Source organism: Pinus tabuliformis, chromosome 7 (assembly GCF_031772625.1).
Source record: "Pinus tabuliformis cultivar Carrire ecotype Pingquan chromosome 7, CPIR1, whole genome shotgun sequence".
Taxonomy (NCBI): domain Eukaryota; kingdom Viridiplantae; phylum Streptophyta; class Pinopsida; order Pinales; family Pinaceae; genus Pinus; species Pinus tabuliformis.
This window is the reverse complement of record NC_142293.1, coordinates 1,687,807,285-1,687,879,373: the sequence shown is the minus strand read 5'-3', so window position 1 is coordinate 1,687,879,373 and position 72,089 is coordinate 1,687,807,285.

Genomic DNA, 72,089 nt, shown 5'->3' with positions numbered 1-72,089 from the left:
TGGTATGATATTTCTCCCTAAGTGGAGCCAGTGTGATCCACCCATGGAATTTACTCATGGTATTGTAAATGCCATCCACCCATGGTATTCATCTACCCATGATATTTATCCATCCATGGTATTGTAAGTGGCATCTACGCATGGTATTCATTCACTCATGGTGATGAGCCTCATAAATGGGTAATTATATGGGCCAATTTTACCTCCTAACCTAGTCAAATCAACCATTCTCTTAGCTTATTGTATGATTTTTTTATTATATTTATGCTTATAGAGTGAGTTGAGTTAGTTATGATGCCATGTGGTCTAACATGTATTTAATGCAGATTATTGATGGATTTCGAGGTCAAAGCCAAGGATCCAGTGGTCAAGTGGTAGCAGTAACTCGAAGTAGACAGAAGAGAGGATTTACAGGAGGGAATCCCCCTCATTTATTACTCCTCATGGCGAATTCCCCTTCATTCAGCTCGGAGTACAAGCAACCGAATCATGCACTAGAAGGCAGCCGAGCAAGTGGAGGATGACTGATAGTTATCTCGAGTTTTGGGAGCCAGGCCTCCTTGATTTTAAGGAAGTTGTTGGTAGCTTCAGATGTATAAGTAGAGAGGCCTAGGGCCTCACTAGGATCAGATTTTTGCTTATGTAAACCCTACTCAAATTTCGAGCTTATTATTTTGTGACAGTTTCATGTAAACTTGCTATTTTTTTGATAATGAAGATGGAATCCTTTTTGAGCTAGCACTGAGTTACCTTAGAGAGCTGAAGCTCTTGGGTTAGGGCCCAATCCAAGCAGTGAATCTTCTCTTTACTTGTATTTGTATGCTTTACTTCAGTTTTTGGAATAATTTGTTGTTAGAAGTATTTTTCTTTTATGGTTCGGAATAGGTTGCTTTTGGTGATTTAGTAGTTTTCTTTCATTTGTGCTTTCTATAGTAGGTTAAGCAGCGATCAGAAAAGATTCAAAAGGCTAGCAATATTGCATTGGCCTCTCTTCCTCCCTCTCGGACCATGATTTGAGGCAAAGACTCTCTTTCTACCCCAAAAACACAGATTTTTCTCATTCATAGGACTTCTAGTGTTTGCAGCTATTTAGTAGGTTAATAGTCTAGTTTTACTTTGCTTTAGATCCTCTTTACCATGCTCACTTCCTAATTTACAACAGTCCTTTTTCATGCTTTCCTTGCTTGCAGCATTTCTTAGTATTTCCTTTCATAGATCATATTTTAGACTATTCTAATGCAAAACTCTATTTTTCTAGATGAACTCATTTCATTGCTTGCTTGATCTTCTTGGTTGACTATCAGTTTCTATACAGCAGATCTCTTCCAGTAGTAGGCCAGCTTATCAACAATAACATCCCCCTTCTAATCCATGCCCTACAGGGATCCCAAACCTCACCTCAATTCTACCTTAGTTTCCTTCATTTTTCATAGGACTTCTTACTCTCCTTGAGCAAACCCAATCATCTTTCTCTCTCCTGGTGGTTCATTGTAGACCTTAGGCACCCTAACACCTCACCCCAACCTTCATCCACCTTTTCCACCCACTTTCACACCCTCAAGATAGCGGAAATTTCTCTCGGCCTCCTCCTGTAGGCCTCCTGTAGTTTCCATGTTTTCCTCATGCAGTTTCTCTATGTCCTCCTATAGTTTTTCTTGTAGGATTTCTTTTGAAGGCCGAATGTAGGAAAAGCCTCCAGAATGCCACCTAAGACCTCCTAGGACCCATCCACACCATCTCACATCCTCCCAAGCTCCAAAACCGCCCTTTAATGCCACCTGTTCACTGCCACACTCACACACAAATTAGATGCATGATTAAATTCACATAAAAATCCAAAAATATGTCTTTTGCTTATTTACATTCCAGTCTTTTTTCTTTCTGCAATTAGGATAGCTGTTGTAGAGTAATCTTTCTTTCTTTCATCACACATAGAGCTTTTTCTGAGATCTATAGAAGTTGGCTTGAGCTCCCAGTGATCTTGCGCCAGCTGACCAAGTGACAACCTGCAGTAAGAACTAGTACTTGTGCATACAGCACCGACGCTTCCAAGTTTGTTACGAACGACCGGGTTGATAAAAGTAAAGTTGGTAGCCCAGGAGTTGCAAAATTCTTGCTGCAATACTGGAACTCACCACTTTTTGGCACCGTTGCTGGGGAAGCGTCAGAGTATTCTGTGATTACTGCTTTCTTCTATTTTCTATTACGACATTCTGCTAATAGTTTATTTCAGCAAAAGTAGACTAGTCATTTATTTTCTTTCAAAGTTATGCATTTCCTTGATTTCCTTTTCAATTATGCAAATTTCATTTCAGCAAAAGTAGATTGGTCATTTCCTTTCTTTCAGTTCTTCATTTCCATGTTTTTCTTTCCAAATCTGCAAATTTCCATCTACCAAGTTCATTTTAGCTAGTTGCAAGTTGTTTTGTTCAAACAAAATTTCAGGTTCTGCAAGTACTTTCAGTGTGGGGAAAAAGGAAACAAAAACCAACCAAAAAGATTTCCTTTCATGCCTTGTAGGAATAGAGATAACTTAGGAAATTTTTGCCCAACACCCCCACTGCTTCACACAGCCAACCTTCTCTCCTTTTCAGTCGCTACGATCAAGAAGAACCCTTAGGTGAATAGCCAGACATATTTGAAGAACCTATAGGGGAAGAAGAATAAGAAAACATTCCTCTGGAGCCAATGGCTGAAAACAGAAATGCTAGGGGAAATGGAGAAATAATGGAGGGTACCTTTCAAGAGACTAATGGGGACACCAAAATTAAAATATAAGTCCTTCATACCTACCTCACTTCCATGGCTTGACTACAGAAGATCCTGAAACCTTCTTGTTTGAGTTCGTTGTCATTTGTCGAACTTATGACTATGCAGAAGACGAGCAAAAGTTGACATTGTTCCCTTCTACTCTCAAGGACACAACATTGCGCTGGTTCATGGGATTGCCTCGCAATAGCATCACAACTTGGGCTCAGATGCAACAAGCCTTTAACAACAGGTATCGAGACTATTGTAGGTCAAAAGATACTAAAGAAGAAATCTTCCGAATGACCATGGGAAATGATGAGTCCTTGGAAGACTACGAAGAGAGGTTCCAGCTTAATTACAAAAGGGTTGCGTGTACACTTGACCCTGAGTCTCCGAAGTTTGTCCTGCTTAAGGGAATCTGGGAAGACCTTTTAGACACCCTCCATTTATTGGCTGGGGGGGACATCTACCAACTATCCTATGAGGACATAAAGAGTATTTTTAGAAACCATTCTAGAGTAGCCAGAAAGAAAGGTAGGGGGGTCAACCCATAGCCAATACCTCTTCTTCCAATTCATCCATTAAAGGGGAAATTGGAAGCATGCTAGAAGACTTCAAGAGTGAGATGTTGCAGACTCTTGCCATGCAAATGGATACCTTACATATCAAAAGAAAACAAGAGGAAGCAGAGAGGGCTTTGGCCATTTTTTGTCCTAGATTCACCAAGAGGCATCCTAGGAATGAATGCCCATTGAAATCTATAGAGGTCTATTTAGTCTGTGAAGAAAATCATTCTATAGATAAGTGCCCTTCCTTGCCCGGTCTTAAAGTGGTATACCAAGAGGCTGAAGGAGGAACTGAACAGGTCTATTACATAAACCAAAGGAGGTCGCCCGGACCTAGACCATACCAGTAGGGGATGCAAGGGACATCTCAAGCATACTACAACCCCAACCAAGTCACCTCCATACCTTCTTTAGGTCCCCCTGCTCATCCTTCCAAGTCCACACCCCCTCCTTGGTCCTTCACATCTTAATATCAGGCCCAACCAGCTGCTCATTCATTTCAACCCTATGCTCAGCAACAACCTCAGTGGAATGAACCTCATCAGGGGTGGAGGCCCCAATACAACTATCTTCCCGCTCTTCTGCCTCCACCACCTGCCCATCCATAACCATTACCTTCTGTGCCACCAAGGCAACCCCAAATTCCTGCATAGCCAAATTCGAACCCGAACTACAGACAGGCTCAGCAAGTGTATAGCGGGGAACCATCATGCCCAACTTATGTTGTGGAGATTCAAGAAATCAACTTGCGATCTAGGAAAGTTCTCCCAAATAGCTAGCCTCCACCCAGGGAGGTTGAGGAAGATAAAGAGGAAAGCGAACCTAAAGCAAATCCACCCTTTCCTAAGAGACTATTCATGACAATCTAGCCTACCCCAGAAGAGACTGAACTCCTTGGAGAATTGAAACATTTATGTGTGAAGATACCACTTCTTCAAGCCATAAAAGATGTGCCTCTCTACAATAGGTTGATCAAAGAGAAGTGCTTTAGGCATCCAGGAAGGCGCAAGAGAGATACCCCAACCATCAATGTCATAGGACAACTATTCGACCTAATGTTGGGGCAGATAATCTGTCCAAAATATCTCGACCCTCGAAGCCCAGTAGTTAATGTCCACATCAATGGCACAATGGTCCGACATACCTTGATTGATTTGGGAGTTGCCATTAATGTGATGAAAGAGGACACAATGCTCAAACTTAACCTCCAGGGCTCCTTGAGGAAGACCACGACAGTGCTGCAGTTAGCAGACCGCTCCACCGTGACCCTAGAGGGGATTGTGGAAGATGTGATGGTCTCCATTGATTATTGGGAGTACCCTACTGATTTCTTAGTCCTCCAGCCAAAGGTAAAGGTCACTGGGTATCCCCTCATCCTGGGAAGACCCTAGTTGGCTATAGTCGATGCCTATATCAACTACCGAGCTGGAAACATGACCATAAAGAATGGGCACATGTCCAAGCAATTAAACCCATATCCTCCTGCCTAACCCTTGCTAGAACATGATCTACCTCTTTGGTTGGAGGAGGATGAGTATGAAGTTTATTCTGCACCGCTTTTTCCATTAGAAATTGCCATGGGAGGAAACCCGCAAGATGAGGATGATATGATTGAAAATTTAATTCAGAATCCACCTCCCAGAGTATCACCATTAGAATACATAGTAAGAGACACCCAAAACAACCCCTCAACTGATCTCTATGTGGCCAACCCTACTTCTCTCCGTGTCAAAAATATAGAGTTCGGCCCAGAAAGAATATTGAAAATCAATCCATCCCTATCTCCTTCCCAGGAGAAGGAGCTATGCAGCCTACTGAGAAAACATCTAGATGCCTTCGCTTGGAGTTATAAGGAGATGAAGGGAGTGCACCCTTCAGTATGTACTCATCATATATACATCAATGAAGATTGCAAACTAGTCAGGCAGCCTCAAAGGAGGATGATCCCAGCAGTTAAAGATATTTTTAAGGAAGAACTGCAGAAATTTCTTGATGCAAGATTCATCTATCCCATTTTTGACAGCGAATGGGTCTCTCTTTTGGTGCTAGTGCCAAAGAAAAATGGTAAATGGAGAATCTGTGTTGACTATCAGGAATTGAACAAAGCCACTAAAAAGGACCACTTTCCTTTACCTTTCATAGATCAAGTGTTAGACGATCTGGCAGGGAAAAAGTTTTTCTCCTTCCTAGATGGGTTTATCGGGTACAATTGGATTCAAATCAGCCCGGAAGACCAAGATAAGACCGCTTTCACTTGTCCTTGGGGTACCTTTGCATACCGGGTCCTTCCTTTTGGTTTGTGCAATGCTCCAACCACTTTCCAAAGAGCGGTATTGAGTATATTTTTCTGAACTGGTTCATGATGCAGTAGAAATATACATGGATGATTTGACTCCTTATGGCTCTGACTTTCAGGAAGCCTTATCTAACCTAGGAAAAGTTATAGATAAGTGTATTGAGATGAACCTGTCCCTCAGTCTGGAAAAATGTAAATTTTTTATGACTGAAGGAATCGTGCTAGGTCATGCAATATCTCAACAAGGACTGCAAGGGGAACCCCAACAAAATTTCCATCATCCAAAGGGTCCCACCTCCTCAAAAGGTGAGAGATGTTAGAAGTTTCCTAGGATTAGCTAGATATTATAAGAGATTCATTAAATACTTTGGCAAGATAGCCTCTCCTTTGTTTGGCCTCTTAGGCAAAGATGTTGAGTTCATATGGTCAGAAAACTATCAAGAAGCCCTAGATACCTTGAAGAGCAAGCTAGTGACTGCCCCAATTCTCAGAGGCCCAAATTGGGCCCTACCCTTTCACATTCACACAGATGCCTCGAACAAACCAATAGGAGCAGCCTTAGGACAAATTGATGAAAAGTTACCTTATGCCATATACTTTATAAGAAAAAACTTGTCAAAGGCAGAGTTAAACTATATAGTGACCAAGAAGGAACTCCTAGCTGTCGTGCATTCCTTAAACAAATTTAGACATTATATCACAGGCTATCAAACCTTTGTGCACACTAATCATGCTGCAATTAGATATTTAATGAACAAAACAAATGTAAATGCTTGTATTATTAGATGGTTGCTTTTACTGCAGCAGTTTGATTTGACCATTATTAATAAGCTCGGTAAAGAGAATATTGTTGTTGACTTTTTTGCTAGAGTAAATTTTCCTACAGGTGAAGAAGGAATGGTGGATGACCAAATTCCAGATGAACACCTATTTTCTATATCAGTACTCTCTCCATGGTTTTACTAATATAGCAAACTACTTGGTTTCAGCACAGTTCCCACCACACCTATCCTCAAAACAGAAGAGCATGATAGTAAGAAAAAGTGCCCCTTTCACCTGGATTAGAGGCAATCTCCTCAAACTGGGCCCAAATCAGATCTTGAGAAGATTTGTTAGGGAGGAAGTCTTTGACATCCTCCTGACCTGTCATGATGGGCCTTGTGGAGGTCATTTTGCAGCAAAAAGAACCGCCTTCAAGATATTGCAAGCAGGCTACTACTGGCCAACTCTTCATCAGGATCTGAGGAGATACACGAGCCAGTGTGATCAGTGTCAGAGGATGGGGAAACCCACTCCAAAGGATGAAATGCCCATGCAACCTCAAGTGACATTTGAACCATTTGAGAAGTGGGGCATGGAATTTGTGGGGCCTATTAACCCCCCTTCAAAGCAAAAGCAGTACATCATTGTGTTCACCAACTACCTAACAAAGTGGGCAGAGACAAAAGCAATCAAAGTAGCGACAAAATAAAAAGTAGCTGAGTTTTTGAGAGAAAACATATTCTACAAATTCGGGTATCTGAGAGAGTTGGTCACAGACCAAGGCAGTCAGTTCACTTCTAGCTTGCTTGAAGACCTGCTCACACATAAGTGTGATGTAGGAAAGTGTTCCCTCTGCGGACAGAGGCAACCCCTATAGCCCTAGAGTGGGTCTAGTCACAGCAAAGATAAAACAACAATTGATTCCCTTAAATAGTCATCGTTGGAGGCCTACCTCAAACTGATGGTTGATGAAGTTCCGTTGCACTGCTCCAGCTTCCGTTTCCTTCTCCTTAATGAGCAATTAACCTGAAACATCACAAGAAAACAATAGAGCACGTAACCAAGAAACAACAATGATCTATTTACTCATAAAGTCAAGAAATCATGAGCTATCAAGTAAATTACATACAAAACATAGGAAATCATCATTGATTATATTAATAATGAATCAAGAGCAAAGCTTACAACCAAGTCTTGACGTCGCAAGCCTTCTCGGAGGGTCCAGCCAGTATGTTTCTTCAAGCATTCACTCTCAAGGATGGTTCTCCCAAATAAACAATATCTCTCTCTCTCACTCACAAGCTTTAATACAAAGTTAAGGGCACTCCACACCCTTTTACAAACTTATTAACAATCCCACACTTGCCACACTCTCACCAAAGCTATCTACCAAACTCAAAAGCACTAGCAGCACTGTCCAATCAAAGGAACCAGTAACTAACCAAATAGCAGATCATAGCAATGGTGAGTGATTTTATAGGAGAAGGAGTCTCCATGAAATGAGGGAGAAGGAGCTTATCCTCAAGGATGGTTGCACAAAAGATAGAACCACCATCCCAGAGGCAGAAAGGATACCCAAACTGACCCAAAAACCAGCTCTAGAAACATCTAGAAGTCCGACTATTTAAACTAATTTTCCCAATCTAGATCATTGCGGGTCATGAACTGGGGACTAGCGACAACGTCGCAACGATACAGTGCATGACAGAGAATCGTTGCAGATTTTAAGGGTTTACTAACGACAATGAAAAAACTTAGTCAAAAAGGATCAATATTCAGCATTAGAGAGCATTTGCTTAATCTTCTTACATTGGTGGGAAGATATGAACATGCTTATTTGACACATGACACAGTAGAGGGACTGAGATGAGGACAGTGACAAATTACTGTGTAATAGATGCCCCCTAAAGCATGAAGCCTGAGAGAGTGGGAGGGGTGAAATTCTTTACGAAACTGTCTGAACTGGAAAACCACCTCGAAGATCCTACAGGCGCAAGTACAACTGATATCTGTGATAGTGAAATACATATAGTCTAGGCATGGGCGCAGCCATCCAAAAGACATATGAGACTAGGTCTGTGGTATGGATGCAGCCATCCAGTTGACAAGACCATGATAATGATAAAGGTATGGTCGTAGCCATCCATGAAGACTCAGGCATGGTCGTAACCATCCATCAAAGAGTCATGTAATCACGAACCAATCCACGCAGCCCGAACATATGTAATCTTAGTTCGAGGTCTTGAAACTCAACCGATCATAGTACAAATTCTAGCATGCGAACAGATGTGCTGAGGTCGAGCATGATAGAAAGTCGCTTGATTACTGGCCAATGATGAAAATTGTTAACAAGCGTGAGAGAAACCACCAATAATGCCAATGGCTCTCAAGGTACTGCCCAGTACAATCCACTAAGTGTGAAAAATGAGCTGAAGTCAAACACCCATGGAATCACCCAATCGAAGACCAATGATGAAAGCCTATCGTCAGGTGCGAATAACTTGCCATTGAGGCATGCAAGCTCCAAGGTACCAAAGGGGGTCTCTAGATCAATCTCCTGGATAATGAGTTGGCATCGACAGGAGATGACCCATCGCAGGAGGGCCATAATGTTTCCCCCATCAACGACACGAGACAAGGAACAAGTGGTAGATGGTGAAACAGAGTATCAGAGGAGGAGGTAAGGGTGTGAACTGTAGAAGGATTATACTCTTGAACATATCGGTGACACAACTCTAGAATGTGGCAGCATTTTGGTACCAAGGGATTAGAGGCTTGATGGCGATAACATGGATCAGATGGAATGAGGCAAAATGGCTACCCAGAACCCCGGAAGGCCAACTGACGATGTGTGGATATCCCAACCTGACAAGAAGCAAAAGTGTTGATGTTCAAGAGTGACTAGCTGCCGCAGGTAACCAATGATGACTTCCAAACTTTCCCCCACCATTGCTGGTGAGTACCCCAATTATTTTTGAAAACAAGCTTGAAGGGGATAGCATATGCTTGTAATATAAGTTCGACCTTTGGACGAATCCAACCTAGTGATAGTTTAACGAGCCCTAGGGAGGAGAAGCTCGAGTCTCGTCATGGCGACGAGTCCAATGTCGTTAGGGTTTAACGAGTCCGACATAGGTAAAACTCAGAGTCTTTTTCATGTTTAGAGAGTTTGAAAAAGACATGGAAAAGAAAACTCTAGGGGGGTCCTTTTTCGTAAATTTGTGTCCCTTGAGCCTAGAAAAGTAGAAAATAATACTCGAAAGAACCGCTTGACCATTACGATCAAGGAGTACTTTTCGTAATTAGTGGCCCTAATCCGAAAAATTAAAAAAATGATCGAAGACACGTCGTTTCATAACCAGTGTCGAACTCGAAACGACAAAAGTCCAGTGATCTTTTCATGTTTATACAGTCAGAAAAGAGCTAAAAGTGGACCGCCTTTTTTATTCTGTTTAACGAGTTAAAAAGGAAAAAACTCGGCAATCTTTTCGTCTTTTACGAGTTAGAAAAGAGCTTAAAGGTGACTCGTCCTAGAGGAACAAGTGGTATAAAGGATAGCAACTGTTTCCAACAATGGTGGAACTACTCAAAACATGTGATGGTCAAGAGGCTGGCTAATAAAACCACTCATCGCTGCGGTTCCTCAGGAAAGGAAAAACAACCAAGTGAAAGCATATGATCGGCCAAAGAGATGGTGGTGATGGAATGAAACAATCAAGGCTCATGTGGCAGAATTTAGCGGATAAAAACGGTAATCACAAGATGTAAATTGGGTATGGGTTCATTTTTACACAAGCTTGAACCATGGAGAACTTTGCATGGATTCGGTTTCATGTTTACACAAGCTTGAAATGAAAAACTAAGCTTGTTATAAGTTTGCATGCCCCCAGCATAATAACGCAAATCGAGGTACATGCCCCCCAAGCTTCATTGCATTCAAAGAGGTGGATGGAATGAAGGTTCACTTTTGAGATCTTAGAAAGACTCGACTTGGATTTTACGAGATCTTAAGAAAAGACTCAATTTTGGAAAAGGGAGTTGTTTCATTGTTTTATTGAGGTTGACACAGTAAAAGAACTATCCTCATAACCCTGTTTCATTTTTTAATGAGGTTGACACAAGATCAAGAACTTTCCTAAACACTCCTTATTTCATTTTTTAACGAGCTTGACACAAGGCAAGGAACTATGCTCCACACCCCATGTTTCATTTTTTAACGATGTTGACATGGGGACAAACTATCCTCGGGACTCCTTGTTTCATTTTTTAACGAGCTTGACACAAGACAAGGAACTATGCTCCATGATCCTTGTTTCAGTTTTTAACGAGGTTGACACAAGATCAAACTATCCTTAAGACTCCTTATTTTATTTTTTAATGAGCTTGACACAAGATCGGGAACTATGCTCGTACTCCTGTTCATGGGCCATATGAGAACATGGCTCCCAAGAGGTATTCGTGGGATGGAAGAAACACACTCTGGGAGGAACACATGTCATTAGACAACAATGATAGATCGAGTTCCAATGCCCCCAGTACATGATGCACAAGACCATATGCATGATCATCAGCAGAGGCGGAGACGGAACGGGTAGCCACATAATTGACTTGCAGCTGGGAAGGCACTGCTTGCGAGCAAGAACTGATAGGGGACGATGGCTGCACAGGAGGGACCGAGGGACTAAATAATGATAATTGGTCTATGGTCACCATTCTTCCATCGTGTGGAAAACAAACCACACGGAAAAGTGAAGAGACAAGGGCCCCCATGGCATAAACATAGTCACGGCCAAGGAGAAGACTGAACTCTAAAGCACCTTGGACAACCATTACGTCTATATAGACGGTTTTCCCTCCCAAAGTAACAGGAAACTTCGGAAGGATCCCTAAAGGTTGAGTGGTTCCTTCGTCAAACACCAACAGATTCTGAGTGACTGGCACAAGCTGTGGGGAGCCCAAAGCTTGCCAAGTAGTGAAAGGCATGAGGCTAAATGATGCACCCTCATCCAAGACAGTGCCAGGTACTACCTTATCATAGGCATGTACTGTAATCTGGAAAGGCACGTAGGATGGAAGGCAGAATGCAGTCAAATGACTCCAATCGAAGGAAACGATTGAACTACTTGGTGGGGGTTTCATATGATTGCCCCCATGCTCAACAGGAACCGAAGAAGGACTCTCCGAATCAGCTGGGATAGGAGGGTTGTTCTCAGACTCAGGAGAATCTAACGAGATAAGAAGAACATGAGCAGTATAATCATGATGCTCCTCTGGAACAGAGTGATCAACAAGTGGTGAACCCAAGTCGACACTCTCTCCGACCAGTGTTTGGTCTGGAACAGGCTTAGCACAGCCAGGCTCGAAAAGAGGAGGACGGACAAGAGAAGAATCTAAGTCAATCTCTTTGTCAACAGGGAGAGGGTCTGAAGAGAGCCTCTGATAACCAATAGGGAGTTAAGGTGAAGTAGCTGTAAGACTTTCCAAAACGGCGAAAGCTTTATCCATGAGCGGACAAAGGTGAAGGGGATGGTTACATTCACATAGTCTACAGGGGAATTGAATCTTCCATTTCTTCTTACCACTGCCAATTGGTAGGGTAGCATCATCATGAGCTGCAGAGGATGATGCGGGATGAGCCAAATCGTGAGACCATACTTCTAAGATCCTAGGGATGCCAAGACAATCACGAAGAAGGTTGTCACCCTTACACAATTTACAAGGAAACTTAATCTTCTGTAGAGGAGCAGAAGATGTCAAAACTGGTGACATACTTGGGACATGAGCTAGATGGGTGGCCAGATGCTTATCCAACTTCTTCTTCTTCTTCTTTGTCTTCCTCTTCTTCTTCTTATCCTCCTGGTTACTGGATGTAGAACTTTCGCCAGGCAAAGGAGGAGAGGAGGAGGAAGAAACAGGGGAAGAAGGCGTAGGCTCAACCCTTGGAATCATCTTGTTGTGATTCAAACAAAGGGGACGATGGAATAGGACTCATGGCGCTCGGAACCACCGAGGTTGAAAACAACCAAACGGGCAGACCGATGGTTAACCCAAGCAAAGACAACGTTGCCATGTACGGAGCACCGGCATTTCCAAAAGAAGGAAACGGACCCGGATTCCCATCTAGGGGAAAACCTTGGCTGGTAGACTCAGGGAAGGTTGCCATTGGGAACAAGCCTGAAAAACACCTGCACCGTAATGAAGAACTCAAATTGTTACTAGGAATATTTCGTGGGCAGTAAATTTTATGACACAGGAACACAACTTGACCTTTTCATGTTTCAAGAGTCGAGAAAAGGATGAAAAGGTGAGTCTATCTCTTTCGAGGTTTAATGAGCTTGAAAGGACAAGTGCTCAGATGATCCTTTTCTTCTAAGGAGTCGAAAAGGAATGAAAGTGACTACTCTGGAGAGCTAGGCAAAAGGTTTACTAGACAACCCGTAAAACTGCATATACACCTTGGTGATCAAATGAAAACCAAGGACTTTCCGTACAGCAGTCAATCTTCCCGAATGTTGTGTTCGGTGCATTATGGTTTGCAAGGAGACAGACATGGCTTCCTATGGATGTAGGATGATAACCTAGTGGGGTCTCCTGATATATACTCGATGGTACTGGGAGCTCAAGTCCGTCCTAGCAGCTATTGAGTCGCAGAAGGAGGAATCACCCAACCTTAAGCGAAAGCAATAGTGACTAGGTTTAACGACGTCGTAGCACGTCTCTAGCGTAGACCTCTAAATAATGTGCGTTATGTTCCAATGCGTTGTTAAGTTCATTCAATTCATTTTAGAGTTGATCTTGAATTAGGTTTCAGTTTCTAGGCCCTATCATAAATGTATCAAAAACCCAAGGATGCAACTAGAATGAGTAAAGCATCTTTCATTTCGATGAACACCTACTTATAGAAAGGTAGATAGTTCATTCCAAAACCAAGACAAAACCAAGACAAGCTAATGCAAGCACTAAAAAACACAATGCATTAACACATCAATCCTACAGTGCATCGATACTACTAATGAAAGATTTAGAGTTCGCTTTTCAATTTCTCAAACATGAAAATTTGAAATGCAAATGTACTTTCACTTTTGTATACTAAATGAATGTGATCCCTTAATTTTTTTTTGTTTTGAATTTAAAAAGACAAACAAGCAAGTGTGAACTAATCGATCCAAACAATTGTGATCTATGATTGGTAGTGAAGAAATCAAATCAATATCAAAAATTGGTTCAATAACCGACACTAAAAATCAACCAGCAAGGAAAAAGCCTCAAGCAAATCAATAAGATGGTTGCAGATGAACCTTGGATAGACAAGCAACCAAAGCAAACGGTTTGAAATGCTTAAGAGAGCTAGGTCACGAGGTCTAAAAACACAAGATTCACTCAAACGAATTCAACAAGACAATACCTTAACCAAAAGCAACCAAAACAAGCTAATGAGAGATAAGAAACAACAAGGGATAAACAAGATTGATGAATTCATAAGGTAAAGTTGTAAAAACAACTTTATAGGAATCGTTGCGGGTGTTACAATGACAACTAGAGATTAGTCGCTGGTGTTACACTAACAACTAGAGACTAGTCATTGGTGTTACACTAACAACTAGAGACTAATCGCTAAAGTACACCTGTTTTCAGCGACAGTCCGATTTCAGGAGTCGTCGCGGGAATTAAACTAGAAACCTGAGATGAAAGCCAAATAGTCGTGGGTACAAAGCTGCAACATTAGTAACATCGTCGCAACTGTTAGGCTATCTTCAGCAATAATCTTACTTAAACAAAAGACAAATTAAAATCACCTAAATGACACTAGATTATTCTTCCAGACAGTAAGGGGACTTCCCAGATTGACCCAGGTAACCCAAAAACTGATGGTTTAACCCCAAAATTCAAGAGACACCAAATCAAAACCAAACAAAAGCAAACAAGAGAAAAAACATACAAAGGACTCCCCAGTGGAGTCGCCAACTTGTGATGCAGGAAAGTGTTCCCTCTGCGGACAGAGGCAACCCCTCTAGCCCTAGAGTGGGTCTAGTCACAGCAAAGACAAAACAACAATTGATTCCCTTAAATAGTCATCGTTGGAGGCCTACCTCAAACCGGTGGTTGATGAAGTTCTGTTGCGCTGCTCCAACTTCTATTTCCTTCTCCTTAATGAGCAATCAACCTGAAACACCACAAGAAAATAACAAAGCACGTAACTGAGAAACAACAATGATCTATTTACTCATAAAGTCAAGAAATCATGAGCTATCAAGTAAATTACATACAAGAAATAGGAAATCAACATTGATTGTATTAATAATGAATCAAGAGAAAAGCTTACAACCAAGTCTTGACGTCGCAAGCCTTCTCGGAGGGTCCAGCCAGTATGTTTCTTCAAGCATTCACTCTCAAGGATGGGTCTCCCAAATAAAAAATATCTCTCTCTCTCACTCACAAGCTTTAATACAAAGTTAAGGGCACTCCACAACCTCTTACAAACTTATTAACAATCCCACATTTTCCACACTCACACCAAAGCTATCTACCAAACTCAAAAGCACTAGCAGCACTGTCCAACCAAAGGAACCACTAACTAACCAACTAGTAGATCATAGCAATGGTGAGTGATTTTATAGGAGAATGAGTCTCCATGAAATGAGGGAGAAGGAGCTTATCCTCAAGGATTGTTGCACAAAAGATGGAACCACCATCCCAGAGGCAGAAAGGCGACCCAAACTGACCCAACAACCACCTCTAGAAACATCCAGAAGGCCGACTATTTAAACTAATTCGCCCAATCTGGATCGTCATGGGTCATGAACTAGGGACTAGCGACGATGTCACAATGATACAGTGCATGATAGAGAATTGTCGCAGATTTTAAGGGTTTACTAGCGACGATGCAGAAACTTAGTCAAAAAGGGTCAATCTTCAGCATTAGAGAGCATTTTCTTAATCTTCTTACATTGGTGGGAAGATATGAACATGTTTATTTGACACATGACACAGTAGAGGGACTGAGATGAGGACAGTGACAAATTACTGTGTAACAATAAGATCAAGCACAGGACTTCCACCCATTACCATCCACAAGCCAATGGGCAAATGGAAGTCACTAATAGAGCATTGGAAGGGATCCTAACCAAGGTAGTGAGTAGCAGTAGAAAAGACTGGGCGGACAGATTAGTTGAGGCTACTTGGGCCTACAACACAACATGGAGGACGACCACCAGGTTCACACCCTATGAACTGGTCTATGGGAAGAAGGATTTGCTGTCAATAGAGTTTGAATTCAATACCCTAAGGATGGCAGCTCAGCTGGACCTAGACCTCACCCATGCACAGAATGAGAGATTACTTCAGCTTAATGGATTAGATGAATACAGATTGCAACCCTTCTCCATACAGAGGTAGTTCAACTTCAGAGAAAGATATGGCATGACAAAAATATCAAGGAGAAGAAATTCCAAGAGGGAGATTGGTCACTACTCTATGATTCAACATACAAAGATTTCAAAGGCAAGATGAGGACAAGATGGTTGGGACCCTACACTGTGGAGAAATGCAATGACAATGGTTCATTTCTAATCAGAACCATTGATGATGAAGCCATCTCCATGCTTGTCAATGGACATCGGTTGAAAGTGTACAAGAAAACCCTCTCCAAGCAAGAGTTTATTGAAGATTTGAATAAAACAGTGATGGTAGTGGAGCATGTCTTAGCTTCCACTTCACCCACTCACTGAAGAAAAGAAAAAAAATATAAAAAAAATAAGGACTCAAGTGAAAACCTCCATGAGGCGCTTGAGTCCCATCATTGGGTTGAAAACCTCTTCTGAGGCGGCCCAGTGATGTCAAAAAAAAAGAAGGAAAAATAATAAGATCCCTGGGTGAAAACCTCCCTTGGAGTCACCTAGGGCAGGCAATTAAGGTGAAAACCTCTCTGAGGCACCCTTGTTGTTCTCAAAAAAAAGAAAAAGAATTTTTGTTGCATTGTAGGGTTGCAGGAGGACTACAAGAAGCAGAAGAAGGTGCCAAGGGAACCCTGACATTCACACCAGCATCCATTTCACCTTCTCCACACCTTCCTCCATCATATTTGGCATCTCTTTCACCCCATTGTACCTTTTTTTTCCAAAACTGTGTTTTCTACAAGAGGCTCTGTGTTTTCTACAGGAGGCTCTTGTAGGAATTACAGAGAGCCAAAAGTGTCTACAGCAGGCAATTTGAGGGACCAAGAGAGCTTCATGAGGAACTTATCATCCCTCTTACCACCTTCAAGCCTCCTTGCCATCATTTCCAAGCCTACATCACACCCCAAGCATCATTATTTTTTTTCCTGTCCAAAAAAAACACAGAAAAATAGCTTTTTAGTTTTGAAAAAAAAAACAAAAAAATAGAAGGAGAAAGGCACCATTAACTTCACCTGAAGCCTACCTAATATCCCTCCATATTTATCTATACCTCTGGCATCATGCTCGAGCTCCAAACATAGGAAAAAGCTAAAGTTTCAAGGCTGAGAAGTAGCTACAGGAGCTCCCATAGGAATTCCTGTAGCACCTGATCCCATAGAAGCCCAACACCAAAAGCAAAAGAGTGCACATCTACAAGTTGAAAAGGCACATGCAACTCAGCTCTAGCAAAAGAAGAACCTGCAAAAGTACACAACCACACATTAGTTAGTAGAGACAACATGCATGAAGAAGAATGAAGGCATGCAACACAGAAAGCCACAACACCTCACAGCCAATACACTCGGATCACAGGTAAGTAACTAAGTCACTCCTCTATTTGCATTTGTGTAATTAGGAGTCATACAAAGGCAATGAGATGGTTGAGATTGAATGAGGGAAAGGTGGCCAGTTAACTTGGCCACCTTCATCTAGTTGACTCCACTTATCCAAGATGTCACCCACATGTGCACATAGTCAACTCAAGCAAAAGATGCCAAGGACAGGTAGTGGAGAAAGAGTGAACTCCGATGCAATAATGAGGGATGATTACGAGGAGGGGCCATGATGACCAAGCAGGTGGGGACCAACGGTCTGAATATGGCCAATGTACACCTTGCCAGCTCAGCACTCATAACTGAAAATATCCATAAAGAGTAATGAGCACTCCTCCCCGCGTATTCTCACCACCTTTTCTTCATTTTCTCCTCGTAACTCAGCCACAACAGTCTTCTTGTGCCCCCACAGCCTCGTAACCACCATCCTCCATCAATTTCCTCCCTATATTTTCTCTCGACATTTTCTACAGGAGCACCTATAGGAAATCTACAGGAGGGATAGCGGGCTTCTACAGGAGGGGCAGTGAGCCATTTTGAAGGGAGAAAACATGATTTTTGGCATGAATTTTAGTCTGAAGAGGTAGGGTTCATGCATGCCCCCTGTTGAATATCAATATATGAAAGAAGTGGTCTCAATTTGAGGATGAAATAAGTCTTTAGGAGGGCAAAAAATACATAAAAATTTTATGTTTATTTAAAAACAAAAAACACAGTCTCCTCTGTTTTTTTATTTTTCTCAAAAATCTCTATCTTCACCTCCATAATTGGTTTTTTAAAAAAGCATGGGCAGTATGACAGGAGGGTTCATGAGAAAGGAGCCCACTAACTCCACTAGGCTCCATGCACATCCTCAAGTAGTGGACATATTCACAAGGGCAAACTGGATGAATTTCTTTGAGACATTCCAAGGGTTCGAGGAGGAGATTGCCCAAGAATTTTCTCTCTCTTTGGTCCCTCACACAAGAACTCATGCTACTGTAACCATTAGAGGCCTCTCCATTGAAATAACCTCTGAATTCATCAGTAGGGTCACTACCCTTCCTCTTGGGCTGCCTTGGAGTAAAGATGAGAAACCAATTGGCCAGGCTGCCAAGAAGAAATTTTTCCAAAATAATGAAACCCCTATTGAAGATAAAAATGGAATTAGAAGGGCTATTATACCATATCCCTAGGATGAGGTTAGCTACCAAGTCATCAAATACATTTCCTGTGAGGGGAGGCACAACATTTTCTATGGATACCATTTCAGAATCCTCCATGACTTAAGGTATGGCATGGATACCCCAACACCTCAAAAGCTCTGTATCCCTTACTTTCTCCTTCAGTCTCTCATTGACTCTAGCACCAAGGTACAAGCAGGAAATTCAGGGCAGTTAGCTCACCATGGCTTAATAAAAATCCTAGTAGAGGAAGCCCTCCATACCTTTACACTCCCTATAGCATGGGAAGTTTTCCGAAATATGACAGCTGAGGATGACATAAAAGCATTAACCTATGATGTTAGTCCTACTGGCAGTGAGGAGGAAGAATAGCAAGGAGGAGAAGATGAAGCCAGTGGTGACAGAACAGAGCAAGAAAGGAAGGAGGAAGGAAAAGAAATAGAGGAGGGAAAATTTGAGGAGACAAAAAAAGAGATAGAAGGAGGAGAAAAGAAGGCAGAGAAGGCAGAGCAAAGAGAAGAGTCCCCTGAGACTTTGGAAAGAGAGGCAGCTGCTGCCCTCACTGCCCTCGGTACACCAGTCAAGCCAAAGCAAAATAGGAAAAGACAGACCTCCATGTATTTTAGGGCAAGGAAGAGCACAAGAATTAAAACAGGCAAACCTCAGCTCTCTTCAGAAGTTACCATTACCATTGAAGATTCACCATCTACCAAGGTGAAAGAATATCCTTCCAAGACACCTATAACATATGAAAGGGGGACTCCAAGATCTTCTACATAGAAGGGAAAGGCAGTACTACAGGACCCAAAACCAGACCTACAGGAGGCTAAAACAGTCCTACAGGAGACACTGTCCAAACTATAGGAGACCCAAAAGCTTGAGGAAAGGATAGGAGGACAGCTAGAGGTGAAAGAGGAAGCACAGGGGCTATAAGAACCTGACCCCCAGCCTAGTCTAGCCTCCTATTACAATCTACTTGAGGGAGGCAGGATAATCCCACAGAAATTTGAAATTCCACTATTTTTCGAATTTGAGAAAGAAAGAGTGAGAACACATAGGTGGATGAAGATAGCCAAATCGAAAGGAATTGAGGATGTTGGCCATATGGAAAACAAACTCAGGGAAATGGGCAGAGAACTAAGTGCTCTCAGAGATAGAGAAGCCATCACAAGAAGCCACCTTGAAAATGAGAATGAAATCCTAAGGAGGCAACTACAAGAGAAAGAGACTCAGCTGGCATACATGGCCAGCTTATCCATGGAAGAATTACAATGCAGAACACCAGCCAAATCTTATGGCCTCTATCTGAAGGACCATTGGCTTCAATTCCAAATAAAGACTTTGGCACAAAGAGGCACAATGTCTTTCCAAGACTACACACAATTCATGGACCTGTGTGACCAAAGAACCTTGGAGGATAAAGCAAAGATGGCAAAGTTATACCTACACAACATGGCCCTCACAGACATGAATGTGTGGGACCCCAATGCCAAGCTAGGGGACCTACAATTAATGGCCATGGCCTCATGGATGAACCATGAAGAATTGAGGGCAGTAGAAATGAAAAGATTGATGATAAAAGAGCAGAATGAGCCATTAATGATAAGATCTGAGCCATCAGATCCTATGGCACTCATCAGCACACACAACCTGCTTGCCAATGACCCTCAGATTGCCCCTAAATATCTAACCAATCAAGCACAAGCCATTGCACACTTTGAAGATATGCAAAGGCTACTTGGGGATGACTGTGTGCATGCATGCATGAGAAGATGGAACACCTTACCTCACAGTTTGTAGATCAGGGAATACCATTCCCCCGTGAGGATGAAGGATTCATTGAAAAGATTGTCAATGTAAAAGCGCTCCATGTGAAGGCTGAAGGTCAATTGGATTGTCCTCAAACGGAGTCCTCCACTACTATTAGGGACGTTGGAAGGCATAAGAGAAGAAGAAGAGGAGGAGCAGTGGAAGGACATAGATAGAAAGGCAGGGTTTTATGGCCAACATAAGCAGACCACATCAGAAGCCTGAGATGCTAGGGAGGCCACGAGGGCCATAAAAGATGAGGAGATTGACTAATTTTTGTAGAGGATGAGCAACACCTTCAGTAGGGGGTGATGATGAGCCTCATAAATGGGTAATTATATGGGCTCATTTTACCTCCCAACCTAGTCAAATCAACCATTCTCTTAGCTTATTGTATGATTTTCTTATTATATTTATGCCTATAGAGTGAGTTGAGTTAGTTATGATGCCATGTGGTCTAACATGTATTTAATGCAGATTATTGATGGATTTCAAGGTCAAAGTCAAGGATCCAGTGGTCAAGTGGCAACAATAACTCGAAGTAGACAGAGGAGAGGACTTATAGGAGGGAATCCCCCTCATTTATTACTCCTCACTTCGAGTTCCCCTTCATTCAGCTCGGAGTACAAGAAGCCGAATCATGTGTTGGGCAATTTAATTGCTTAAATTTCTTTCATTAAATTATCAACGAGAGATACTCGTAAGCTTGTGATGATGCTAACAAAATATATGCAAGAGTAGGCAACTAACTCTCTGTCTAACTAAATTATGTTTGATTTAATATAATATGCAAGGGAAGAGGCTCCTAATTGAGGAGGTCCTGATTGTGCTTCCCTATAGTATTATAGATTGAAATGAAATCAACGATTACATAAAACCATAAACTTGAAATAAAGACAAGAGAATGAATTTTAATTGTTGTTTAGATTCAAATAGAGAGAGATACTAACTTAGTCCCTTGATTGTCCCCTCGTATACTGATCCAAACTAAACTAAGATTCATTCATAAGCATAAGAAATGAAATAACTTGAAACTTAAAAGCAAAATAATGAATTTCAATTATCATGCAAATTAAATAGAGAGAGAGCCTAACTTAGACCCTTGGTTGTCCCCTCATATGCTGATAAGATTTTAATTTAAAACCCATTCATCAATCACAAACAAATCCTCAAACATCTAGGAAATTAAATGAAATAAGATCTATTATGAAATAAAATGTTTCTTTGATCTTTTCAGAGTGAGCTCAATTCTCTTAAGAACAAAGTGACAAGCTATTCCATAAATTCATATACTACATTAACACAATTTATATCTAGAACTATAGAAAGAAAAATTCTGTAAAATGAAGCTTTATTCTATTCCATCATAAGTTGGATACATGCTCCAAGAGTCCTCCTTTTCGAATGGAGGAGGTGCTCCTATTTATACAAAAATTTAAGCAACTAACTCATTAATGGGGATCCACTAATCCCTTATATGGTTACAACCAATATGAGACACATATTCCTTTATCCATGATTTTTCTCCATGAGATATGCTTGACCCCTATCCCAAATCTCCTTCAAATCTTCAAGAGAATTCGAATTTGAGTTTTGGAGGCCACATAAGAGTATCTTGGAACCTTCCAAATCGCCTAAACATGTCACCAAACTAATTCCACCTTTAGGTATAAGCAAATACATGTTATTTTTCTAACTTTAAATCATAAATTCACTTTAAATGCATAAAATAAATAATTTTGGAAAATGAAACTATGAACCCATATGGTAATGAAAATTTAATGATAATGTGATGAAATGAGGTGACAAAATGATGAGAAAGGTGAAAATGGAGTGAAAATGTATGCTAATTTGGCGGCCCAACATACCCCCAACTTAAGTTATTGCATGTCCTCATGCAATCTATTGCATTGATTTACTTTAATCATGATTTGATCTTTTGAATTGTCTTCCTTTTATATGAAATTTGGCTGATGTTAATTCTTATTTCATCTTCGCATAATCATTTGACAACTTTGTTCCTTTTGCAAAGTGTCATTTTGAAAAATATTTGATTGCAACATATTAATTTGTTTGGTTCTTGTGTGGCAACCAACTTTTATTAGTATTGGTTCTTGTGTAACAATACTTTTGTTATTTTTGTGTTGCATCAAAATAATTTGAAAACATTTAATCAACCATTCATTCTATGATCATCATTTGCAAAACATGTAACGTTTTGAATCATAATGCAATAGTAGTTGTTTGGAAAAGTATATTGGTTAGGATGGCATGTGTAAAGAGGACATATATGACATATGAAAGGTGATATATCGCGAAATGTGAATATGAGGTATAAACATGAATTCCCCCTCCAATTCGAGATATGACAATGTGAAAAAGGACTTGAGGAACTTTCCAAAGTTACAATTTTAAGCATTTTAAGGAATTCATGAAAAAAATTAGAAAACCACATACCTTCACTTACCCTCAATGTACATGAGTTGTGGACACTGAAGAGTGTGGTTGTTGATGCTGTTGGATCATGGAGTATGTAAACAAAGGAATTTGGATCTTCTTCTGTGTTCTTTTTGCTAATGACAAGGGTTGAATCTTTATTGCTGTTATGACAAATTGATCTGCTGCAAACTTCTAAAATGATGTAGTCTTCAATCATTACAACACCCAATGGTACAATTCTAATCATGCAAATAAATGTGTCGATGTCGAGCATGAAGAGAAGTCATTGGATTACTGACCATTGATGCATGTCGTTAACCAATGCAAGGCAACTCACCATTAATGTCAATGAGTGCCAAGGTACCTAAGTACATCTTGCGAAGGGCGAATAGATGAGTTGATGTCAAGCCACTTGCAAGATCCAACGATCAAGGGACATTGGTGTATTCCCATGATTGCTGGCGAGAGAACCTATCATTAAGGCATACAAGCCTCAAGGTACTACTAAGGACTCTAGCCTTGAACCTAGATAATGTGCTGATGTCGATAGGCCAAGACTTGTTAGAAGGGAGGCCTTAAGGAATCCTCCATCATCTAACTCGAGCATGAAACAATAATTTTGAAGGATTATGGATGAGAAATTTTGCAGTGGATCAAGGTTTATTTGGAAAAATGAAAAGGAAATGGAATGAATCAACTTTGTAAAGGAGCTGAATGTTTTTATTGATGGGTTACAGGTTAGTGAAAGTGAGGCAGTAAAATGACTGTGAAGGAAAATTTATTGACTGAAAAGGTGAGAATGCAATGAAGGTTTTATTTACTAAAAAGGGAGGAATACAATGATGAATGTAAAGGGAAATGAAGCAAATGTTTTATTGACTGAAGAAGCATGGATGCAATGGAGACACTGGCATTTGAAAGGCTTGCAAGTGATGGATCTTATCTGACATCATGTGCTCATGCATTGATGTTTCATCTTTGTTGCTGCTTTGATAATTTTCTTGTGAAAGAAATGTGGTCTTTGAGAGGATTTTCAATGATTTGATAGATATGATAACATTCTCCCCCTTTGCTTAACCAAAAGCATGTCCTCATGCTTGAAATGGGGTCTTTAAAAGACAACGTTTGCTTGTGGTCATTTGTTTATCTTCCTGGAACTTGCAAAAACTTAGTACTTTTTCTGCAATGAAATGTAAGTTTATCATAAGAGAGAGGAAATAAATCTCTCTATTTATGACATTTACAAAAAAAAACTGAGAATTGGTACTAATAAAACAAATTCATGAAAGAAAAATCGAAAGAATTTATACCTGTGTCGAAACTAGTGCCTCATTTTACATGTTATATCTTGTCAGCAATTTCTTCTTTCTTTAACTATTTCAAATTCTAATGATATCTTTCTCATTCTGTAGACCTCGTCGAGATCTTTCCAATGATGCTTGAATCGTGGAAATCCAATGTCTTATGAGAAAGTTGTGCTTATCTGAAATTTGGGTGATTGTCATAAGGTTTCTCAGTTGCAGGATTGCGCCCTTCTTGCATCTAAAAATATTATCTATCTTCTTTGGCTGAGCCATGACATAAATTTTCTAGTTTATGATGTCATTGGCTTCTGTACTTGCAAGACTCAAAGAAACATGATCATATAAAAATACTTTATGAAACGAAAATGCATGTATACATGATTCAATCTTCCATCTACAGGATTCTCTTCAAGGCAATTTGTAAACCAATAATCCTATAGATGAAGCACCCTTATCGTTCTTCTTCTTGATCCATTTTCAGTGTTGAAAAATGAGCTGGCAGATGGAGGGTGACTGTGTAATAGTGATGTGGCAGTGGGTGACATGGCAAATGGATGATGTGACATGTTGACTGATGATGTGGCAGTGAATGTGCAATATTGGTCAATGTTGTGTTGCCATGTGGTGGCAAAATTGTTGTTTAATTAATGTTGTGTCAAAATTGAAGAATAATTAACAAATTCCAATCCCTACAAGATTTGAACTCATGACCTCCATTATGTAATTTGAATGACTTACCAATAAATCACAACTCACATTTATGAATTTAATGGAATTTTGAAAATTTTAATTATTATAAAATGAAAATTGAAACAACTTGACAAGTGGTCAATCTAAATCCAAGATTTTTAGGAAATATGATTCAAAAATATTTGTCAAATCATTTTTTATATCTTGTGAATTCATCCCTTCCAAGATTCTTAGGAAAATGAAATTCCAAAATATTTTTTATATCTTTTGAATTCATCATTTCCAAGATTTTTAGGAAAATAGAATTCCAAAATATTTGCCAAATTATTTTTCATATATTTTGAAGTCATCCTTTTTGCCTAGAAAGTGGATTCTTTAACCAATTTTTATTCTATAAAAGCTTGGGAAATGTTTATGATTATATATATATATATATATATATATATATATCTATATATATATATATATATATATATATATATCTATATATATATATATTTGTTGCAGGTTGTAAGCATGGAGAAAATCTCATCTTTGTAGTAAGAATTTTTTTTAATAATTAATATTTTTTGTTATTTAATTATTAAATTTTTTTATCAATTTTTTTTTAAATTTATTGATTGATTTTTTCTCTGCAGCTTGGCAACACTACTGGGTGGCTGGCCATGGCTTTGTGGCTGAGCCAATGGATGGTCATGGCCTTGGTTGCTGGCTGCATTTAATTGAAAAACCGTTTTTTTCACGCAACCTCACAAATAACACTCCAGAGAACCCTAAAAATCTCTCAAATGGTTATGAATTTTGTAAAAATATTTCATGGCGAACATAATTCACCCCGTTGTAAGAAAACCCATGTTTTAGATTTTTCAGATTCATCTTCATTTGGACACAAAATGCATTTTAAAAATGGTGTTTTTAACCTATGTGAATTTGGCCTCTGCTCAGTTAACTACCGGTGAAATTCATTTTTTTCTTTTTTAAATCAGGACAATGCACAACTATCTTTCATTTTTTCAAAATCACACATAACATTTGCAGCAATTTGTTTCCTTGGATTCCATGAATTTTTATTTGTTTACTTTATTCTCATTTTCGTTTTTGTGTTTTTATTTATTTTTATTATTTTTAAAAGAAACAAATAATGAAAGATTTTTTTTTTTAACAAAATATATACTAACATGAAATCTTTTTTCTAATCCTCCAGGTCACACAAAGCGCAGGAGGAGAGCATACTTATGAATTCTTTATGTAATTGAAATCTGAAATTTGAAAAGAAATATAAGAAGAATTTGATTTCAAACCTCAAATTTTAACTTTCTAAACTCCACTTGTTTTCCTTCTTCACAAATATCCCTTTGATTGTAGATCTTCCTGCCAATGGTTAGTGAATGAGGTGGCTCTTACTGCACCACCAAAATTTCGAAGAAAATGAAACTAAAAACTTAAAAAAAACTCTCCAAGCTTGGTTTTATTTTCCTATTCTATACTATTCTATTTTGAGAACTAGATTTTTTTTGTTTTTAAGTGTAGGAGTATTTCCAATAAAGCCATTTACGGATCAAAATACCTAGTATGCTCACATCAAAATGTGAAAAACATACCTGAATGTTTACAAGGATATGAGAGATCAATTGCACATTTGGATTAAATACTAGGATTCGTTGAAGAATGGAAGAATGTTGTGGCCTAGTCACCTTTTGAAACCAATCTTCAATGTAGTCATCATTCTCTTGTCTCTCTTCCAAATGCTTGAATATCACTCTAGATCTCCTGTCCATAAATGGATTAGTTCGAAACTCTTATAGTGAAAAGATTGATTGAAATTTATGCATCCTATTTATCATGATTTATATATGCAGCTAAAAATGAGATTCAAAGCTAACTCCTATGTACACTTCCCCATGTTACTAAGATCTTGCTCTCACCAAGTCATCCTTTCAACATGAGTTAGTTTTTCCAAAGAAAAATATTGGTACTGAATTAAATTCCTAATGCCTAATCCCTTAGCACCATCCCCGACAACGGCGCCAAAATGTTGGGCAATTTAATTGCTTAAATTGCTTTCATTAAATTATCAACCAGGGATACTCGTAAGCTTGTGATGATGCTAGCAAAATATATGCAGGAGTAGGCAACTAACTCTATGTCTAACTAAATGATTTTTTATTCAATATAATATGAAAGGGAAGAGGCTCCTAATTGAGGAGGTCTTGGTTGTCCTTCTCTATAGTATTATAGATTGAAATGAAATCATTGATTACATAAAACCAGAAACTTGAAATAAAGACAAGAGAATGAATTTTAACTGTTGTTTAGATTCAAATAGAGAGAGATACTAACTTAGTACCTTGATTGTCCCCTCGTATACTGATCCAAACTAAACTAAGATTCATTCATAAGCATAAGAAATGAAATAACTTGAAACTTAAAAGCAAAAGAATGAATTTCAATTATCATGCAAATCAAATAGAGAGAGAGCCTAACTTAGACCCTTGGTTGTCCCCTCATATGCTGATAAGATTTTAATTTAAAACCCATTCATCAATCACAAACAAATCCTCAAACATCTAGGAAATTAAATGAAATAAGATCTATTATGAAATAAAATGTTTCTTTGATCTTTTCAGAGTGAGCTCAATTCTCTTAAGAACAAAGTGACAAGCTATTCCATAAATTCATATACTACATTAACACAATTTATATCTAAAACTATAGAAAGAAAAATTATGTAAAATGAAGCTTTATTCTATTCCATCATAAGTTGGATACATGCTCCAAGATTCCTCCTTTTGGAATGGAGGAGGTGCTCCTATTTATACAAAAATTTAAGCAACTAACTCATTAATGGGGATCCACTAATCCCTCATATGGTTACAACCAATATGAGACACATATTCCTTTATCCATGATTTTTCTCCATGATTTTTCTCTATGAGATATGCTTGACCCCTATCCCAAATCTCCTTCAAATTTTCAAGAGAATTCGAATTTGAGTCTTGGAGGCCACATAGGAGTATCTTGGAACCTTCCAAATCACCTACACATGTCACCAAACTCATTCCACCTTTAGGTATAAGCAAATACATGTTATTTTTCTAACTTTTAATCATAAATTCACTTTAAATGCATAAAATAAATAACTTTGGAAAATGAAACTATGAACCCATATGGTAATGAAAATATAATGATAATGTGATGAAATGAGGTGACAAAATGATGAGAAAGGTGAAAATGGAGTGAAAATGTATGCTAATTTGGCGGCCCAACATCATGCACTAGAAGGCAGTCGAGCAAGTGGAGGATGACTGATATTATCTTGAGTTTTGGGAGCCAAGCCTCCCTGATTTTAAGGAAGCTATTGGTAGCTTCAAATGTATAAGTAAAGAGGCCTAGGGCCTCACTAGGGTCAGATTTTTTCTTATGTAAACCCTGCTCAAATTTCGATCTTATTATTTTGTGACAGTTTCATGTAAACTTGCTATTTTTTTTATAATGAAGATGGAATCCTTTTTGAGCTAGCACTGAGTTACATCAGAGGGTTGAAGCTCTTGGATTAGGGTCCAATCCAAGTAGCCAAGCTTCTATTTACTTGTATTTGTATGCTTTACTTCAGTTTGTAGATTGATTTGCTGTTAGAAGTATTTTTCTTTTATGGTTAAGAATAGGTTGCTTTTGGTGATTTAGTAGTTTGATTTCATTTGTGCTTTCTATAGTAGGTTAAGCAGCAATCAGAAAATATTTAAAAGGCTAGAAATAATGCCTTGGCCTCTCTTCCTCCCTCTGGGACCATGATTTGAGGTAAAGACTCTCTTGCTGCCCCAAAAACACAGGTTTTCCTCATTCATAGGACTTCTAGTGTTTGCAGCTTTTTAGTAGGTTAATAGTCCAGTTTTTCTTTGCTTTAGATCTTCTTTATCATGCTCACTTTTTGATTTACAATAGTTCTTTTTCATGCTTTCATTGCTTGCATCATTTCTCAGTATTTCCTTTCATAGATCATAGTTTAGACTATTCTAATGCAAAACTCTATTTTTCTAGATGCACTCATTTCATTGCTTGTTTGATCTTCTTGGTTGACTATCAGTTTCTATGTAGCAGATATCTTCTAGCAGTAGGCTAGCTTATCAGCAATCACATCCCCCATCTGATCCATGCCCTGCAGGTCTCCCAAACCTCACTTCAATTCTGCCTTCGTTTCCTTCATTTTTCATAGGACTTCTTCCTCTCTCTTTGAGCAAACCCAATCATCTTTCTCTCTCCTGGTGGTTCATGGTAGACCGTAGACACCCTAACACCTCACCCCAACCTTCATACACCTCTTCCAACCACTCTCACCCCCTCAAAATTGCAGAAATTGCTCTCGACCTCCTCCTGTAGGCCTCCTGTAGTTTCCCTGTGTCCTCCTGTAGTTTTTCCTGTAGGATTTCTTTTGAAGGCCAAGTGTGGAAAAGCCTCCAGAAGGCCACCTAAGACCTCCTAGGACCCATCCACACCATCTCACATCCTCCCAAGCTCCAAAATCGCCCTTTAATGCAACCTGTTCACTGCCAGACTCACACATAATAAATTAGATGCATGATTAAATTCACATAAAAACACATAAAAATCCAAAAATATGTCTTTTGCTTATTTACTTCCAGAAATAGCATGGGTAGATGTTGTTTACTTTCTTGAGTAGGTAATGGCATTGCTTTCATGGTTTTCATAGTGTTTTTGGAAAAATTAGAATTAGCTTGTTAATTAGGGTTTACTAGGTCTTACTTCACATTCCAATCTTTTTTCTTTTTGCAATTAGGATAGCTGTTGTAGAGTAATCCTTCTTTCTTTCATCACACATAGAGCTTCTTTTGAGATCTATAGAAGTTGGCTTGATCTCTTAGTGATATTGCACCAAATAACCAAGTGACAACCTGCAGTAAGAACTAGTACTTGTGCATACAGCACCGATGCTTCCAAGTTTGTTACGAACTACTGTGTTGATAAAAGTAAAGTTGGCAGCCCAAGAGTTGCATCATTCTTGCTGCAATACTAGCGCTCACCACATGGTATTCACCCACCCATGGAATTTACCTATGGTATTGTAACTAAAAAAATACTATAAGTAGCAAGTCGCATTTTGTAAAAGGAAAAATTGTCCATCACAATGTAGCTTTTCTAGTGATTCTCTATTTTAATAAAACATTTATTTGTGGTTTTGTTTACTATGTGTTCTCCTCTCTTTTTCTGGCACTTGAATTTTTCATATCTTAGGGGGCTCCCCCCAAGATTCAAATCAATGGTATTAGAGCATGTTATAGATCCATGGGAATGAGGGTTTGAAGAATATTTCAGTTTCAAAGTTTTGTAGAAAACTTCATGCAAGTGCTACGACATCCCCAGGGCATTTCAAAAGGTTCCAAATATCTCATTTCAAATTATTTTTTGTTAGCTCAAATGGGTTTTCTATGGAATTTAATTTCATTTCCCAGTTTGAGAGATATGAGAAATTGAATTTACACATGACTAGAATGTTTCACGACTGCGTGTACCATGAGTTTCTAGAATCATTTTATCACTCCATAGGTCATCAAACTTCAAGTGTCTTATATCAATGGGAATATCTCTTCAATACCTCTAATGGGTCTTTGACAGAATTTGATTTCATCATGTGTAGTGGAAATTATCAACAAAGTTGCAACAATAGGTCTATAATGTGAAACAAGCATTTACAACATCTCATTGGATAGGAGAATCTACCAGATAAGCCACCATACTTTTTCCAAGCAGAATGACAAGAATCATGGTTGTGGGTCACTCACAAACCCGAGGTTATGGGTCATCTACACAAAACCCTTGTCATCAAAGTCCATTTGCAAGGGCACACACTGTTAGTATCACAGTTGGTCACAAGCATTATGGGGTATCACTATCCATGGATCTTCATTTGTCATGGTTATGAGTCATCCAGAAACACATGCTTCATCAAATTCCATTTTCTAGGCCACACGTTGTTAGCATCATAGTTGGCCAGAAGTATTATAGGGTATCTCTATCCTCGGATCTTCATTCATCACAGTTATGGGTTAACCACACAAAACCCTTCCCTTCAGTGGCTCTTCATATTCAAAAAAGGCTTTCAGGGGGAAACTTCATGCAATGGGCACCATTGCTTCTTAATGGGGGAGGAATGATCTGAATGGAAAGTGGAATCCACCCATCGTATTCATCCACCCATGGTATTGTAAGTGGCATCTACCAATGGTGTTCATTCACACATGGTATTTATCCACCCATGGTATTCACCCTATTGAAGAAAGTGTAACTAGGTTTAGTCTCCATAATGACATGATCATTGTATTTGATGTAATGAAAGGAAATAAATTATTTTTGTAATATTGCTACATGGGTTTCATGAGAAATAAGTGTCACTAGGTGAAAGACTTCTTCTTGATGTATTTAGGATTTATTTTATATGTCAAAGAGTCATGTCATGTGTATAGAAACTCTTCATGAGTTTGTGTAAATTTATACAAGTATTCAACAAGTGTAACAGACCTCCAAGACCAAGATCTATGCCTCAAAACAAGCCTTCCAAAGTATGCAAAAAAAGCAATAAAGAAATACTTCATGTCGGCTCAAAATATGAATTAAATACAAAAATAAATGTTATGATGGCTTGATAAAAAGACCCGTCGGTTCATGGATGTAGGTTGGCTCAAATATAGTGCACAACCATTATAAATACCCTGTTGGGGTATCTGCAAATGCGCAAGATAGAACTCGAAAATGCCTCTGAGATCTTCGCATGTTAGGGCAAGCGGCAGTAAGGTTTGACTGCATCCGGTTTGGGTTTTAGGTGCAGTCGCAACCTCGATACATGGACCAGCGAATGAAACCCCGTATGATGTCATTGCAATAAGTTAAAAGCCTCACCATATCTATTTTCTGAAGGTGGTAACCTTGTATGAAGAAAGCAGAAAAGGGGCGTATGTGATCTGGGCATGTCACTCTCTTTCTCATAATATCTATGTCGGATAGATGAATCAAGACAGTCTTTAGATGAGGACGTAGAGATCACGTTGGTCTCAAGAATGATATCCCTATAGCAGACAATAGTACCTATGACTACCCAAAGCTTCGGTGATGATCACAGTAATAGAGAAAGTAATACTCTCCTCCTCGATGATATTCATCTCCGTGAATGGGATCAATGACAGTGTATTCCTGTGGAAAAGAGGATCTATAAAATCCTACAGCAGTACTAACTCGGCATAGGAGTATATTACAATGAGAAGAGTCGGATTTGTCATTCTCCGCATACTTGTAACTTGATGATCTCATAACAGTATACCACAGTGTCCTTCATTCTAGACTCAGTCGCATATTTTGTGATCACTGTCTCAGTTCGGATACACTCATGGTAAAAAGGGATCACTATAATCCCTTCTCTAAATACATTCTAGATACAAAATTGATCTCAAAGTCTATTATTAATCTGAGTGCAACAAAGTACATGAAATATGCAGTAGTAGATGGTCTTGGTTGTAAAGGCCTCAATATTGCAGCAACGATGGTCTCAATAACAAGTAAGATCTTGTTGAAGGTTGCATTAATAACGAAGCAGTCATAGTGCAACAGTGATCTAGGAGCAATCATGATACAACAACAATGAGGATGATCTCAGCAGCGACAGAAAGGATGATTGATATCTTTGTCTTGGAGAGGCAAAGTATGTCAAGGGTCATGGTCTTGGTATTCGTCGTCAATGGAATCTCTATAAGAATAATTTTCGCGTGGGTTTTCCTCTCCAAGAGGGAGAGGTTTTGGCCCTGGCAGAAAGCCAAAACATTTGTGTCCTTATCTCTTTTGTTTTGTTAGTAGTTTGATGAAGTTAAAAAACACATACTAATAATGAAGTAAACATCAAGCTAAGATAAATTGTTTAAAGACTTCACAAATTGTTATCATGTTACAAGAAGCATCACCTTAATATGCATGCCCTAGATTCTTTAACACATCCACCCATGGAATTTACCCATGCTATTGTAAATGGCATCCACCTATGGTATTGTAAGTGGCATCTAACCATGATATTCATTCAGCCATGGTATTTACCCACCCACGGAATTTACCCATGCTATTGTAATTAAAAAAAGTACTATAAGTAACAATTTGAATTTTTTAAAAGGACAAATTGTCCACCACAATGTAGTTTTTACAGTGATTCTCTATTTCAATTAAAAAATTCTTCGTGGTTTTGTTTACTGTGTGTTCTCCTATCCTTTTTGGCATTTCAATTTTTCAAATATTGGGGGGCTCCCCCAAAAGATGCGGATCATAGTTTCTTTTCAATATCCAATGGAAGAGCCCTAAGAGAAGAAATACTTCTTCCATTAGCATCCTTTAGTTCCCAAATTGTGTTTTCTCACCTCCCCTTTGATGCATAGTTGTGAAAAAACTACATATTGTTTTCATCGTCTGTGATCGAAATGGCCTGACTTTTAAGTCACCACTCCTCCTAATGAATTTTTAGGATCTCCCTTTTACGACCTTCGAAATCCATAACCATTGGCCTCTGAGAGTCACAAAAAAAATCAATATGGGAATAGTCAACCAATAGAAAAAGCTTATTGTCAATTTCAGATGATTCTTTTAAATTTTTCCTTTTTTGAACCCTCTTCCAATAACAAACCACCTTCTCGACAACCCTGAATTTTTTAATGATCAATTCCACATGCAAAGTATCCTAGTAGCTAATACTAACCTCCAAATTGGATTGCACCAAAGCCTCAAATTCCCTATTTTTAGTGTTATGAAACCAACTCAAGAAAAGATAGAAAAGATAGATCAACGCCTTAGAATTCAGCCTCTTCGAGGGGGCAACCTCCTTTACATTACATAAATGAACAATTCTTCGATGATTCAAATGAAAAAACCTCCTTTCTATATATAGGAGTCTAAGGAGTCACAATATAATCTAGCCGACCTAACAATAATAATATAAGGCCACAAAAATAACAATAGAGGGATTCTATGGGCACATTAATAACAATATGGGGGCAATGGGGCACAACAATATAAATAAGGGGTATAACTACAATAGTAATGGGGTAATCACTAGTATTATAGGGACCCAACATGCCCCTCTCCTTCAAAAAAGTGTTGTCCTCAATGCTTGAGTAGTTCTGGATACTTCTGCATAAAATTCTCATCCTCCCATGTGGAATCTTCAGCAGATAAGTTCTTCCACTTGATAAGGTACTCTGAAATTGATCGATTTCGTAGCTGTCGAGTTCTTGTTTCTATAACTGCTTCCGGTTCCAATATAATTTTTCCTTCCTCGTCAAGTTCTGGCAATATTGTTTGAACTGGGAGCTTGTCGCCTATAACCTTCTTTAAACATGAAACATGGAAAACTGGGTGCAATCGAGAAGCTGCAGGAAGCTCCAATTTGTATGCCATAGTACCAATCTTTTGCAACACCTTGTACGGACCATAATACTTTGGTGATAATTTATTATCCTTCTTAGCTTGCTTGAGGGACATTTGCTTATATGGTTGTAGCCGTAGGAATACCCAATCACCTACATCAAAACTTCTTTCACTGCGATGTTGATCTGCCTGTTGTTTCATTCTATTCTGTGCCAACACGAGGTTATCCTTTAAGAGTTGGAGGACTTGTTGTTGATGTTCGATGTGATGTTCCACTGCCTGAACCTTAGAATTTTCTCTTAAATATGATGTGATGGATGGTGGTTGATACCCATAAAGTGCCATAAATGGGGTCATTTTTGTTGCTGTATGAAAGGAAGTGTTATACCACCATTCAGCCAGAGGCAACCATTTGACCCATTGTGTCTGTTTATCAGATACAAAGCAACGAAGATATCCTTCCAAACATTTGTTTACTATCTCAGTTTGCCCATCAGATTGAGGATGATAAGATGAGCTATGAGCTAACTGAGTACCAAGACAAGAAAATAATTCTGTCCAAAAATTTCCAGTGAAAATGGGATCTCTGTCACTTACAATAATCTTTGGGTTTCCATGTAGCTTTTGAATTGTTTCCATAAATGCAGTAGAAACTGTACTGGCTTTAAATGGATGTGATAATGCACAAAAGTGTGCATACTTGGTAAGTCTGTCAACTACCACCATGATGACACTCTTTCCCTCAGACTTGGGTAAACCTGTGATAAAATCCATTGAAACCTCCTCCCAACGTTGGCTTGGAATGGATAAAGGTTGTAATAGACCCGGTGTCTTAATTGTTTCAACTTTATTTTGTTGGCAAACCAAACATTCTGCCACAAAATTTTGAATATCTGATTTAAGGCCATCCCAAAAAAATTCCTTCTTAACCCTGTGGTAAGTTTTTAAAAATCCTGAGTGCCCTCCTAAGGGAGAAGTGTGCAATTCCATAAGAATCTTTTGTTTTAGCTGGGAATTCTTACAGAGGTATAAGCGATCTTTGTACCATAACGAATCATTTTGCCAGCTAAATGTATCAGACGTACTGGAATCTTGTTGTAGCTTTCGAATAAGTGCCCACACTTCTTCGTCATTCTTCCATTCCTCCCTTGCTTCATTTATCCAATCTGGTTGGATAATAGAAATGGCGCACAACAATGCTTCCACATCCTCATCCTTTCTTGAGAGTGCATCTGCCACCACATTTTGCTTCCCTTTTTTGTAGATGATTTCAAAGTCATAACCCAACATCTTTGTGACCCACTTTTGTTGCTCTTCAGAGGATAATCTTTGTTCTAAAAAGTATTTAAGGCTATCATGATCCGTTTTTACCTTGAAGTGTCTTCCCATTAGGTAGGGTCGCCATTTCTTAAGTGCATGGAGTATTGCCAACATTTCCTTCTCATAAATAGCTTTGCTTAAAAACTTTCCCTTGATTGGACGACTTTCAAAAGCAATGGGTCTTTCATCTTGCATTAGAACAGCACCAATTCCATTTCCTGAAGCATCACATTCCACAATAAAGGTTTTTGTGAAGTCCGGTGTAGCTAAGACCGGTGCTTGGCACATTGCCTCTTTAAGATGTTCAAAGGCCTTTGTTGCTTCCGGAGTCCATGAAAATGCATCTTTCTTCAATAATGTTGTTAGAGGTGCTGCTATTCTCCCATAATTCTTAACAAACTTGCGATAATACCCTGTCAACCCAAGAAATCCTCGCAGATGCTTTATGGATGTGGGGATTTTCCATTCCTTAATGGCTTTAATTTTGCTAGGGTCTACCTTAACTCCTTCATGAGATACAATATGACCCAAATATTCCACCTCCTGGACTCCAAAGAAACATTTGGATCTTTTTGCATATAATTGTTTCTCCTCCAATAGTTGTAGCACCCTGTCAACATGTTCAACATGATCCTTCCAAGACTTGCTGTAGATTAGTATATCATCAAAAAATACTAACACAAATTTTCTAAGGAATGGTTTGAAAATTGAATTCATCAAACCTTGAAATGTTGAAGGTGCATTGGTAAGGCCAAAAGGCATGACCAAAAATTCATAATGACCCTCATGAGTTCTAAATGCCATTTTCGGAATGTCTTCAATCTTCATTCTGATTTGATGATATCCTGAACGAAGATCCAACTTGGTGAAGTAAATTGATCCATGCAATTCATCCAGTAATTCATCAATGACAGGAATGGGGAACTTATCTTTAATAGTGAGCTTGTTGAGCTCCCTATAATCCGGACACATGCGCCATGATCCATCCTTCTTGTGCACCAATACTACTGGAGCAGAGAAAGAACTTTGACTCGGTTGAATTATACCAGCCTCTAGCATTTCTGCAACCATACGTTCAATTTCACTTTTTTGGACATATGGATATCTGTACGGCCTGATGTTTGGAGGAACACTTCCTGGAATCAGATGAATAGCATGATCATGATCACGCATAGGTGGGAGACCTTTGGGAGTCTCAAATACCTTGGAATGATTGTCCAAGACTTTTTGGAGATCTGGAGAAATAGATGATTCCAATGTGGAAACATCTAGCGAACATAATTGTGCAATTACACCTCTTTGCTCCTTTTTTAGAAGCTTTGTCATACCATTAGAGCTGATTATCTTTCCTGGTTTCCCTGCAATACCCCTTAATTCAACTTCCTTTCCTTCCGTAGAAAATTTGATGAAAAGTTCTTGAAAATTAAAAGCTATTGTACCCAAGGATTGTAGCCATTGGACTCCTAGTACAACATCAGCACCTCCCATTGGAATGGAAAGCATTGGGCTAGTCAATACATATTCTCCCATGGATAGCTTGATATTATGGCACTTTCCAGAGCAATTTATTGTTCCTCCATTTGCAATCATCACTTGACACTCTGGTGCTGGATATAGGAAGCAATTCAATTCTTTTGCTACCCTACAATGAATAAAATTGTGGGTGCTTCCTGAATCAATCAACACTATTACCTTTTTCTTCTTGATTTGTCCTTCTATCTTGATGGTTTGAGGAGTGGTAATTCCCGCCAATGCATTACAAGATATGGTCGGATTTATTTGTTCTTCATCTAGGCTTTGTTCCTGGAGTATATCCTCTTCTTTTGACCTTTCTTGCTCCTTTTCTTCTTCCTCTTCACAATCTATGTAGAATAATTTCTTCTCAGCACACTTATGACCTTTAGTGTATTTGCTATCACAACTGTAACAAAGCCCTTTTGCTCTTTTTTCTTCCAATTGTTGTGGTGTCAACCTTATAGGTTGTGGAAGACTAGGGGCAACAACACTTCCGTCTTTATAGTTGTGAGTGGTATGCTTCCTGGTTGCCATAATTTTGCTTTCCATTTTTCTTGCTAACCTGAATGCCTTCTCTAATGAATCAGGTTCCCAAAGGCGAACATCATGTTGGATATTATCCTTTAAAGACCCTATGAACACATCAATCCTATGCTCCTCTGGAATATCTTTTACCCTTATGTTCAATTTTTGGAACTCCTCAATGTGCTCCATTATTGAACCCTTTTGTTTGAGACTTATCAATTGGCTAAAAAAAGTGTTGCTTTTTGTATCCTCATAATGTGCTATCAATTCTTCCGTAAAAATTGCCCAAGTGATAAATTGTTTACGAGAGCAAAGCCATTGATACCATACAAACTGATTTGGTTCCAAATATAAAGTTGCCATACGTACCTTTTGTGTGTTTTGCACATTATTGAGATCGAAGAATTGCTCCATCTGTAATATCCATGTGGCGGGATCCTTGCCATCAAACTTCCTCATATCGATTTTTGGAATATGGTGGGTCTTCGATCCAACATTAGAGTCTATGGAATCATGATTAACATTTCTTTTGTTCACATCATGAGTTTCCTTTACAACCTTTTCACCATTAGTAAGTATTTCTTGTAGAAAATTTGTCAAATCTGTCTTCAAATCTGCCATGTCTGTCTTCAAATCTGTCCTCAAATCTGTCTTCAAATCATCCATCTTAGCTTCCATGCCCTTTATCTTAGATTCCACGCCATTTATCTTAAATTCCACGCCATTTATCTTAGCTTCTGTTAGCTTTTGTGAGCGTGACATTTGTTGCACTTGTTCTTGTAATTTTGATATATCATGTAGCATTTCTTCCTCTTCTTCATGAGTCATGCTAGAGCTTTCAGGTTCCTTACTAGGTGTTTGCATTTTCTTTCCTCGGGGCATCAGTTACCGATAATAATGCTTTACTATGCCCTTTGAATTTTTTCAAACCAAGCTTATGCAAAAATTAAAAAAAAAAAACTACACACCTTTTTTCACTTTGTAGAAGCCTGATATTGAATCTGATGTATCTATGTAATTTCGGATCATCTAGTTCTGAAATTTTGACCTGTAGTAGCCTTCTGAGTCCTCTTTCCAATGCCACAAGTCTGACCCAAATTGGTTTCTCCAAGGAAGAGTTATACGAAATCTCCCACAGTGACTTGCTTATAGACTAGTTCAGTAGAGAAAACTTGTACGATGTGCCACGAGTCATTGTTTCGACCTATGGATCTAAAAAATGCATACAAGAAACTAAAATCCATCCTCTTTCTGTACCTTCTTACAAAATTTCAATCCGATCCTCAGAGAGAAAGTTATGACGATTTTCCCCAGGTCACCTGTTTTGAATGTAATTCAGGAGTCTGCAAAAAGACCAACTTCCTTAGATCATATCTCCGAAAATATCTCGCAAAAAGCTCTAAAATTTGGACCCAAGGTTCAGCGCGATCTCTTCTCAAATGGGTTTTTTTTGCGACTTCTGAAACGTCACAGAAAAAAGTTATAGCGAAAATGCCACGATGACCTGTTTGGAGCATCGAAACCCTAGAATCCAAAGCTCTGATACCAAATGTTATGAAACCAGCTCAAGAAAAGATAGAAAAGATAGATCAACGCCTTAGAATTCAGCCTCTTCAAGGGGGCAACCTCCTTTACATTACATAAATGAACAATTCTTCGATGATTCAAATGACAAAACCTCCTTTCTATATATAGGAGTCTAAGGAGTCACAATATAATCCAGCCGACCTAACAATAATAATATAAAGCCACAAAAATAACAATAGAGGGATTCTATGGGCACATTAATAACAATATGGGGGCAATGGGGGCACAACAATATAAATAAGGGGTATAACTACAATAGTAATGGGGTAATCACTAGTATTATAGGGACCCCACATTTAGGCCAAGAGTGGTTAAACTTAAATGGGAGTCCCAACCATTCACCATCCCCATGCCAATGAAGAATAGTCAAATAATGATCCAAAAATCCCATAGGAACAACCCAAGAATAAAATAAGCCAAGTTTCTCAAGTTCTCATGGATCAAAAATCGGTCCAAATTCTTCGCTATGCCAACAAACCTAGTCCTACCATTCCTCTGGGTTTGTAAAATGGGCTTTAGCAATATATCCACGAAATGGTTTAAACCAAATAGGTCCTTGAAATAATCCATGAACAAGTCCAATTTACACCTTATAGCCAAATTCTCTTTCACTTCCACAATAATATTCAAATCACCAGCCAATATTAGAACCAATCTTCAAAATTCCACAACATTCCATATGGTCCCAAAATCTATCTCGACACATAGGGCACATATATATTCAAAGTATGAAAATGGGACTTAGAACCTCTAGTAAAACCCAATAATAAAATACCTGTAAATCATTTATAGGCAAAAAATTAAAATATATGTGGATTCGAAATAGTTTCTAAGCCTCTAGACAGACCACTAGAAACTAATGAACAAACATTCCAACCAAGAAAAATCTTCAACAACAATGGCCAAATCTTATAACTAGCCATCATGGTCTCCTCTAGTAATATAATAGAGGGAAGTTGAATCCTAATTAATTGTCTTATAGAGTAATTTATAATCCCTTGAAATTAAGAGACATAATCTTCATAATGGAAAATAATCTGTGGGCCTTTAATCTCTAAGATCCTAGAAAGGAGAAGACGACCTTGGCACAGTGAGTGAGGGATCATCCCTCCAAAAAATGATCAATATCCCCAGATGTAACAATCTCATCAGACCATACCAACTTCATCCTAGCTTGATGCTTCTTATGAATAGTAACCTTCTAACAGAAACAAGGACTAATAATCACAGAAACCCCAAGCAAAGTGATCGAGTGAATAGACATAGGTTCCAAGTTAATAGCTGGATTAAGTCACAAAAGTTCAATGTTACTTCCCCCAAAACTAGTAGGTGAAAGAGGACCAATATATGAGAGAAATTTGATGATAATGGATAAAGGAAATGGAGAAGAAACAACCCCATCCCAATGATGGGAGTCATGTACTCTCCAATGACCAGAATCAATCAGATATGGAGGACAGGATCACAAAAGGGGAAAAGAAGAAAAAATAGAAGAAGTCTTATGATGTCCAACATGGAAAGAAGGATTTCCACAAGAAGATATAGGACAAAGCTTCCTCCCCACCAGAGGATGACAACATGTACGACATCAAGAAGTGGAGCCACATTGATAGAAATAAAATTGTAAACAAACAAAGGAAGGGAATTCCAGATTGATATAATATCATAATAATTGTCCATTGAAGCCACAATTTATTACATGACATTAAAAATATGAATAATAGGACTATAAGAAATAATAGCATGCTTAGTACATAGAGACGAAGGAATAAATATCCCATGTTTATCAAGTTATACTTGATCAAAGATCGAAGTCCCATCCTTGTCCACCAGTCAAAACATTCCCAACGTTGGATTAGAAGAATGGAGAAAGCTAAAATGACAGGGACAATTAGCCAGAATGTGGCCAATTGCATGAAAAACCAAGCACTTGAAGGGTATACCCCAATATTCAACACAATGTCGAGAAATATTTTCACCCCAAATTAAGTCCATCTCAATAGGTAGCCATCTAGAAAAATCCACTTCCACAAGGATCCAAATAATCCTTATATCCATGTAACCTAAAATCCTCTCCTCCAGATAAGACAATTTCCCAATATAACTCGCTATGTCCAGTGGGGTCGACCATGACCAAAAAACTAGAGGAAGTCTAGGTAGCTTAGCCCATATCATCTTCTTTAATGGAACCTTCTGAAATGAGTTGAAGCCAACGTTCCCATTATCCCCATCTTTTCACAATAAAATAATAATCTATATCACTTGCGAAAACAAGTGGAATAGGGTGAGAGAATACATGCAAGATTAATGCACCACCAAAGATGATACAAATCCAAGATCACCATGAATATTATTAAGTCACAAATCCAAAGAGGTCACCAAAACCAAAAAATAGTGGGGGAAACCATACCAGGCACAATGCAAATGCCAATTTATCTTAAACATCAAAGGTCCAATCATAAGCCCCTCAAGGTTGATGACCAAACAATAGTCATCACTTTGTCAATAAATATCCAATGAGTATGCCACAAAGGATAATGTATCAAATAATAACATCGACTGAGCCTCAATCCCAGGAAATAAATGTCAATACCACACCTCCCAATGAGGATAAAATCACAAGACCTAATACAATAAATGAAGAATAAATGTCAAATTTAATGGCCAATAAAGATAAGATAGGGTGGAATCCAATTCAAAAATAAGCATCTATGGCTGAGGCAAAATAACCCAGAGTCACAAAAACATGAGAGCAATATTCACTACCAAAATGATATAATACTGATAATTCCATAGGAGCGGAAGACCAACATCTAAATATACCCAAAATGGTCTCACTTAGCTAAAATTATAGCACCACCAATACCCTATAAAATCCCAGTCAATTGAACCAAGTTGACAAGACAAAAAACTAACAAATGATAGGTATAAATAGACTAAAAGTCTGACCAGACTAGAGTGCAAAGGGCACTTCTAGATATGTGGGTTGGATGCGGTTGTAATTTGAGCTTGAAATTTCACTTTGACATTACCTATCACATGAAAATTTTATGATGGGTAAACTTTTAGGTTATCCTCCATTTTAAGGTTAACATTTTAACCAAACATCAATTTATATGAACTAAAAATTTTCATTTTATAAGGTAAAAAAATTTCATGAACTATTGATTGGATGAAGGAAATTTAGCTAGTTCAAACCTACCAAGTGATTATTAATTACAAATTTGAAATTGCATATATTAAAATCTCGTCAGTGATATCTAACTTGTTGGACACCTAATTTGTTAGTATTGGTGTGGAGGAATTCGAACAGTCATAGAAGTCTAAGAGACCTCTTGGAAGATGAAAACTAAGGGTCAGTGAAATGTATTAATATGTGTATTTTGTTAATGAAATGCATCTCATGTTTCATCTAAGTGTTGCCTATTTTCATGAGTGTGTTTAACATGGTATTGAAGGTTAGTGTGACTCCTTTATGCCATCTACTCAGTATTGCTGCCTATTTTCATGAGTGTGTTTAACATGGTATTAGAGGTCAGTGTGACTTATTTATGCCATCTACTCGGTATTTAGAATGTTTCTATGTTGGTTCTCATCCCTCTCTCTTATAAACCTGAGTGTTTCATATATTTGTTGTCCAATTTTTCTCGTTTGAGCCAAATAACTTCTGTCAGTTCCACATTCTGTACATTCTCCATTGTCTGATTGTAATGCACAACCTATTCCACCCACTACATTAAAAAAGTAAAAATTTCATTTACTATTATTGAGACACTTTAATGTGATGCCTCCATCCATAGTTATCACTAATATGGTTTGTCCCGTACGTGGATAGCACAATTTGTGTAACACGTGACTAATTTCTATTGCACAATATAACATGATACTGATCTTTTTCTCATTCTCTTTTGTTTTTGTTGCAATTGAGTAAGTCTATCAAACCCTTGTCAAGGTGATTTCCACAAACCTTTTGTTAGGTCCCTATAATACTAGTGTATTCCCTCATTGTTATTGTCAGTGTAGCCCCCTTATTGTTATTTTTGTGCCCATGTAGTCCCCATATTGTTGTTATTGTGCCGGGTAGAAGCCCACTAGTGTTAGTGTTGTGCCCTTACATTATTATTGTTATGTCGGCTCTAATTATATCATGACCCATTAGACTCCTATATATAGAAAGGAGGTTTTGTCATTTGAATCATCAAATAATTGTTCATTTGTGCAATGCAAAGGAGGTTTCCCCCTTGAAGAGGCTAATTTTGAAGTTGTTGATCTATCTCGTCTTCTATTTTATGAGCTGCTTGCATAACATTTGGTATCAGAGCTTTGGATTCTATGGTTTCGTTGCTACAAACAGGTCATCATGGCATTTTCACTAAAACGTTTTTTCTATGAAGGTTCAGAAGATGAAATTTTTATCACGAGGAGACAAAATTTTGATGAACTTCATGTAAAAATTTCATATCATGGTTCTCTATTGAGATATGATCCAATGAAGTTAGGGTTTTTGCATGATCCAAAATTTCATCTCAAATAGGTGACCTTGGGAAAATCGTCATATCTTCCTCTATGAGCATAAGATTTGAATTTCATAAAAATTGACCGAAAAGAACAGCTTTAGTATATTGTGTATCTTTTTCAGGGCTGAAGGTTAAAACATTGATGTGTGGCACTCCATACAAGTTTGATGTATTAAACCAGTCTATATCAGGTCATCGTGGGAGATTGGACATAACTTTATCTTGATTAATCCAAATTTGGTCTCACTTGTGGAATTGGAAAGAAGAATAAGAGGGCTACCACAGGACTCAATTTATGACCTTGGAGATCCAAATTTATAGCGATACAACAGATTCAACATCAAGCTCCTACAAAGAAATAAAAAGGTGTGTATTTGTTTAAACTTTGCATAAGTTTTGTTTGAAAAAACAGTTTGAAGTGATTCAAGGGGCATAGTGAAGCATAAATATCATTGTTTGATTCGAAAATGACTCGAAGTAATAAAATGGAAACACCTAGTAAGCAACCAGAAATATCTACTATGATGCATGAAGAAGAGGAAGAAATGCAACATTATATATCAAAATTACAAGACCAAGTGCAACAAATTTCAGTCGCGCAAAGAGTAACCAAAAATGAAATGGAAGCTAAGATGGAAGCTAAGATGGATGATTTGAAGAATGGTTTAAAATAAGACATGGAAGGTTTGAAATATGGCATAGAATAAAAAATGAAAGGCAACATGGAAGATTTGAAGAATGGTTTAAAACAAAACATGGAAGTTTTGAAGGAAGGTTTGAAAACGTTGCTACAAGAAATGCTTCCTAATGGAGAAAGGGTAGTAGAGGAAACTCATGATGAGAACAAAATAGATGTTAATCATGATTTCATAGACTCTAATGTTGGATTGAAGAACCACCATATTCCAAATATCGATATGAGGAAGTTTGATTGCAAGGATCTCGTAACATGGATACTATAGATGGAGCAATATTTTGATCTCCATAATGTGCCAAACACACAAAAGGTACGCATTGTAACTTTATATTTAGAACCTAATCAGTTTGTATGGTATCGATGGCTTTGTTCTCGTAAACCACTTTTTACTTGGTCAATTTTTATGGAGGAAATGATAACACACTATGATGATACAAAGAGAAACACCTTTTTTAGCCAATTGATAAATCTCAAACAAAAGGGTTCAATGGTGGAGCACATTGAGGACTTCCAAAAATTGAATATAAGGGTAAAGGATATTCCAGAGGAACATAGGATTGATGTCTTCATAGGGACTTTAAAGGATAACATCCAACATGAGGTTTGCCTTTAGCAATCTGATTCATTGGAGAAGGCATTCAGGTTGGCAAGAAAAACTAAAAGAAAAATTATGGAAACAAGGAAGCCTACCACTCACAACTATAACGATGGAAGTGTTTCTTCCCCTAGCCTTCCACAACCTACAATGTTGACACCACAACAATTGGAAGAAAAAAGAGAAAAAGGGCTTTGTTACAGTTGTGATAGAAAATACACTAAAGTTCATAAGTGTGCTGAGAAGAAATTAATTTACATAAATTGTGAAGAGGAGGAATAAAAGGAACAAGAAACATCAAAAGAATAGGATATACACCAGTAACTAGCCCCGTAGAAATAAGAAATGAATCTGACCATATCTTGTAATGCATTGGCAGGAATTAGAACTCCTCAAACTCTCAAGATGGAAGGATATATTAAGAAGAAAAATGTAATAGTGTTGATTGATTTGGGTAGTACCCATAATTTTATTTATTGTAAGATAACCAAGGAATTGAATTGCTTCCTATATCCAGCACTAGAGTGTCAAGTGATGGTTTCAAATGGAGGAACCATAAATTGCTGTGGAAAGTGTCATAATATCAAGCTATATATCGGAGAATATGTATTCAGTAGTCCAATGATTTCCATTACAATAGGTGGTGCTGATGTTGTACTAGGAGTCCAATGGTTACAATATTTTGGTACAATAACTTTTAATTTTCAAGAACTTTTATTGAATTTTTTTTGGGAAGGAAAGGAATTTGATTTAAGGGGTATCACAAGGAAACCAGGAAATATAATCAACTCTAATGGCATGACAAAGATTCTAAAGAAATAACAATAAGGCATAGTTTCACAATTATGTTCACTAGAGTTTCAAACATTGAAATAATCTATTTATCCAGATCTCCGAAAAATCTTGGACAAAGGTTCAAACAATGGAAGATCACGTCAAGCATCAAAAACAAGTTTTCCAACTCTTAAAGGATAACCTAACTTTGGCGCATAATAGAATGAAACAATAGGCAAATCAACATCGCAACGAAAGACGTTTTGATGTAGGTGACTGGATTTTTGTGTGGCTATAACCATACAAATAAATGTCCCTCAAGCAAGCTAAGAAGGATAATAAATTATCACCAAAGTTTTATGGTCCTTACAAGGTGTTGCAAAAGATTGGTACTATGGCATACAAATTGGAGCTTCTTGCATCTTCCCATGTGCACCCACTTTTCCATGTTTCATGCTCAAAGAAGGTTATAGGTGACAAGCTCCCAGTTCAAATAATATTGCCAAAACTTGACAAGGAAGGAAAAATCATATTAGAACTTGAAGCAGTCACAGAAACAAGAACTCAGCAGCTACGAAATCGATCAATTTTAGAGCATCTCATCAAGTGGAAGGACTTACCCGCTAAAGATTCCACATGGGAGGATGAGAATTTTATACAGAAGCATCCAAAACTATTCAAGCGTTTAGGACAACACTTTTTTTAAGGAAAGGGGCATGTTATGTCCCTATAATACTAATGCATTCCCTCATTGTTATTGTCAATATAGCCCCCTTATTGTTATTTTTGTGCCCATGTAGTCCCCATATTGTTATTATTGTGCCCCATAGAACCCCACTATTATTGTTGTTGTGCCCTTACATTATTATTGTTATGTCAACTCTTATTATATTGTGACCTCTTAGAATCCTATATATAGAAAGGAGGTTTCTTCATTTGAATTATCAAAGAATTTTTCATTCATGTGATGTAAAGGAGGTTTCCCCCTCAAAGAGGCTAATTTTGAAATTGTTGATCTATCGCTTCTTCTATTTTGTGAGTTGGTTTCATAACACCTTTGCATTGTAGAAAGCCACGTTAGTGAGATTCCATGTGAATTGAGGATTGAGTATGGAAGTGGTTCAGCTGTAGTTACAATCTATTCCATGAAGAGAATTATCAATAGTGGTTGGCTTATGCTTGACTAGCTCGATGATTGGGCATTACAGTTGACATTTCATCTAAGGAAATATTACTTCTTACTTTTTGAGTCAAAAGTCATAATGTTCTTTGTGTAGCCCATCTATAGCCCGATGTAGTAAAGGGCATCACTAGTCCTAGATCTACTAACAAATTCACCATGGTTAACTGAAACTACATTAGAGAGTTGAAGGCTAGACGATCACATCATGTAGCACTCAAGATCTTGGTACACTCAGTTTATGGGCCTTATGGATGTTGTTTGGGTGTTCCATCAGAAGATCCACCTATTTCTTATTTTTCACGTCCTTTCACGTGCATCCTTTTATTACTCCTTACAATAACAATCTAAGAAAACCATATTAGATTTCACTTTGACTGATCATATGATGCTTACTGCTTTAGGATAAATACTACACATATTATCTTAGAATAACTTGGTGTTATTCGAGCCCAGAATAAGCTAAATTCTCTTTTTATGTCATCAAAGAAATCAAGGATCCACAAGTGGCAACAAAGTGGTTAATAGTCAAAGCCACAAGCAGTTCTACTGTTTGGATCTCATTGTCCACTGCCTAATCATAATGATTTAAGTAGTCTCAAATACTATTGTCATACCTCGAATGTAGTCTATTTTCCCAAGTACTCATTAAAATGTTGAGAGATACCTTTGTTAATTTTAAAATGCAAGGATATATATTGTTCAAAGCTTTTTCACAGAGTATTGATAAGGGATATTTCTTATGTGTTGGATACCATATTGAGGGATGGAGTAGATATGGACTACATGCAAGTTTCACTCAAGTTTGCAATGTTCCCTCCCTCAAGTTTTGAAACCACATGAAAGAAGACATGGATAGGTAATCATGGGAGGATGTGGATGATTGAAATTAGGATTTATTTCATTATTATAGCCCTTGCCAAAGCTTTTGGGAAAAAAAAAGATCAAGTCAAGAGCCAAATGAGGTCTTTAGGTGACTTGGGCTTTGTTGTAAAGGCTAGCCTTTCAACTTAAAGATTGATTTCAAGACAAATATTTAACTTGTGTAAAAGTTTGTGAATGCTTTCATTTTGTTGATGGGGAATTTGGGAATGCATAAAGGTCATTATATGGTGCAAGTAACTTAATTTGTTGCCTAAGAGAAAGAGAGAAGTTGGATAAATTGATGGTTTTGTTGTCCATTCCTCCATCATAGGTTTGAAAGGTTATGTTATTTTCTCAATTATCATTATGGAATACAATTTATTTGGCACTAGTGGTGACTAGAAATATTTCTTAACATTGAATAGATTAGTAGAACCAATTTGTGTGGAACTACTCTAGTACCATTTTTTTGGAAGGTTAAGCATCCCTCTCTTCTTATTCTCCTTCAACATTTTCAATATTGTTCCTACAACTATCTATCTTTTACTTGTTGAATTTCATTGTAAATGGGTGTACTATCACGAAGTCAACACCCCTTATATGTCAGCTTAAGAAAATGGAAAAAATTTATGGATTATTAGAGCTATTAAACACTCTAATACTCTTTATTTTTTATGACACAATTAAAATCAACAAGGCCTCTCCCACTAATATTCAAATATGTCTACAACATGCATAAGACGAGAATGAGTTTCCGAAACATGATTCTCAACTCCAGAGAGATGAACTACAACAGAAGAGTCAAAATTCTAAACCGGTTCTTGTTCAAATAAATTCTCTATTTGGGTTTGAGATAAACTCTTATCACTAACCATCCCTTGGTCAGATTAGTGAGGTCACTTTAACAAAGTTTCACATGAACATGCATAGGTTCAACTTGCACATCCAAGCCCATCATCAAACTTTGGTAAAAACTTATTAGCAACAAGAACAAAGGAATCTCAAATATGAAAAGGATGTTCCTTTCACATTCTAGACTATTCCAAACCAATCCAGTTTTAGAGGGCTAGGTTCCTTTAGGACAATTCATCTTCAGCTGCTCTAACACTTGCTCCTCTTCCTGAACCACTTCAGATTGTCAGATACTAACATTGTGATCGCATTGGCTACCTAAAAGATCAATGTTTTGATCTTCATCCTTGTGATAATTGAGGTAAACATACTCATCATTCAAAGGGATGTTCCATAAACAAGGCTTATGTGAGAGAAAAGGTTCACCTTGGATGGATTGCTTCCTGGAAATGGTCTTCAATAGTTAAGAATATATATCAATCATACCTTAGAGTTCATTCTCAGGTATTGGCATGTCTTGCAGTAGAGACATCTTTATCTTCTCACCTTTCATCTAATAAGGGGTGAACTGATGGTCCACTACCATATTTGAAGTCATATCAAGCGAGCATGAGCCACGCCCTGAACTAGAGCCTAGAGCCAGAGTCAAATAGTGCCAGAGTTAGACTTGTAGCCAGAGAGAGGTTCATGTTCCATGAGCATGATCTGGTTAGTGGCTAGCATTAAGCCACCACCTACAAAAGACACATTTTCTACTATCCATTTCATTAGCTTGTGATCATCTTTAAACCATCATCGAGTATGACTTCCACTTTATAGAAGACGTTAGCTGAAAAACCAATAAAAGTAGAAAATATGATGTTGATCAACGCAACCAAAAAAGTACACGTATAATCAAGTGAGGGAAGAAACTGCATAATTCTCACAGAGAGCGGCAAGTGAAAAATAAAAAGTGAGGGCTGAGTTTTCTTCTAAAAAATGCTCGACTGCCAATATTACTTGGGATTTTCTTAAAACATGGTGATTTTTAGTTTTGTCTTTTTCGAGATGATTTCTCTTCCTGAGATTGGCTTGGTGATTAATCCACAAATTTTATCACGCTGAAAAATCCAATCATGTTCTATGGGATCTAAATTTATCCATGAAATCACCACGGCTATTGATTAACCACGGGTGTGCATTTTCCTGCAAGTGTGTGATAGTGTATTCTCATCTTTTGTAAGTTGCAATATTTGTTGCATTTTGTTAGAGTGGGAGATGAAGTGAGGATCTAAAGGAAAAATTTATTTGTTGGTAATACATATAATTAAAATGTGATTGTATTTTTAAGAGCTAAATATGTGTGCTTTTATGGTTAAGATTGTGTTTTTTTTTAAGTTCTTTAAAAATCATGATTCGAACTTTGCATGAACAACCAAGTGAGCAACACAGCTTCACATCTGAAGTTTTTTTTAATAACATCTTCTTCGTGTCATATGGGGCTTGCTTTGGGGTTTTGCCAAATCATGGGTAAATTAGCCATTTTACTAGCATTTGGCCATCACCTAAATCTATGGCAATTTGGATACAAAGGAATTGGGAAGGACGGATCAAAGGAAAGCTCACAATTATTTTTGTGGAAGAGGGTTTCATGCCTATTCGAATCCAAAGAAGACAATGATCTCATCATCAAGAATGGGCCTTATTTATTTAGCACAAGAGGAATGCATTTGAATAAGTGGACAATAGATTTCAACTTTAGACATGAAAATCTCTCAAGTATTTTGATTTGTATTGGATTGTTGCATATAACTGTACATTGTTGGAATGAAGACATTACCTGGAACATTCGAAACACTTTGGGTAGATTTATTGACAAAGTGGAACCAAAGCATGACAAGTTTGCTTCTACTTGTATTTTTGTGGAGGAAGATATAGAAAAGGGTCTTCTTGAAGCATTCCTTTTGACATTGGATGAATTGAAGCATATTTAGTTGTTGGACTATTAGTACTTGCCCTTAAATGCATGTATTTCCATGAATATTTTTGCGAATGATTGAAAAAAAAAAAACCACAAATCACTCAATTGGTTTAAGACAATGAGGAGAAATGGTAGACACTCAAAAAAAATAAGTGCAAAATGCTTTGCACTCCCATTGATCTCCAAAATATTGTCATTAACCTTAGGAATGATGACCCCCTCAAGTTCTAGAGAGGTAGTGAAGAAAATGCATGGAATTGAATCCACTTAGTTGCACCAAGTTGAATAGGTTAGCCAATGTCTAATAAATCTTAAGGGAGAAAAGATCAAACTCCCCAGCAAATAGGTATGAAATATTAACTCAAGGTGATCACATCCCCTTCTTAGAAGTAATACTTGCCTCTCTGCATATTTCAAAATACAATTTATCAAAATCTAAAATTAAAATTAATATAAATTTATTTCAATTTTAAAATAATTAACTAAATTTATAAATACAATTATTTTTTAAAATTAAAAAACAAACCTGCTTGGATGCATCCAATCAAGTCCATTTTAATAGACTTGTCAGAGATCTCTAGGTGACAAGAGAAGAAATTTGTGAGATAAGACACTTCCAAAAGCCTCAATATTTCATTATCCAATATGCTTAAAAATAGATTTCACTATAAAATTAGCATGATAACATAACCGGAGTCATGAATTTTTATAGTTGGATATTTTAAATTAAATATAATTTTCCCAAATATTCTATTCCTTCGGTGTATCTTTACACTTTTAAGGACATTTTTTAATATATATCTTTTCTAAAAAATCATAGAAATTTTAATTTAAATAAAACTTATGACAATTTTTAGTATATATCCTTAAAAAAAAAAAATTAAAGAAAATTTATATTGCATTTATAACAAGGGCTACATAGTGGCTAGTATGCCGCTTAGCTTAAATATAGTTTAATTAAACAAAAAAAAAGACAGATTTCATTACAAAAAAAATAAAAAAAAATATTGTATTTTAAATGTCATCACCAAAAATTAAGAAATATAATTAACTAGTATTGTTTACATTAACATACATATATCTATGTTTGTGTGTTAATTAAAATTTAATATAATAATAAGTCACCTTAAATTGAAAATATTGTGAAAAAAATATAATTCATGAAAATAGAAATAATAGAAAAAAGAAAAAACAAATCAAAAAGTTGAATAAAAAGGAAATAAAATGAAAAACAAAAAATTAGTAACTAATAGAAATGGAAGTTATTAAACAACCCATAATAGGACCTCAACCAATCATCTTACACATAAATAAATTTAACTACTAATAAAAAATAACAAAAATTGAATTCCTAATGTTAAACTATGGATAAGGGTCATAAATTTTTGGGCAAAGACAATATAATGTCAAGTCAAAGAAAAAATTGAATACGGTATACCATGCCTGGGGATGGTATAATAAGCTAGATATTATGTCACGTCTCTAAACAAAATACTAACATTGATAATGTGAATAGTAATTTTTTTTTATGAATGTAGTAACTTACCTTATGCAAATATATACCCATTACATTTAATGTAAATGATACACCTGTCGCAATTATATTGAAGGCTTTTACGCCGAATATATATATATATATATATATATATATATATATATATATATATATATATATATATATATATATATATATATATATATATATATATATATATATATATATATATATATATATATATATATTAAACTACATTGGTATATAAGTTCCACTATACATTAGTGTGATATTTCCTTATCCAAGTACAATGCTATTAATTTAAGTCCTAATATAGCGGACCTGGCTACCCATGACTTGGCGGGAGTAGGGTTCTAGACTCTTCCTTTTTCTTTACAGTTGTTGATTATACCTCAGGAGTATCCCCTCATAGAAGGTCCTTTGATACGATGCACAATCCAATGACGATGGGAGACTTACCTTTTTGGTTTGCTTGGGAAATATTTTTTAGCATTTGCATTACCTCTGGCAGAGTCTTCCAGCTCCAACCCACGACTCCAGATTATTCATAGGTCCAACATCATTCCTTTTCAATCCGATAGCTATTCCATTACACAGTTTATCTCCACCATGATTATGTTTTCTTTTAATCTTCCAGGCTCGCAGAGGAGGGTTTGATAGGTTCTGCATTGAAGGAGTAGTCTTGCGCTCAAAACCCTAAACAGGTACAAGGTTTCATATTTTTAACCTTGAATATCATAAATCTACAGTTTTGTTTGCTTAAATATTGCTAATTTGTTCTTGTGTTTTGCTATGTTTCGCTGGAGGCTTCTTCCTGCTCGAATATGGTTGTTTGAGAGCGAGGTTTCCTTCCGGAATCTAGTTCTAGGGTCGCATACTTGTTCCTTTTCTAGCCTCAGGGTGATGTGGAAACTGTATTTCTGAAACTCTTGGTTTATGGGTCTTTAGCCATCTCGCTATATTGTGCTACATGGATTTAAGAGTACTTCTAATAGACATTTTTCCCTTTTTTACCGTAATAGTTTCCTCGAGGCAAAATGGGGCTGCCATGCCCGTCTTTTCAAATTTTGGGTGTGTGATTAAACTAAAATTTGTAAAAAGAAATTGATACAACTGTACCAAACTGCTCTATTATCATTTTAAGGTTATGAACGTTTATATATGGAATCTTCCTTCTGATTTTAGGAACTTTGTCCTTAAAGATTTATCTTCCTTTATAATTTAAGAACTTTGTCTTAATATTTTATGCCAGTATTGATTGATATCTATCTGGGTTTTTCCTCAGAAGGTTGGTGCTTTCGCACAATTCCAATTTTATAAATATATGCATGTTCGTTACAGGAATATAATGTTCAGGTTTACAATTTTCTTCTTGCTAAATTCTTCTTGAAAAGAAAAATTCAACTTTTCCTGTTCAATTGGCTTGATGTGGGTTACAGTCATTTTAGTTTATTTGTCACAAGAACTCGACCCTTTCCCCTAAGCTTGGTAATATTGTTTCACAACAATAACTTTTTTGTTGGGGTTTAGTACTTCTGGGTTCGGTTTTCCATAAATTTTAGTTATCACTTGTTTTGCTTGTGAGACAATTACATTCTTATTGCATTGTTAAGTCCTCTCTAGTTCAAATATTTTAACAGACATGGTCATCCTTCAAATCCAGTGTATCTTCCATTACTTGATTTTTCCTAGCAGCAAAGGGCCAAGCATAGAGTAACCTATTTGTCCGTTCAGTAATAGTTGTTCATAGTTCTGCTATACAATATTTTTCCGGATTTGTAATTCCTCGGGTTGTAGAGTCCTTAGACAGATTGGTAAAAATTCCTATTTATTTCGATTTCCCTGCTTTCTTGAGGGTTTTCCTATTATAAGAAGAAGAATTCCTCCCAAGAACTCTATTTTCTCTAATTAACAGAACATACAAGTTATTCTTTAGGTCTTCCAGATTATGAATTCCTTTTGGTAAGAATTTGGCCTTTACTAAATTGGTTCAATTAATCCCTTTTAACAGTATACCCATTTCTGTTACAAGATTACAATTAATTCAACAGCATAAATACTTCTGTTTCAAGAATACATTTATTCACCAGCATACATAATATGTTTCAAGAATACCTTTAATCAACAACATACATTCCTCTATTTCAGAGATACATTTAATCAACAGCATGCATACTTTGTTTCAAGAATACACTTAATCTTCAAGAAGTGATAAATACTTATCTGACTTCGGAAATTAATCATTGTTGACTATTTCGATTAAACAACTAGATGTTGCCAAATTTTTCCTCCCAACCTTGATACTTCCTTCCAAGCCTGAGTCTCCCCCCGAGCCGTTTCTCACATGCAGTAAGACTAGCAGCCCTTGTCTCAACTATCTAGTCTTAACCAGACATAGCTTATAAACTCCTTCTGACATTCCAACACTAAAGCCTTTTTGTATTACTTATTTCTCTTCTTTTGTCTCAGGTACGCATACCCTCTTGATATTCCTTGAGAATAAATCTCCTAGGAAGTAGTTAGGGATAGGTAACCACCTACCCTAACTACCTGACATGTGAGTTACATGTTTTTCATCAAAACATTTGCTTCATGCACAATTAATAAAAGAAATAAATATTTAAACTTAAATAGTAATATCCAGTTTGTTTAACTGCAATTATTAAATATTTACAATTGTTGGAGACATCACATCTCCCCCCTAAGATTAAACATCGTCTCGATGTTTCTCTACTGCAAATAGATCTGGACAAGTCTCCCTCATAACTTGTTCATCCTCCGAGGTGGCCTCCTCTAGTCCAAAGTGTTTCCATTGCACTTTTACTTGGGTGATAACTCGTTTCTGCAACATTACTTCTTTCTCATTGAGTATAACCAGGGGTTCGACCAAGAACTCGCCTTCTGATTTGATCTATACAAAAAGAAATTTAGTCAGTTCTTTTCCCTTGGCAGTTTGTCTTTGTAAAATTTATTTAAAATCTAATTACCTGTATATCTTGCCAATTGATTATATGTTTGGGATCAGATATATATATATATATATATATATATATATATATATATATATCTATATATATATATATATATATATATATATATATATATATATAGATATCTATATATATATATATATATATATATTTAACACAGAAACATGGAAAACATTGTGCACACATATGTGGCTAGGCAAAGCAAGTTGGTAGGCCACCGGTCCGATTTGAGCCAGGATTTGGAAAGGACCACAGAATCGGGGTGCTAATTTAGCACATCTGCTCCATTGCAATGTACTTTTCTTGGCTCGTACACGAACATAAACATGATCTCTAATTTGTAATTTCCGGAAACTTCTCTGTCAATCAGCAAAATTCTTTTGTCGATCCTGAGTGACCTGTAAATTGGAACGTAATTTTCTAACCATATCCTCCATTTCTTTTAACATGTCCGGTCCTAACATTAATTTATCCTATGGCCCACCCCAACGCGAGGGTGTCCTGCCCTTGCGTCCATATAATACTTCAAACAAACTAATTTGCAGTGATGTATGGTAACCGTTTTTGTAAGCAAACTCTACCAAATGTATGTAATCCTCCCATTTAGATGGTTGTTGCATTACGTAAGTTCGCAGCATATCTTCTACTACTTGATTTACTCACTCAGTCTTTCCATCAGTTTGATGGTGGTAAGCAATGCTGAAATGTAGTTGTGTGCCTAAACCTTCAACTAAGGCATTCCAGAAAGCTAATGTAAATTTTACATCGCGGTCGTAAATTATAATCTTCGGTAATCCATGTAATCTAAAAATGGTTTGCATGAATATGTTAGCAATTTGTATAGTCTTGTAAGTTGACTGTACTAGTATGAAGTGTTAGGTAAAATTGTCTCGAGGTTTGAGTCAAGGTTGACCTGGTTAAATAGTAGTGGTTTTGGTCACATGGTATAATGTACCCTGGTATTATGATCTATGGTATTGCATGTAATGGAGCTTATAAAAGGTTGGAAATACTTCATTGTAAGAGAGGCTTGGAGGTGAGCGGTGAAGGGTCACTTGGCCGGATTGGTCAAGGTTTTGGTCAATGCTAATGAGATCTCATTGGGTTGGGTTTTTCCCCGGATTTGGGGTTTTACTGAATAAATATTATGTGTAAAATATTTGTGTGTATTGTTGCCGGTTATTTTATTATTCCTCTCTGTAAATCTTGGTAAATCTCAGTAATAATTTATCTCTCTACCGCAAATTTCTTAACAACTCATATCAGAGCTAAGTTGGCTTTAGAAGGATGTTTTTTGTTGCCAAGGGTTTGTATTGGCCAAATAGATAGAGAAATAATTAATTTTTGTTTGCAGATTTGGATCAAAATCCATAGATTGTGAAGCAAAAATGCACATTATTGGGTCATGAGAGATTGAGTGGATGAGGAGGATATGTGCATGTGGATTAATAAATTAATGAATCATGTACCTGAAAAGAATGCCTAGACAACTGGTGGTTACAACGGCTGGGGACCCATGTAATTCGATAGATGTGTTCTTTTTATATGGACATTGATGTCATATGTGCAAAGACAACAACAAGGGTAAAAAAACAAAAAAAATTATTATAATGGAGTGAATTTTTTAATTTTCATGTAAATGGGCATACTACTGTAAGACTTGGTAATGCAGGCGTACCCCTCGGTAATTACTGGTAAAATATGGGTTAAACCTAGGTAATAGGGTGATGTCAGGTTAACAAATCCTCGATAAAAACTTTGAAGGGGGTAAGAGCTAGAGTGAGTGGGATTGTCTCGCTTAGTAGGTTTTGGCTGGATTTAGTCAAGAAACCCCAAGTCAAGTTTAAGGGGGGAATTGTTAGGTAAAATTGACTTGGGGTTTGAGTCAAGGTTGACCTAGTTAAATAGTAGTGTTTTTGGGCATATGGTATAATGTACACATGGTATTATGGTATGTGGTATTGCATGTAATGGAGCCTATAAAAGGATGAGAATACTTCATTGTAAGAGAGGCTTGGAGGTGAGTGGTGAAGGCTCACTTGGCCGGATTCGCCAGGGTTTTGGCCAATGCTAATGAGATCTCATTGGGTTGGGGTTTTCCCTGAATTTGGGATTTTCCTGGTTGCATCATCAATAAAAGTAACATAATAACGAGAGCCACCGAGAGATAATACCTGAGTAGGTCCCCATACATCTATATGCACAAGCTCTAATTTTTCGTTCTTCTTTTCTTTCCCAACACTGAGAAATTTGACTCTCTTCTGTTTTCCATAAACACAATTCTCACAAAATTTTAAATCAACATGCTTCAAACCTGGCAAAAAATTTCTTGAGTGAAGAATATTTATCCCCTTCTCACTCATATGCCCAATCCTATGATGCCACAATGCAATATCTCCTATAGAGGTTAAAGCATTAACAAAATTAGAAATACCATTGCATAAATACAATGTACCAACCTTTTATCCTTTTGCTATTACCAGGGCTCCTTTATTAACCTTCTAGGTTTTATCTGTAGAAGTAGTCACACAGCCTTCACCTCCCAACTTCCCTATTGAAATTAGATTTTTCTTTAGATCTGGAACATGCCTTACCACCTTCAATAGCCATGATTTCCATTCTGTTGTTTTATGAAAACTATACCCATTCCAGGGATTTTACAGGGTTTATCATCACTCAATCGAACCTGTCCAAAATCTCCTTGAAAATAATCATGAAAATGTTTCCTATCAGGTGTGGCATGGAATGAGGCCCCTGAATCTACCACCCATGCATCAATAATATTTTCTAAAAGAATCAAAGCATCTTGAAACACATCACCTGTCACATTCGCTTCATGATTGTTTTCTTGATGCGTGTCTCCTTCTTTTCCTTTCTGAGACTTGCAGTCTTTCTTCAGGTGTCCTTTCTTCCCACATTTCCAGTACACTATCCACGATCTGGACTTGGATCTTCCTTTGCTTGAGTTACTGCGATATCCTCGGCTCTCTCCTCTTTCCATTTTTCTTCCCCTAGTCTCTCTAGTCAAAGCATTACCTGATGTCGCACCGGAGCTTTTCTGTCTCATTTCCTCACTAAGGATTTCACCAACAACATCATCAAACTTTAAAGTACTAAATCCAAAGATAGAGTTACTAATGGACATAACTAAACCATTCCAACCTTCTAGCAATAAGCACATAAATAACAAAGCCCTAACTTCATCATCAAAAGTTACCCCTACAGAAATTAACTGATTGGTAACTATATTAAATTCATTTAAATGATCAACAACAGATCTGCCTTCTGACATCTTCATATTAAATAAACGTTTCATAAGAAATACCTTATTTGAGGCTGAGAGTTTTTCATATAGTTTGGCCAATGTTGACATTAAACTCTCGGTTATCGTTTCCTTTGAAATATTAAAGGATGTCGACGCCGCTACGCATAGTGGTATGGTTCCAAGTTTCGTTCTATCTAGAATATCCCATTCTTTGTCTATCATACTCGTCAGCTTATTTGTCTTTCTGCTCAATGGTAGGTACAGATCTTTCTAATACAGATAATCTTCCATTTGCATCTTCCATAACTAGTAGTTTTGGCTGTTAAATTTTTCAAGCCTAAACCTACCATCTTCTACCATTGCTCCCACTCGAACTAGGAACCCTTCTCTACTGCGATTTTATCAGCCAAATAGACCTTCGACTATGCTACTACCATTATTGAGTCATTTTGACTTTTAGACTTAGGTAGTCCTGTAATAAAATCGATGGAAATGGTTTCCCACTTCCATTTCGGAATAGGCAATGGGTGAAGCAATCCGGCTGGGTGACGGTGTTCCACTTTCACTTGTTGACATTCCAGACAGTGAGCCAAATACTTAGCTACTTCTTTCTTCATACCAGGCCAGAAATATTCCTTTCTGAGTGCAGTAATTAACTTCTGGTATCCAGGGTGGCCTGCATACAGAATTTTATGATATTCATCTAAGATTAAATTTTTAATATTTTTCTGATTAGGTACATACATTCTCCCTTTATAAATCAGTATACCGTCTTGATTTACCTTATATCCTAGATGTTGTTCATTGTTGTTTAAAATTTTAGCTTGCTGCCATAAAAAATTATATTTTGGATCCAGCATGGCTACCTCTTTAATCTCCTCATTAAATGTAGTTCGCACTTCACTGAAAGATACCTCATATATACATTTTACCTTCTGACTTAAGGCATTCGTGACTCGATTCTCCTTACCTTTCAAGTGTTTGATTTCAAAATCAAATTTAATTAGAAATTCGACACAACGAGCTTGCCTAACATTCATAGTGGGCTGCTTAAACTAGTTAGTTAAACTATGACGATTAGTCATTAATATAAATTCCTTACCCATCAAGTAATGTTGCCACATCTTTAATACATGAATGAATGTTGTTAGCTGTAAGTCATAGGCTGAATATTTTTTCCCATGCTCCTTAAGTTTCCTAGACTTATAAGCAATAACTTTGCCCTCCTGCATTAGTACGTCGCCTGAACCTTCCTTGCTGGCATCTGTACAAACCACATAATCTTTATTTGGATATACAATGCTCAAAATAGGCGTGATGGTGAGTAAATGTTTAAGCTGATCAAAACTCTTTTGACAATCCATGGTCCACTTAAAAAAAATTCCTTTCTTTTGCAGAGAGGTAATGGAATATGCCACCCTGGAAAATCCTTCGACAAATTGCCTATAGTATCCAGCTAGACCCATGAATGATCTTATATTGGCCACATATTTTGGTACTAGCCACTCCATTATAATTTTTATTTTCTCTGGGTCCACATCAATTCCATCCTTGGTAATGACATGTCCTAGATACTGGATTTTTTCTTTAAAGAAATCACATTTGTTGTACTTGGCGTACAGTTGATGTTCTCTTAAAACTTGCAAAACAATACGGAAATGTTCTTTATGTTCTTCTATATTCCGAGAGTAAATTAGTATGTCATCGATAAAAATTCACACAAATCTATCTAGATACTGATGGAATATACTGTTCATGAGGAACATGAAGTTTTGCTATATCTTCTTCCTTGATTCTAATCTAAAGGTAACCTGAACGAAGTTTGATCTTTGAAAAAACAGTCGCACCCCTCACCGAATCAAACAACTCATCTATACGAGGTAAAGGGTATTTGTTCTTGATGGTCAGTTTATTTAACTGGAAGTAATCTGTGCACATTTGAAAGGTTCCATCCTTCTTCTTAATGAAAAGCACCGGAGCTCCCCAAGGTGATACGCTTTGGAGGATATACTTTTTATCAAGTACTTCTTGTAACTGCACCTTTAATTCTATTAACTCTAGGATACTCATGCGATAAGGAGCTCAGGATACTGGGGCAGCTTCCAGAATCAACTTAATGGTGAAATCTATATCTCTCTTTGGAGGAAGTCCCAGAATTTATTCAAGGAACACATCTGGAAAATTTTGTACCACATGTATATTTTCTAAAGAAACAGATTTTTCCTTTGATTTAGCATTTCCTACCTGTATCGCATAAATTTGACATCCTTTTCTGATAAATTTTACTAATTGAGAGGTTGTTACTGGTCTCAATTTTAGGGGTCTTAGTATGCCCTAAGTTCCCTGTTTCTTTACTTCTTCATCCATATAGTTAACAGTTTTGGTTTTACAGTGAATGAGGAACAAATGTTTTTCCAACCAATCCATGCCTATTAGGATATCATACAATCCAAAGGGAAACACATTTAATTCTTCCATAAGAGACTGACTTGCTAACATTAAGGGGCAGTTGTTGACCTTGGCGAACACCCTTGTCTTTGCCCCCGTGGCTAGTTGTACTAACCAAGGATTCTTAACATTAACAGCTTGCAAACAACACTGTTATGCTATCTTGGGACTAATATAACTCAAAGTAGCTCCTGGATCAATTAAAATAGATATAGTTCGATCAAATATTTTACCTTCAAATTCTACCATGGTTGGTTGGTATTCCCCCTGATGGCCTTCAAGGGTAGCATTGTTTTTAGGAATACTTCTTGCCACTTCTCCCATAGTTGATGCTTCTTGAATCTGTGCAACCTAATTGGTTCCCTTACGGTATGAACAATGTTTTATGTAATGTGGTCCTCCGCATCCCCAGCACTGTACTAGAGGTCTAGCTGCTACTTCCACTTCAGTTTTGCCTGACAGCTCATTAGTCTTGGACTCATTTGAAAGTTTAAATCTGGGTTGATTTCTATTCATATTTCTGTTTGCTTGCCCTTTATGGAGTCCCTTGTTGACTATGGCCTTATTTCCCTTGCCGTTGGAGGTAAAATTAATCCCCTTTTTGTTAGCCCATCTCTTTCCCACATCCCCCTTTTGCTTCTTTTGTTTATAGAATAATCGAGGCTTTCGTATAACTTCATCCATGGTCTTCAGGTTATTGAAATCAAGACATTCTTTCATGAACAACGGCACATTGTTGATAAATCGTTGTACTTTCATTTTTTCTTCTCGTATTTAAGGAACATATCGAAGCAAGGACGTAAATTTTGCAATGAACTCATCCATAGACATCTAACCCAATCGAAAATCATGAAACTCTTTCGCATTTTCGCCATAAAATCTTTTAGTTAAATATTTCTCCTTAAAATACTTTTGAAATTTTTCCCAAATTATGCAATTCTCATTTACTCCACGCACCGTTTTAACTTCCTCCCACCATTGGGTGGCTTTTCCTTGCAGTTGAAAGATGGCCAAGTGAGCCTTTAAATTATGGTCATATTCAAACAACTAAAATTATTTATTCATATCAATAAGCCAAGCTTCAGCTGCCCCTTTCTATTCACCATCAAAGAGGGGAGGTTTTATTTTCCGAAATTCCCCTTGCAATTCTATTTTTTGTCTTTTATGTGTTTTGTGTTCTAATACATTATCAGATTATTCCTCCTGGTTTTTCTCACCGCCTTTTATTTATGTTGGGCGTGGAATTCCCCCACAACAGGTTTTGGGGCTCAAAGCCCAAGTTTTGGTCAATGGTTCTATAAGACTCTGTGAATTGCGGGCGCGGAGTGCGAAGTATGTGATGAGTCATAGGGTTGTCCGCCGTAAAATATTGTAACGAAATGTAAATTCATGTCAGCCTACCCATGGTCTGCGGACCATGGGAATGTATAAATAGAGTGAAGCTCTAAGTGTAAAGATAGTGATGATTGTGGGAGAAAAGAATAGGAATGGTTTGAGCTTAGAGGAAGAGTCTAAGTGTACTGGTTCATAGTGGTAGGAAGAGGCTCTGCAGCTGAGTGCGTAGAGGCCAAGTAGAGCCCGCAACTGAGTGCGTAGACCCCTACAGCTGAGTGCATAGGGCAGTGTCGAGTCTGTAATCTGGATCGAAGATTAATAAAGAGAAGTTGATTCCTATTTTGGTGTATCTGTTGTACACTGTCTTCTTTATATTTATATGGGTTTATTTTATCGCGCGCCCTGGTATGGTTGCTAAATATGCTACAATAATCATTAATCTTATACACACAAGATAAGTAATCTGGTAATAACGGATTAACAGTGAGGAACTTGGGTATTATACGGGTTGCACCCCGGATAGGGCTGCGCGAAAGCAGTGTCACAGGCGGTGAAGGCATAGCAAGTGCGTGTAGCGACGTGCACGCAAGGCTAAACTGTGGACCTCCAAAAGCTCATCAGACATCCACAAGGTGCAGAAACCTGGTTCTAGCACCCTCCCATACTACTTCGAGTGAGACCTCAGTACGCACTCCATGAACTATTTCCGAAAGGGCCAGTAGTACCAGGATTTGTTTGGCTAAATCACCTATGAACTTGGGTCAGGCCCATACAAGCCAACAAATGGTTCCATTGCCAAGACCGGGATTTGCATGAGGGATGTTTGATGTCGTGCCACTGGAACCCAACAAAGAAATAAATTGAAGAGTGGTTGGACAAGAAGATTCACGAGTTCACGACACAGGAAAATAGAAATCCGTGAGTATCTAAGGAACAGTGGTTGGAATGCTACTTGTATATGGAAATCCATGAAATTTTGTTTGCATCTTTTCATTTTGAGTTGTATGAGTGGATCGCGAAGTTAGAAGACAACCAAGGAAGGTGTAGGCTCAACAAACCAATAGTGTTGACTCCAGAATTAGTGCGGAAACTAGGAGCGTCAAAAGATAAGATCGTGCGAGCTATGGACCATTAGCTCAACTGGATAATAGGAGGATTTATCACTGAGTTTGTGGTAGACACGACTGTTAGCTACAGTGAGGCAGAACAACGTTTTCTCAAGTGACCACGAGGTAAGTATATTAAATCTTTGAACACTTGGATTAAAATACTATTGTGTGAAAAGTAGGTTATGCGAATAAATTAATGTTTGGGACTAAACGGAGCAGGAAGATCTACAAAAGTGGAAGTAGTGAAGAATTAGAAAACAGTCCCTTAATTTCACCCTCGCGGGAGAGCGAGGAAGAGCTCATGAAGGTTTCTCCGAGAAGCGTAGTCAGTTTGATAAGGCAGCGAATTCCGCGTTTACCACCTCCACCCACACCGCCACCCATTTCACCCCCCTCACCTCCATCTCCACCCACACCGCCACCCATTTCACCCCCCTCACCTCCATCTCCACCCACTCCACCTCCACCACCTCCACAGTTCAGTATGGTGAGCACGATGAAACTACCCGTATTCAGAGGAATAGGAAATGAAGATCTAGACCAATTCTGGTTCGTGGTAAGAGCGGTATGGGAAGCACAATGTGTCACGAATGACAATATTAAGAAAGCTACGCTGGTAAGCACGCTGCAGGATCGCGCATTAACATGGTATATCAAGCATTCTAATGACCACCCAAACGCAGGAATTGCAGAAATCCAGGCCGCATTGAATAGGGAATTTAGCAGGCCAAAGTCAGAAACACAATCAATCATTGGGTTTAAAGAGATCGCAATGCTCCCAGGCGAGACCCCCTGAGATCTGGATCAATGGCTGAAGAGTATGATTCGCGAAGCCAATATGGCGTTGACAAATGGACACCATCGTGCATGATTTGTAGCATCTCTGACACCGCATTTGAGGACGGTGCTGTCACAACAAAAACTTTCCACCCAGTCCAAAGCATTGGAAATGGAAATGAGATTACATGAGACCCCTATATAAGGCCTCGGGTTGGGAGTCCAACAAATCCACGCGCAACTATAGAATCCATGTCTAGAAATGGAGAGTTTGAAACACGATAGGGCACCTTGGCCAGAGGCGCGTGAGGAAGTATAGTGCATAAAATGCAAAGGCCAGGGCCACGATAAAGATCATTGTCCAGTGTTCGCGAACTACTTGGCAGGAGGAGGGTCGATGCCATTGAGACCAGAGGCACAAGCAAGACTAAGCGCGGCACCTGCTTTATGGTGTGTGATCTTTCAGATAGGAGGGAAACACACTACAGATAATTGTCATTTCTTGCAAAAGTATACACAAACATCCCAAAAATTGTTTTGTAATTTCTGCAAGTCGGTAGGCCACGATGAACGCACTTGCTACAATTACGAACTAATGATGTATCGGACCCCTGCCTATAGGGTGCAGGCCGAAACATGAGCCCTCGACCCAAATGTGGGATGGCGCACGCTGGATTTCAGGGGCGCGGTCGAGGACGAGGTGGAATGGGACCAAGAAGGGGTCACAGACAACTAATTTGTTACAATTGTGGAGGGCCAGGGCACTATGCCCACGATTGTACCAACCTGACAAGGATATCATGTTTGTATTATGCTTAGTTTGATCATGAGACAAAAGACTGTCCTTCGTTGATCACAAGGATGCGCGAAAAAGGGGTATTCCAGCCCCCTCCGACTCAGAATATACAAATGATGAGGTCTGAGCCACGTGAAGAAGACCTGAATGTAAACATGATGCTTAGAAGCGGTATGACCATGGGAGATGATAAGGGGAAGCAGCCAGAAGAAATTACATGGGTTCGCAAGGCTCCTACAAAGGAACCCGAGTTTGACTTAGAACACGCAAAGGAGACATTCATGGAAGCTAAGAAGAGCTTCACGGAGGCCTCCACTTTAGGTAGTAAGGATCAACTAGAACCAAGAATGGATCCTTCAATGCTCACTACCTTTCTGGAGACATGCATGAAACTATTGCGCGGCAGCAAAGCAGTTAAGGGACTACAGGAACTCATCACTAGGCACGCAGGATCAGGAGACCCGCTTGTGGTCCAGAAACTGGGGAAGCATGCATTGTGCACTGGAAGGGAAATGAGGTTGACTGCGCAGATTGGTGAGTATGAAATGGATCAGGTAATCCTAGATCTGGGTTCAGATGTGAATGTATTACCAAAGAAAACATGGGAACGCATGGGCAGACCTACATTACAATGGTCCCCTATTCAATTACAAATGACAAACAAATAGAAGATTTTTCCCATGGGGAGATTGCAAGGGGTAACAGTAGATATTGAAGGTGCGAGCACACAGGCGGATTTTGAAGTAATAGAGATTGTCGATGACAGTAACCCCTATCCCGCACTGCTAGGAATAGATTAGGCCACCGATATGAACGGAGTCATAAATCTGAAGAAGCACAAAATGATCTTCGAGAAAAAGTCACTACACGTAGTGGTATCACTGGATCCAGCCGAAGGAGTGCGCTACACTGAACTAGTGTGGTGAGCACCAGTATTTCAGCAATAATGTTGCAACTCCTGGGCTTCCTACTTTACTTTTATCAACCCGGTAGTTAGTAACAAACTTGGAAGCGACGGTGCTGTATGCACAAGTACTAGTTCTTACTGCAGGTTGTCACTTGGTCAGTCAACACAAGATCACTAGGAGCTCAAGCCAACTTCTATGGATTCCAGAAGAAGTTCTATATGTGATGAAAGGAAAAGAGAGATTACTCTACTGATACTATTCTACTTGCAAAAAGGAAGACTGAAATGTAAAGCAACCCAAGGAAATCCTAGTTAACCACTAATCCTACTTTTGCAGAAAGAACTATGAAAATCATGAAAAGAATGCCATTACCTACTCAAGGAACTAAACAACATCTAACTAAGTGATTTCTAGAAGTAAATGAGCAAAAAGCATCTTTTTGGATTTTTATGTATTTTTAGGTGAATTTGACATGCATGTTATTTATTTGTTTGTGAATGTGGCAGTGAATAGGTGGTGATGGAGGGCAGTTTTGGGATGTGAGAGGATGTAGGATGGTGTGGATGGGTCCTAGGAGGTCTTAGGTGGCCTTCTGGAGGCTTTTCCCAAACTCGGCCTTCAAAAGAAAGCCTACAAGAAAATCTACAGGAGGACACATAAAATCTACAAGAGGAAAAACAACGTTCTACAGGAGGCCTACAGGAGGAGGCCGAGAGTAGTTTTCACTATTTTGAAGGTGGGAGAGTAGGTGGAGAAGGTAGATGAAGGTTGGAATGAAGTGTCAGGGCACCTAGGATCTACCAAGAATCATTAGGAGAGAGAAAGATGATTGGATTTTCTCAAGGAGAGAGAGGAAAGTCTATGGAAAATGCAGGAAACTAAGGCAGAATTGAGGGGAGACTTGGGCGACCTGTAGGGCATGGATCAGATGGAGGGTGGAATGGCTTATAGGCTAGACTGCTGCTAGAATATATCTGCTGCATAAGAAAATGACAGTCAACCAATGAGATTAAGCAAGCAAGGAAATAAGTGCATCTTAAAAACAGAGTTTTTGCATCAAAGTAAACTATGATCTATGAAAGGAAATGTTGATAACCATTGCATAAAAGGAAAGCATGAAAGAAGACTGTTGCAAATAAGGAAATTAGCATGATGAAGAGGTTATGAAGCAAAGCAAACTAGACTATGAACCAACTAGAAAGTTGTAAACACTAGAAGTCCTATGAATGAGGAAATTTGTGCTTTTGGGGCAGTAAGAGGGTCTTTGCCTCAAATCATTGTCCCAAACGGAGGAAGAAAGGCCAAGGCACTGTTGCTAGCCTTTTGGATCTTTTCCTTATCACTGTTTAACCTGATATAGAAGCACAAATGGAAACAAACTACTGAATCATCAAAAGCAACCTATTCTTAACCATAAAAGAAATACATCTAACAACAACCTAATCTACAAACTGAAATGAAACATACAAATACAAGTAAAGAGGAGCTTGGTTGCTTGGATTGGGCCCTAACGCAAGAGCTTTAGCCCTCTGAGGTAACTCAATGCTAACCCAAAAAGGATTCCATCTTTATTCTGAAATGTCACAAGATAATAAGCTCAAAGTTGAGCAAAGTTTACATAAGCAATGCTGCAGCAAAAATTCGACCAACCCCCTAGTGAGGCCCTAGGCCTCTCTACTTATACAAATGAAGCTACCGACAGCTTCCTCAAAATCAAGGAGGCTTGGCTCCCAAAACTTGAGATAAACATCAGTTATCCTCCACTTTGCTCGGCTGCTTGTTAATGCGTGACTTGGCTACTTGTACTCCGAGCTGAATGAAGGGAAATTCGAAGTGAGGAGTAATAAATGAGGGGGATTCCCTCCTATAAGTCCTCTCCTTTGTCCACTTCAAGTTATTTCTGCCATTTTTCCACTGGATCCTTGACTTTGACCACAAAAATCATCAATAATTTGCATTAAACACATATTAGACCTCATGGCATCATAACTAACTCAACTCACTCTATAAGCATAAATATAATAAAAAATCATGCAATAAGCTAAGAGAATGGTTGACTTGACTAGGTTAGGAGGTAAAATGAGCCCATATAATTACCCATTTATGAGGCTCATCATCACCCCCCTACTGAAAGTGTTGCTCATCCTCTAAGCAACTTAGTCCATCTCCTCATCTTTGATGGCCCTGGTGGCCTCCCTAGCATCCCATGCTTCTGATGTGGTCTCCTCCTCTTTGTCATAGAATCCTACCTTTCTGTCTACCTCTTCCCACTGTTGTTGCTCTTCTTCTTCTTTTCTGCCTTCTAGCATTCCTAGCAGCAATGGGGGACTCAATTTGAGGCTAATCCAATTGACCTGCAGCCTCTGCATGGAGTGCTTGTAAATTGGCACTCTTCTTAACACCTCTTTCATCCTCATTGGGGAGTGATACTCCCTGATATGCAGACTGTGTGGTAAGGTGTTCCATCTCCTCATATAAGCATGCACACAGTCATCCCCAAGTAACCTTTGCATTTCCTCAAAATGTGCAATGGCTTGAGCCTGATCACTGATATATCTAGGGGAAATCTGAGGATTATGTGCAAGTAGGTTACGTGTGTTGATGAGTGCCATGGGGTTTGATGGCTCAGCTCTGATCATTAAGGGCTCATTATGCTCCTTTATCATCAAATTTCTTATTTCTTCTGCCCTTAACTCCTCATGGTTCATCCATGAGGCCATGCCCATTAGTTGCAGGTGCCCTAGCCTATCATTGGGGTCCCACACATTCATGTCTATGAGGGCCATGTTATGCAGATAGAATTCTGCCATCTTTGCCTTATCTTTTGATGTGCTTTGGTCACACAAGTCCATAAACTACCTGTAATCTTGAAAATGCATTGTGCCTCTTTGTGCCAAAGTCTTGATCTGAAATTGTATCCATTGGTCCTTGAGATATAGGCCATAGGATTTTTCTAGTGTCCTACATTGGAATGCCTCCATGGACCAGCTGGCCGTGCATGCCATTTGGGTCTCTTTCTCTTGTAGTGGTCTTCTTAGCAATTCATTTTTAGTTTCCAAGTGACTTCTTGTGATTGCTTCTCTGTGTCTAACAACGCTTAATTCTCTGCCCATTTCTATGAGTTTGTTCTCCATGTGGCCAATATCCTCAACTACCTTGGATTTGGCTATTTGCATCCACTTATGGGTCCTTATTCTTTCTTTCTCCAACTCAATGAATAGTGGAATTACAAATTTTTGTGGAATGATTCTCCCCCCCTTAAGAAGATTGTAGTAAGAGCCAAGACTAGGTTGGGGGTCAAGTTATTATGCCTCTGTTGCTTCCTCCTTTGCCTGTGGTTGTCCTTCTACCCTTTTTTCAAGTTTTTCGGTTTCCTGTAGTTTTGACAGGGTCTCCTGTAGAATAGTCTGTGCCTCCTGTAGAATTGTTTTTAAGTCCAGTAGTTCTACTTTTTCTTTCCATGTGGGAGACCTAGGAGTCCCCCTTTCATAAGTGATAGGTGTCCTGGAAGGCGATTCTTTTTCTTGGGCAGAGAGTGAATCTTCAATAACAATTGGCACTTTGGAAGAAGGCTGGGGTTTCCCTGTTTTGATCCTTGTGCTCTTCCTAGCCCTGAAGTACATTGAGGTCTGTCTCTTCCTATTTTGTTTTGGTTTAATTGGGGTGCTTAGAGTAGTGAGAGCAGCTACTGCCTCTCTTTCTAGGGTCTCAGGACACACTTCTGTCTTTTCTGCCCCTTTTTCTCCTCCTTCTGTCTCTTTCTCTGTCTCTATTTGCTTTGTTTCTTCAGCTTTCTCCTCCTCTCTTTTGGTTTCTTCCTTCTTCCCTTCTTGTCCCTCTAAATCACCAGTTTCTTCTCCTTCTCCCCCTTGCTGCTCTTCCTCCTCAGTACCAGTGGGGCTAATATCATAGGTCAAGGCCTTTATGTCATCTTCAGCAATCCTGTTTCGGAAAATTTCCCATGTTGTGGGGATTGTAAATGTATGGAGTGCTTCTTCCACTATGATTAACCCATGGTGATCTAGCTGGTTTGGATTTCCTGCTTTTACTTTAGTACTAGAGTCAATGAGGGACTGCAGGAGGAAGTAAGGGATGTTGAGCTTCTGAGGGGCTGGAGTGTCCATGCCATACCTTAATTCATGCATGATTCTAAAGTGGTAACCATAGACAATGCTATACCTCCCCTCACAGGAAATATACTTGATTATTTGATAGCTAACTTCATCCCAAGGGTATGGTATGCTAACCCTTCTTATGCCATTCTTATCTTCTACAAGGGTTTCATTGTTTTGGAAGAAGTTTTTCTTGGCAGCCTGGCCAATTGGTTTTTCATCCTTACTCCAAGGCAACCCAAGAGGAAGGGTAGTGACCCTACTGATAAATTCAAGGGTTATCTCCACGAAAAGGTCCCTAAAGGTGATAGTGGCATGTGTTTTGGAGTGAGGGACCAAAAAGTGGGCAAATTCCTGAGAAATTTCCTCATCAAACCCTCAAAATTTCTCAAAAAAGTTCATCCAATTGGCTCTTGTGAATATGTCCACTACTCGGGGTGTGCATGGAGCCTGGAGGAGTTGGTGAGCTCCTTCCTCATAAAACCTCCTGTCATTTTGTCTATGTTTCCTTGGAAAACCATCTATGGAAATGGAGAGAACGACTTTTGAATAAAAAAGAGAGACAGATAGACTGTGTTTTTTTTTAAGAAATAAGCAACAATTCTTTTTATGAATTTCCTCCACCCAAAAGTTCTATTTTCCCCTCAAAATTAAACCATTGCTTGCACATTTTGATATTCAATGGAGGTATGCCAAGAATCTACCTCTTCAGCCTGAGAATTGCACTAAAAACCATGTTTTCCCTCTCCAAAATAGCTTACTGGCCCTCCTGTAGAACACTGCCAGCCCTCCTGTAGGATTCCTGTAGGTTCTCCTGTAGAACCAGAAGTGCTCCTGTAGAATGCCGAGAGCAGGGATATTGGAGAGATCAGTGGAGAATGATAGGTACGAGGCTTGTGGGGGCACGAGAAGGTAGAAGGAGTGGAGTTTCGAGGAGAGAATGAAGGAGAAAGGTGGTGAGAGTGCTTTGGTGAGGAGTACTTATGGCTTTTTATGGATATTTCTGGTGATGGAGGGTGAGCTGGCCAAGTGTACATTGGCCCCATTCAGACCGTTGGTCCCCACCTTCCTTTTCATCATTTCCCTGTCCTCGTAATCATCTCTCATTATTGCATCAAAGTTCCCATCGCCTCCACTACCTGTCCTTGACATCTCTCTTGAGTTTGACTAAGCGCATGTGTGGTGACATCTTTGGATGAGTGAAGTCAACTGGATAAAGGTGGCCGAGTTAACTGGCCACCTCAACCCCAACCAGCCTCAACCATCTTGTTGTTGTTGCATGCTCTCTAATTATACAAATGCAAACAGAGGAGTGGGTTAGTCACTTACCTGAGATCCGAATGCATTTGCTGTGAGGTGTTATGGCCTTTCCTTATGGTGCATGCCTTTATTTCTTTTGATGCATGCTCATCTGCTTGCTGAGATATGGTGGTGCTGTGTGTAGGTTCCTTTCTAGCTGGATCTGATCTTCAGGTGTCTGCTTGAACCTTCAGATTTGCACCCTCATGCTGCTGATGCTAGATTTTAATGGGATCAGCTGCTACAGAAATTCCTACAGGAGCTCTTGTAGCTACTTCTCCCTATGAATTTTTTAGCTTCTTATGTCCTTGGAGCTGTGAGGATGATGCAAAAAATACAAATAGAGATGGAGACGTAATGGTTAGGCTTCAGGTAAGGTGAATGGTGTTGTTATTTTCTCTTATTTTTTTGTTTTCTTTTTTCTTTTTTCTAAAAAAACTATTTTTTTTTCTGTGTTTTTTTTGGGCAGGGAGAAGAATGGTGCTTGGGATATGATGCAGGTCTAGAAATGATGGAAGAGAGGTTTGAAGCCTGTAGGAGGATTTATAATTCCTTTATGAAGCTTCCATGTTCCTCAAGCTGCCTTTAAAATCCATTTTTGGCTCTCTGTAATTTCTACAGGAGCCTCCTGTAGAAAACACAAGGCCTCCTATAGAAAACACAGTTTTTGAAAAAGAAGCACAATGAGGTGAAAAGAATGTCAAGAATGATGGAGAAAGGTGTGGGAAAGTAGGATAGGTGTTGGTATTCGTTTCAGAGCTCCCTTGGCACCTGCTGCTGCTTCCTATAGTCCTCCTGCAAACCTGCAATAGCACTGGAAATTCATTTTTCTTTTTCTTATTCTTCTTCTTCTTCTTCTTCTTTTAAAACAACCAGGGCGCCTCAGGGACGTTTTCACGCTAGTTTCCTACCCTGGGCGCCTCCAAGGGAGGTTTTCACCCAGGGATCTTATTTTCTTTCTTCTCTTTTTTGACACCACTGGGCCGCCTCAGGAGAGGTTTTCAACCCAATGATGGGACTCAAGCGCCTCATGGAGGTTTTCACTTGAGTCCTTATTATTTCTCTTTTTTCTTCAGTGAGTGGGTGAAGTGGAGGCTAAGACATGCTCCACTACCATCACTGACTTATTCAATCCTTCAATGAACTCTCACTTGGAGAGGGGTTTCTTGTAGATTTTCAACCGATGTCC